At 34.6% G+C, this 72089-nt stretch overlaps 1 pseudogene; it reads right to left on the bottom strand.

The window, feature by feature from the left end:
* Positions 1 to 46982: 46982 nt before the first annotated feature.
* Positions 46983 to 47078, bottom strand: LOC123596605 (annotated as a pseudogene).
* Positions 47079 to 72089: the final 25011 nt, after the last annotated feature.

Raw genomic sequence — 72089 nt, 5'->3', positions numbered from 1 at the left:
TATATATTTTGATGAAAACATTGATACTGCAAAACACTCTAAATGTTTGATATTTTTCAAAACTGTTTAATCCCAAAATACACATTGTTGAATTTTTTTAAAAAGTTAAATTCTCTAAATATTTGAGTTATCAAAATAGAATTTAATTGAATATCCTAAAGTTAAATATAAAGACTAAATGCATTTTAAAATATTTTTTCTGTAGTACAATCTTATTATCTAAGATAAAAAGTCAGTTATCAATATTTTGATAATAAAATTTCATAACTAAATTTTCTTGAGGAATTGTATATACTCACCAGCATTTTTTTTTTCAACGTTTATTTATTTTTGGGACAGAGAGAGACAGAGCATGAACGGGGGAGGGGCAGAGAGAGAGGGAGACACAGAATGGGAAACAGGCTCCAGGCTCTGAGCCATCAGCCCAGAGCCTGACGCGGGGCTCGAACTCACGGACCGCGAGATCGTGACCTGGCTGAAGTCGGACGCTTAACCGACTGCGCCACCCAGGCGCCCCGAGTCTCTATTTTAAAGTACAATAAGACAGAATAATGATATGAACAAGACAGAGAATCATTTTGTTACGTATTAAGGGAAATGTTCTCCATAGTCCCTGGCTGGTAGTAGCTAATGTGAATTTGTAGTTCCTCTGATTGGCCTATTGTAGCACTGAAATGATTTGGCAAATAAGATTTTTATTCATGTTTGAGAGAAACGTTACAAAATGACATTACAGAGATCCAAAGGGTAGGTGGGAATACATTTAATGAAGCAATATTATAGCATGCTAAGTACATTTTATTTAATTTGAAAATGTGTAATTTTTGATTTTTTTCCAAGGCTCATAGCTTAAATTCTAGTCACGTTAATTTAAAATCAGATACATAGCCAATTTGTTGATTTAATTCTAACACCCTCACAAACATAATGGATTTAAAAAGAATCGAGAATGGCTTATTTCCATTTTAATTATTCCTGGTTATATTTGGTTGTGGGAGAATTTACAGCCATTGGAGTTAGCGGGTTTTTCTTGATAGTTCTTTCAGTAATCCCTAAAATTGAAGAATATTAATACCATAATACATATGAGCATATGTAAACACATTTACATTACATTATGTATATAATGTACACACATACATTATATATGTATGTGTATATTTATCAAAATATTGGGAGATTATTATAGTAAAGATTTTTAGATATAAATGATTATATAATATATTTTTCACACATATGATTACAATTTAATATCAACCTTTCCCCCCAAAAAAATCATCTTTGAAATACAGAGGTGGAATTCTTATGAATTCCTAGTCTCCTAGTGAACAATTTGATGATTAGAGAAATAATTTGTTTCAGATCATATTATAGTCAGTACTGAGCCTATATATGATGTTAATCTGTTTTATATTATTCTTTTTCTTGCAAAATAACATTATTATGATATTATGAAAATATCATAGCGTAAGAGATCTGTATATACAGATTCAAATATAATGTGAACTTACAGACTGTGTGACTTTAATTTTTTTTTTAATGTTTATTTATTTTCGAGAGAGACAGAGACAGAATGTGAGTGGGTTAGGGGCAGAGAGAGAGAGGGAGACACAGAAGCAGAAGCAGGCTCCAGGCTCTGAGCTGTCAGCACAGAGCCCGAGGCGGGGCTCGAACTCACAGACCGTGAGATCATGACCTGAGCTGAAGTCGGACGCTCAACCGACTGAGCCACCCAGGCGCCCCAGACTGTGTGACTTTAAACAAGTGCCTTGATTTCCTTCAGGCTCATATCCTTATTTGTGAAATATATATAGCAACAGATAATATATATAATGATAACTGGGTAGTTCATAATAGGCCTTCTTCAATGTGGGAGTCTTTTCTTTATCCATAATTCCCTTAGCTCTATAAAGCAAAATCGTGCTTACAAATAAACATTATATATTTGTATACTCGTGTATATGTGTGTGTTCATGTATGCATGTATCTATCTCTAGTAATCTTACGAGTTCTTACAAGAAGCTTAAATATTATTTTCCCATATACGTCAAAGATGTTTGAAAGACCTACGTTAGAAAAATTCAGTACAAAACAAGACAAAAACTTGGGGCACCTGGGTGGTTCACTCACTTGAGTGTCTGACTTTGGCTCAGGTCATGATCTTTGGTTCATGACTTCGAGCCCCGCATCAGTCAGGCTCGCTGTTGTCAGCCTGTCAGTGCAGAGCCTACTTTGGATCCTCTGTCCCCTTCTCTCTGCCCCTCCCTTGCCTGCACTTTCTCCAGATAAATGAATATTAGATTTATAAATTTATAATTCAATTACTAAGGACATTAATATTAATATATAGGACTAAAACTTTACGGTTTCTTTGTTTCTCTTTTGTTTCTCTCTCTCTCTCTCTCTCTCTCTCTCTCTCTTTTTTTTTCCTTTGAGGAAAAGTGTGTGAGCAGGGGAAAGTGCAGAGGGAGAGGGAGAGTGAATCTCAAGCAGGCTACATGCCTAGCAGCATGGAGCCTGAGTCAGGGCTTGATCCCCCTCTGGAATCATGACCAAGTCGAAATCAAGAGTCGGATGCTCAACTGACTGAGCCACCCAGGTGCCCCAAAACTTAAAAGATTGTCAAATGGTGTGTATTTTAGAATCCGGTAGGAGCTACAATTTAATATCAGTTAAGATTAGACAATATCAGCCAAGATTTTACTTAAAGGATAAACATAATCCAGGTGGTCACCTGGTATATAGATCAGCTGAGTCTTTTGAAGCGGTAAAAGCAACCTGTGCAGAGGCTGTGAGGACGAGCAGAAACCAGACTTACTGAAATGTTTAAAGTAACCTAAGACTACCCATGTTTATATGATTTGACTTTATTAACTGCACGCATCTAAATAATTGGAATGGTTTTGCTAGATTGAGGCATTTGAAGAGGACAGCTGAATATGTTTCACAAACTGATCAAGTTTAAATTTACTGAGAAAGTTATTTACCGAAGTGCAAACCCCTCAAAGTGATTTCAAAGCTTTATGAGTTTTACATAGGATGATAACAGTATATAATTTTAATTTCCAAGTAGAAATTTAGTTTTTAAATTTATTTTAGTAAACTGAATATCAATTTTTAAAATACAAGAAAATGAAAATACTTTTCTGGTTTGTTTTGTAAAGAAATACACCTAAACATAGGTTGACGAGTGCAAAGTATGTAATTTGAATTGATAAGATAATTTCTCAATTCTATTCTTTTGATTTTTTAACACATTTAACAAGTTCCTTTGTGAAAAATCAGAAAAAAAATATGATTAACTTTTTTGAATAGTTCAGACATATATTAGCAAAAAATTAAATGTGCATGTGTCATCCTTTGGCAAATCTGATAACTAAGTCACCATCAACATTTTCCTATTATGGCATTTATTACACGTAGTATGTTTCAGGTGAACCTTTCCAGTCTTGAATAACCCACCATTACATAAAGATTAGACCACGAAGAATTTCCTTGCAGTCTTCGTCAGATTTTATCAGAATAATGCTAGTCCTTGAGATGATTTTTTAACATTGTGTCAGCCAAAATTCAAACATCTGTAAATCTTTTCTGCAAAACGTATCAAGTTCTGGATGAATATACCCTGCCACTGAATAAAGTATAGTATTTTTCATATGATAACAAGCTGTGTTTACTCTCTGTACTCAGCAGGGTGCTGTGAATTTAACTTTTATCATTATAGTCAATCCCAATAACAATCATATACAATGAGTGAGATTATTATCTTTGCTTCAGTTTAGTTTTGTTGCATTATAAACCTTTCAAAATTTAGTGTCCTTTAAAAATAATCATTTATAAATGCCGGGAAACTGCAGACTGATTAGGTAGGAAAGGCCTATCTCTGTTCCTCACAGTTTCAACGGGGAACAGCTTGACTGAGGCCTGGATAGCTCACAACACATGGCTGCCAGTTTGGTGCAGGCTGTTGAGTGAACTCTCAGCCAAAGCTGAGAGAAGAGGTCTCATCTCTACTGTGCTTGGACTCTCTATGTGGTTTTCTTATCAGGGTTAATGTGGACTTCCTTTCAACATGTGACTGAACTTCAAAAGCAAGAGTCCCAAAAGAATCAAGTGGGAGCTTTTACGACCTCGCCCAGAAGTCACACATTGTCATGTTCAACATTCTATATATTTGCGGCAATCACAAAGATCTTCCGAATTTCAAGAAGAGAGAACATTGAATTCACCCCTCCGTGGGGAGAAGAATGACTCATACTTAGGGAACATGTAAGAAGGGGGATAGATAATATTGTAACCATATGTACAAAATACAATCCTCTTTAAAAATTTAGGAAACAGAGTCTCACATTTCGTAAAATAACCTGCCCAAGATCACAAAGTTTAGTAAGAGGCAGACCTAAATATTTTTTGAAGTAGGTACAGAGGACTTTTTTAAATTTTGTATTTTATTTTTCATATTAAATTGAGAGTAACAGTAATACTGTTTTCATGAATCCTGGTACAAATGATTCCTCATTTGTACTATAGAATTGGACAGGTATATTTAGTTATAAAACAATGTTTCTTTATAGCCTCATGTTTTATCCATCATTTAATATATGTTTATAATTTACGATTATATAATACTGTATAATTATAACATTAGGTAATACCGTAGTCAACAAATTGGAGAACAAACACAACCAAAATTGGCAAGCATAAAATGAATTGATAGGAGCAGAAATGTGTTGATTTATAGGTGAAGTGAGTGAAGTTCCTGTTCATCAGGTGAGTCAGTTCAGTGTTAAGTCAGGTAAGAGTTTTTATTGCATTTGAAAATTTAAGAAGTCTTGTTATTAATTCAAGTGCTTAGAAACATTGCTTAAATCACAGATACATTTGTACTATATGTAGGATGATTTTTTTTTTTTTTTGTTTGTTTGTTCTGAAAAGATAGCTCACGATTACTGTTTCAAGACTTTCTCTTTCGTGAAGGGTCAACCTTTCCCTTGATGGATAGATGGTGTCCTGGGTCTTCTGTGGGTTGACTGAAAAATGGTGTCATTCTTATGTGTGCATAAAACAGAGATTATGACCCAACTGTCATCTAATAGGAGGGATCATCTGTCTCTCCTTTTTTGAGTCAAGGGATTTTGGCAAGAACATAATATTCCCTTCAAAATCAGTTTGTTCCCTTGACTTTTTTTATAGACTCCATTTATCTGCTTCTGCCTCTTCCTCACAGTCTTTGGGCCTCCAGACTGATTAGATCCTAATTCTTTTGGCATGCTGTCAACACGTCGCACTCAGAATAACTATTAAGCCTTTGCTTCTGCTACTCCTCTGCAATTTTGTTTCCCTTTCTGTGCTACATGTTTCTGCTCTGTGATTTCCACCTATTTTGCCTTAAGCTGTCTCCTGACAATGTGTTACCACCTCTCTCTATGAATTTGTTTCTTCTCTGCCTAAGTAAGTTATGTCTTCTTCCTCATTTCCCTGCCCCATCACAACTCACGATCCAAACTATTAACTTTGTATGGAAATATTCTTTTACTTTGTTTCAGTTCATCATGAATATTCAAAAAGATTAGACATTTTATTCTATCTTAATCACACAACAGTAAATTTTTCAAGACTAAAAATCTTCACGTATAAATACTCATGTTGCAACTGCAATAAGCTGATCTCCAAATAGTAAGGGGGTTATTACTTTTTCTACTTAGCAAACAAATTGAATGCTTGGGATTGTTGCTAAGGTAAGCTAAATCATTAATTCAGATTTGGGATTTTCTTTTTCAATTCCAATATTTTCATGCCCGGATAAAACTTAAAAAAATGAAACTTAAACAGGTTTTCAATATCATATGTTAGCTAGAGTAAAAAAGAAAATTATACAGTAATTTGTGAGAATTCTCAAACAATAAATTCAAGGCTACTGTCAACTAAAATAAATTCTCTGGTATTTTGTATTAAAATTATTTCATAAGGAAATTATAGTGAAGTTATGAGGACATTTGAGGATTTCATATATTATATATAACATATATATATATATATATATATATATACATATATATATATATTTATATGTAGTAACTGACCAAATGAGAATGACGGCAATTTTAAGACTTAACTAAGATGATGTTTTTATGTTATTTTCAAAAAGGATGGCTGTTTATAGTTTTCAGATACTTAATCTTTTGCTTTCTATTGTTTTTTTTTAGGGGGGACTCTATATTTTTAGTTTTATTTTATTTTTTAAATATTTATTCATTTTGAGATGGGGGGTGAGAGTGAGAAAGCAGGGGAGGAGCAGAGACAAAAGGAGAGAGAGAATCCCAAGGAGGCTTCTTGCCATCAGCACAGAGCCTAATGCAGGACTCTTATCTCATGAACCCATGAGATCATGGCCTAAGCCAAAATTAGAAGTTAGACACTTAACCAACTGAGCCATCCAGGAGCCCCTGGAGCTCTACATTTTTAATTATTCAATTCACTGCATAGAAAATAGTTTTTTTTGTTAGTTTTTTTTGTTTTTTTCCCCCTAATCTAGAAAGACTTGTCATAGACTGGATTATCAGGAAGGTAAAATCTGAGATGGAAATAGAGAACTGTGTGTTGGAAGTTTATTAAGGAATATTCTTGCCTTCACCACCTGCAGAAGGGATACAAAAGGAAAAAGTAGGATTGAAAATAGGAAAAACACTGGATTACTGGATTATGCTATAATCTCCTCAACTGAGCCCTTAGAAACGCTTGCCATTCAGAATTGTCCCAAGTTGAGGTGAGGAGACCAGATTTTCATACTGTGTTGAGCAGTCATTGGATGAGCTGGAAATAAAGAAATAATCACTCAAATGAAGTAAAAATAGAAACATTTTAGGAAAAATATGCACATTGTTCTGCATGACATCAATCAACAACTTAATGTTCTGTACATCTTATGCTTTCCTTCAAAATATTTTATGATACATATTTTAAAATATATACCAGATAGAATAGACTTTTACAGTGAGTAATATACACTGACCACCTACATTTTTCATTAGTTTTTATTTACATCAAGTTAAATTCACTTATTTTGTTGTTACATATAAGTTTTGACAAATCATAGAGTAGTGTATCTTCATCTGTTTGGAATGCTACATAGAATACCATAAACTGAGCGACTAACAAACAACAAAAACATATTTCTCATAGTACCAGAAGGTAGGAAATTCATAGCCAAGGGAATTTGTTTTTGGAGTCCATTGTTTTGGTGTCTGGCAAAGGACCACATCCTCACTGATGGCCTTTTTCTCACTGTAACTTCACGTTACAAAGGGTTTCAACATACAAATTTGGGAGGACACATTCAGTATTCTTTCCCTTGCCTTTCAAAATCCATATCTTCTCACATGCAAAAATGAATTCCATTCCTTCCTAAAAGCACCAAAATCTTCACTCATTTCAGCATCAACTCAAAAGTCTGAAGTCTGAAATCTCATCTAAATAACAACTAACTTGAATATGGGTGAGATTCACGGTAGTATTCATTCTGAGGCCAATTGATCTCTAGCTGTGAACCTGTGAAATCAAACATGTTATTTCCTTCCTACATATGATGATGTGACAGGTATAGGAGAGATACTGTCATACTAAAAGGGGAAAACAGGAAAAAAGAAAAGCATGAGGCGTTCATAGTGTCTGGGAGGGGACAGTCTTAACGTCCAGTTTAATAGAAGCCTTTTTGTATTTCCTGGTAGAAGCATTCCTTCCTCTAAAACTAAGACTCTAGGCCATCGGGGCATAAATTCATGGGAACAGGAAACAGGTTTTGTTCGTAGGCCTCTAGGAGTAATAATTAGTGGTACCACTTTCATTCTCATCCCTTGATTCCTGGACCTATCAATCCTATCTAGGAGAGAAACAGCACTATGTACTGGGCACTGATTCAGAGCACATATGGTCTTCTAGAGAACCTTGTCCAGTCCTGCAAGGTATTTCCCCTTAGCTGATGCTATAACTTAATCTTCAGAAGGCCATTCCACTGTTCTATCAAGCCAGCTACCTGGTGGTGGGAGATGACGGGGACATGGTAAGACCAGTGAATTCCATGACCATGAGCCCATTGCCACATTTCTTTTGCTGAGAAATGAGTTCCTTGATCAGAAGCAAAGGCAGTGGATAAGGCATTCTATAAATCTAAGGTGATAATTTGGGCAGAAGCATTGCACGCAGGGAAGAAGCATTGCACTATATCCAGTGTGTTCATTCCAATAAAGACAAAAACCGCCCCTTTGATGATAGAAGCACCCTAGTGTAATCAACTTGCTACCAAGTAGCTGGCTGATCATAACAGAAAATTGTGCCAGGTGGGGACTTTGTTGTTTTCTGCTATGCAGATTGAGCGGTTAGTGGTGGTTACAACAAAGTTGGCCTTAGTGAGTAGAAGTATATCTTTCTGAGCCCACGTGTAACCTTTATTCCTGTGTCCATGGGCATTTTTGTTCATGAGCTACGGAAAGAAGCTGACTGATATCTATAGGTTATCCTATACACTGGATTATTAAAATCTTCCTTTGTTAAGGTTATTCTTTGGTGAGCATTCACATGGGACACTAGTATCTCCACATTTTTTGCTCATGCAGAGAGGTCTATCCACTTGCCTCTTTTCCCAATCTATTTTCCATCAATTTTCCAATCATGTTCCTTCCAAGTCCCTGACCACCCAAACAAGTTATTGGCCACAGCCCATTAACCAGCATAATTATGTGGCTGGTCATTTCTTCCTAGCAGGAGAGCAGAACCAGGTGCACTGCCTGAAGTTCTGCCCACTAGAAGTATTTTCCATCACCAGTTTTTCCGGGATGTCCCATAAAGGGGTTGTAGTGCTGCAGCCATTCATGTGTGGTATTTGCATATCATGAGTGGTATTTGCATATCATGCAGAACCATTTGCATCTTCTTCTTCTCTGTCAAATGACTGTAGATAGATCCTTATCCGTCAGTGACACTTAAAGAACTTAATGGATCTGCTGGATCATACAGCCCAAGTGCTAAAGCAATTTGCACAGCAGCCTGAATCTACTTTAGAGCCTTCAATTAATTGGGGGTCCTTTCAAAACTAGTGCTTTTTGGATCACTTGGTAAGTGGGCCTGAGTAACACACCTAAATGAGGAATATGTTGCCTTCAAAATCACAATAGACCCATTAGGCATTGTGCTTCTTTCTTGTTTATAGGAGGGGCCCGATGCAACAACTTCCTTAGAAGAATATCTTGACGTGTTCCATACCACTGGACCTCTAGAAGTTTTACTAACATAGAAGGTCCCTGCGGTATAATCAGATTAATTCCCAACCTTCTGGCATGCAAATGTTTAACCAGTAAGTGTCCAGCAGTTGCTACTTTTACTCACTTGGTCTAATCAGCATCATTTCATCAATGGAATGGACCAGTGTGATTATCTTTGGGCAGGAAAAAGTCAACAGAGATCTTTGTGAACTAAATTACGACATAGGCCTGGAGAATTGATATCTTCCTGAGGTAGGATAGGGAAAGTATATTTTCTGGCCTTGCCGGCTGAAAATAAACTGCTTTTGGTGGGCCTTATGGACAGGAATGGATAAAAAGGCATTTGCCAAATCAATAGCTGCATGCCAGTTATTAGGGGATGAATGAATTTACCAAAACAATGAAACAACATCTGGCATAGTAGCTATGATTAGAACCACCACCTGCTTAGGCTTATGATAATCCACTGTCATTCTCCAAATCCATCGGTCTTCCCAAAGGCCAAATAGGAGTGTTGAATGGTGATGTGGTGAGAATCACCACCACTTCATCTTTCAAGTCCTTCATGGTGACACTAATCTCTGCCAATTTTCCAGAGATGTGGTATTGCTCTTGGCTTAGTCTTTTCCTAGGTAGAGACAATACTAATGTCTTCCACTTGGCTTCTCCCATCATAACAGCCCTCACCCCACAAATAAGGGAAGCAATGCATTTCTATTCCAATTATGCATTCTGGAACTTGGGAAATAGCTATAGGATGGGTTCAGGAATCCACTGGACACATTATGAGATGGACTTGAGCTAAACATTCACTGTTCACTTGACATCCACAAGCCTCTACTCTGCCTGGAGATCACACTGATAGCTTGGGTCTCTTGGAATCACTGTCAGTTCACAGCCGTTGGCCAATAGTCCTCGAAAGTTTTGATTATTTTCTTTGTTACAATGCACAGGTAACACTAGCAAAAGACCATAAGTCTTTTTGGAGAAGGCTGGGAGAAAGATTAACAATATAATTTTTTTCAAATTATAATTTTTAATTGAAGTATAGTTGATATAAAATGTTACATTAATTTCAGGTATACAATATAGTAATATGACAAGTCAATGCATAATAGACAATTCCAGAAAACCCAGAACCAACCCAGAAAACTCATCTTTAAAATTCTGCTCCTCTAGAACAACTTCATTTAACAAAATTCACATTCATTCTAGAGGTCAATTACTTTGCATCTAAAATCCTTTGTGCTGCTCCTTTGAAGTTCAACTTTATTCTTGCCCCAAGACCTTAGAAATCACTAATCTGTTCTTTATCTCCATTGTTTTGCCTTGGAAATGGAATCTTGCAGTATATATAACCTTTGACTGTGATATCTTTCCTTTCACTTAATGCTTTGAGATTATTAATCTTTTTTTGTTTCTATAAATAGTTTGTTCCTTTTCAATAATGTGTTCCTTTCATATGAAAACCATTTGATGACAAAGTCTTGGAAATGCAATTTGCAGCCTACTAGTCCTGCCTAGCATTAATGATCAGCAAGCACATAGAACCAAGAGTAAGTAGCTGAGAGACATTAAATACTTTAACTAGATAAGTATAAGTTGTGCTGCAAATATAGCATATTTTGTATTAGATCTATTCTAATCATTAGTAAGGTCATGTAATTCAGTAGTTAATATTGACAGCAATAATAATTATATTAATAATAATAATAATAGTAAAAGCTAAGCATTAATCTGTGCTATTTCTAACAAGGTGGCTGATAGAAATTCTCTTTAAATAACTTTGCTGCAATTGAAAAGGAAATGACACAGGATATCAAAGTTTCCAAAACATGTTAAACAAAATAAATCAGAATAAGAATCTCCAACCCATCAATAATAGCTGAAGTACTTGGGAATAAGATTTGGCAACTTCTTTTGGTCTTTGAAACTATGATGCTAAACTGAATTTTAGAGTCAAATTATTTTGAACTGGACTGTTTCTTAAATATCATTTATTCAGTTTACATTTCTTATGACCCCATTGAAGAACAGATTATAATGTACCTACTTACACTATTATTATGTACATACTTTACTATTTTACGATAGTAAAAAAAAAAAAAGACGTTTTTCAAGGAAAACTTGCTTTCAAGTTGGACAGAACTGGAGCATTTCTTACTCTGTGGGATCCTAAATAGTTTCATGCATTAAGCAGAAATATGACAAAATCTTTCCCAAACACAAAAAGTGGGAATTAAAATGTGTTATAAAATAAGTAATTGAATTATTGTGAGTTAATAAAATTGCAAGGATGGCCTTGAAAAGCTAATCAGTTTAAATTTCCAGGGATCTTACCACTCAGTTCAAATCCATTCTAGTCTTGTTTGGTGTTGGGGATATCCTGATTCCATAATTTGCTTTTTAAGTTTAATACATGTGGGGTATAATACTGTGATTTGCTCTGGGACTTCCATGACAGTGGTAGTAGGGCCAGGAATCTTGCAACTGATTTGTGACTATTTTGGGGGCACTCTATGGATAGATTAGACTGAACAAGGCAAACTAAAGAACAAGGAATCTGCCCACTGACTTGTGGATCCTTAAAAAGTGTCCCTCTAGTTCCCTGGTCTAGCTTTGCCTTTCCCTCTATTGAGAATAAGAACTTGAGTCTATCCTCATTATTAAAGGGAAGTGGGTCTTAGAGTAGAGCTTCTAGTCAGTTGGACTCTACTGGAATTACCCTGGTTTTAGTAACAATATTAATAAAGAATAAATAGATGTTCAGTATTTTTCCATTTTTGAAGAGTTAATGAGATAAGACCCAATAATTCTTAGAATAATGTCTGAAAAACAATACATAATAAAAAAGATTTTCGTCTCTTAATATAAGAGCCAACGCTCTCTGAGCACATACTATACAGGCCAGGCAATTTGCTAAGCATTTCACATTTTAGTTCATTCAGTCATCATACAAATTCTGTGATGTAGGTATTATTACTCCCATTTGACAAGTAAGAATGAAGAAAAGAGAGAATACGTAACTTGTCAAAGACCATCTAGGCAAATGGTTTTGATATCATGTATTTCAATATACAACTTCACTCTTGCTAGGCGTGAAGACTTGGGGTGAGTGCAAAGCATATGTTTAAAGGGCTTTTGTGTACAAGAGGGATTAGGTTACTTCTGTATGTTCAAAGTGGGACTGGAGTTGATTGTTGTGGAGATCAAGAGGGAGCATAATTATGAGTGACAGAATGGAATTTATTGAAGACAGTTTGACTTGAAAGAAGTAGTTGGCTAACAGTTGTAATAGTAATTATAACAAAACTTTCTTTCCCCATTTTTAGCAGAATACCATGTACCAGTTATCAGTCTCAAAGGAGCAGAACCCCAGGCACCAGTTACGGATCCCAGGGAGAACTCTACATGCTCTGCCCACGGTATGTTGGTATTAGAGTTGCCAAGAAAAATACCTGCAGTTGTAAAGCACTAGAAGGAACAATGCTTTACTTACATAGAAAAGAGAGCAAGATCAGCTTCATTAGGGGTGTCATTCCCTGAAGGCCAGTGTGTTCCTTATAGCAACAATTACAAAACAATTTGCATTCCTCTTAGGGCACAATGGAAAGAACCCTGTCCCCTCCCTGCCGAGGACAGACCGAGCAGTGTGGAGCTGGCGAGGTGCTGTATGTTAGTTGCTTTAGGTAAAGGGGAGAAAACACTCGTTTGGCCTAAAACAGGGAAAGATATTGTCACCCAAGGTGATAAGCCCAGTACAGGCTGTGGGGTCCTTACCTCTTGATAAGGAAGTGGTCCGGGCCCAAGGTGCATTCTTCTGCCAGTGAGGAGGGCAAACTACTGCACAAGAATGAGACTGTCCCAACAGGTTTGTTTGTTTGTTTGTTTTAATATTTATTTATTTATTTATTTATTTATTTATTTATTTATAAAGGAATTATTAAAAGTGTCTCAGAAGGTCATGCATTATTGGAGTTGTTAGAGCCCATAATAACTGGCTTACTGTGAGGCAAAGACATTTTAGAAAAGATGAGAAAATTTGAAGCCTTGCATTAATAAATGGTTAAATCTCTTTAAATTCTGATACCTAAAAACATGTATGAAGAGTCTGAGAATCATATAATTTTCATTTTGAAAGTAGCTGAGATTCAGAAATAACTGATTTTATAATGACTATAAAATAAATTGTGGCATGCTTATAAATGCATATATGCCCAAATGATGGGATAGCTGATATGTGCATACATGTGAATGCATGCATATGTATGTATATTTTTTTAACAAAAAAGAAAAAAAAACTTGCTGTAATCTTCATTGAGAAACTTGTTATCAATGTGGGAATCTTAATTATAATATATTCATCTGTTCTTCATAATCACTATTAACAATTATTTCTCATTCAAACCTGTGATGACTTTGAGAATTTTCAGTTGGCTTTGTCTGAAGTACCTACCCCTTTACTTAGCAAGCTCATTCCCATCATTCATGAGTCAAGTAAAATGTGTCGTATGTCTTGAAGACTTGCACTCTTTTTTTCTAACTTGTAGGCAAAGATATTCAATACTCTTACTTTTCCCCAAATTTGTTATGTTTCTTTTATTAAATTGATTTCCATGATTTTTACATTACACTGTGAGGTTCAAAGAGTCTAAGACATTTCTCCTTTGCATTTGCTACCCTAATGTCTAACATGGTGCCCAGAATTTAGAAGCACACACGAGTTTGTTGAGTGAATTGACTAATGAAACAATGCACAAAGTGATATCCCACTACCTATTGATTACCCTGCATAATGTATTCCATATCGTGCTTAAAAATGTGTGCTTTGGATCATGGTATTTCATTTTCTACTTTCTCCTAACATCTACATTAGAGTTTTGTCCTACCTGTAGATTTTGCTCCTATTCTCTTTCCTGTGGCTTTTATACTACATTGCCAGCTATCACATTTCTGAACCAAGCGCTAGGACTGCAAAATACAAAGATTTCCATCTAAAATGAGAAATTGCCTGTTGTGTCTCTATCTGTACCATTTTCTTTTAATGGGGATTATTAATTATCATAATGATTATTTTGAATGTAAATTGAGATTATATTGCTGATCGTATTTTAGAAGCTTTCTTTCCTTTGTTGATTTCTGAGGGTGAGCATCTGGTGTATTGTTCTTCAGCTCTGGCTATCATGTTATTTGAAGGGCTCTGCAGCATAAGGGTGGGAGGGCAAGTCACAATTTCTTTCAGTGCATTTCCCATAAATATCATCACCATATGCAGACTGTGTATTAGATAGGGCAAGTTAGTGATGTGGTGAATTGTAATAAACAAGCAGATAGACATCTCGACACCCAGAAAAAGTAGAGAATAAAATAGTGAGATAAAAAAATAAAAAAAAAACCCTGATATTTGGCTCCTAATTTTTTTTAAGATTATTTATTTATTTTTGAGAGCTAGAGTAAGCAGGGGAGGGAAGGAGAGAGAGATTCCCGAGTAGGCTCTGCAATGTCAGCACAGAGCCCCATGCGGGGCTCGGACCCACAAACGGTGAAATCATGACCAGACAAAACCAAGAGTCAGATGCTTAACTGACTGAGCTGCCCAGGCACCCCTGGCTCCTATTTTTAAAACAATTGAGAAAAAATCACCAAATATATTTTGCTTAGAACAAATATGGTAGTCTGTTTATTAAAGTATTAGATTTTAAGCATTTAAAACCTTTACATCACTTCATATATTATATTACACACTTAGAATTGGCAATCTTTTTATCCTGAGGGTACTTATTTTTAGCCCACAAACAAACTATATTACAAAAATAGCAATAAGCAAGTTTTTAATACATAATCTCACAGAATGTGTATTTATGGCTGGAAATGCACAGAATTAATAGATTCATTGTTATAATAAAATAAATTTTTATATTCAACTCAACAAACATTAATTAAGAAAAGCATGATATGGGGCGCCTGGGTGGCTCAGTCGGTTAAGCGACCGACTTCGCCTCAGGTCATGATCTCACAGTCGGTGAGTTTGAGCCCCGCGTCGTCGGGGCTCTGTGCTGACAGCTCAGAGCTTGGAGCCTGCTTCAGATTCTGTGCCTCCCTCTCTCTCTGACTCTCCCCCGTTCATGCTCTGTCTCTCTCTGTTTCAAAAATAAACATTAAAAAAAAAATTAAAAAAAAAAAGAAAAGCACGATGTTAGACATTGAAGTTCCAAAGATATATGTGTATGATACTTGCTCTAAAATGCTTTCAAAACACGAGGCAAAACAAACTCAATAAATTTAGTGTAACAGATTCAGATTTGTTCTAAGAAAGGTAAATATAAGTGCTCTGAGAAAATTGAAGAAAGCAAGATTGCTTCAGGATAGAAAAATAAAGTTACAAAGAATAAGATACATTTGAACTTGAGCAGCTGAAGAATGGGAAAAACAAAACAAAACAAAACAAAGCAGGTCTTATAATTATCCCTGTGTGACTGGAGTCTTTGATAAATGAGGTGGTGTAGACAATGCTTGAGAAAGAGTTAATAGATTATAAAGAGTTAATGTCATAATGAGGAATCCAAACATTTGTAAGCTTCTGTGGACTTTCTGAGCTGGATAATAAGATCTGGGTCTGCTTTAGAAGAATAATTTTGTTGACCATATGTAGGATGGATTGGGTTAGGAGAAGGAAGTAATGAAGATATTAGGGTGAAAACATACTTTAAGAACACATTTTTGTCCCGTAGTTTATTTTTGCTTTTGTTTCCTTTGCCTCAGGAGACATATTGAGAAAAATGTTGCTATGGCTTATGTCAAAGGAATTACAGTCTGTACTCTCTTCTAGAATTTTTACAGTCTCAGTTCTCACATTTAGATCTTTAATCCATGTTAAGTTTATTTTTGTGTATGGGGTCAAAAAGTGGTCCAGTTTCATTCGTTTACAGGTAGCTGTCCAGTTTTCCAGCACCAGTTTTTGAAGAGACTGTCTTTTCCCCATTGTATATGCTTGCCTCTTTTGTTGTAGATTAAATGACAATATAATCCTGAGTTTATCTGTGGTGTCTCTATTCTGTTCCATTGATCTATGTGTCTATTTTTGTGCCAGTTACACTGTTTGATTACTACAGATTTGTAGTGTATTGTGGATTCTGGTATTGTGATACTTCCACCTTTGTTCTTACTCAAGATTGCTTTGGCTATTTGAGGTCTTTTGTGGTTCCATACACATTTTAGGATTATTTGCTTTAGTCCTGTGAAAAATGCTGTTGAGGGGCATCTGGTTGGATCTGTCCGTTAAGCATCCAATTCTTGATTTTGGCTCATGATCTCACGGTTCATGAGATCGAGCCCTACATTCAGCTCTGCACTGACAGCACAGAGCTTGCTTGGGATTCTCTCTCTTCCTTTCTCTCTGCTTTTCCCCACTTGTGTTCTCTCTCTCTCTCTCTCCAAGACAATAAAACTTTTTTAATACAGTTGTTATTTCGGTGGGGATTTCGTTCAATATGTAGTTTGCTTTGGGTCATATGGACATTTTAACAATACAAATTCTTTCAATCCATGAGCATGGAATATCTTTCCATATTTTGTGTGCCATCGTCAGTTTCCTTTATCAGTGTTTTATAGTTTTCAGAGTACAGGTCTTTCACCTCTTTGTTTACGTTTACTCCTAGGTGTTTTATTATTTTTGGTGCAATTGTAAATGTTTTCTTCTCTTTTTTTTTTTTTTTGAATTTCTCTTTCTGCTACTTCATTATTAGTGTTTAGAAGCACTACAGATTTCTGGATATTAATTTTGAATCCTGACACTTTACTGTATTCATTTATTACTACTAGTAATCTTTTGGTGGAGTCTAGGACTCTTTATGTATACAGTATCATGTCATCTGCAAATAGTGACAGTTTAACTTCTTTACCAATATAGATGCTTTAATTTATTTATTTATGTGGTCTGATTGCTGTGGGTAGGACTTCCAGTACCATGTTGAATAAAAGTGGTGAGAGTGGTGATCCTTTTGTCATTCCTTATCTTAGAGAGAAAGCTGTCAGTATTTCACCATTGAGTATGATGTTACCTGAAGGTTTTTTTAACTAATAGCTTTTATTGAGTTGAGGCATGTTCCGTCTAGCCCCACTTTGTTGAAAGTTTTTTTTATATATTTTTTTAATTTTTTAAATTTATTTTTGAGACAGAGAGAGACAGAACATGAGTGGGGGAGGGGCAGAGTGAGAGGGACACACACAATCCAAAGCAGGCTCCAGTCTCCAAGCTGTCAGCATAGAGCCCCGTGCAGGGCTCAAAGTCACAAACAGTGAGATCATGACTTGAGCCGAAGTCAGACACTTAACCGACTGAGCCACCCAGGCGCCCCCCGAGGGTTTTTTTTTTTTTTATCATGAATGAATATTGAATCTTTTCAAATGCTTTCTCTGCATCTATTGATCATATGATTTTTATCCTTTGTTTTGTTGATGTGGTGTACAACGTTGATTGATTTGCAAATGTTGAACCTTCCTTGCATCCCTGGAATAAGTCCCACCTGACTGTCGTGAATGATCTTTTTAGTGTATTGTTCTATACAGTTTGCTAATCTTTTGTTGAGGATTTTTGCATCTATGCTCATCAAGGATATTGTCTGTAGTCTGTTTTTGATTCTGTCTTTGGTTTCAGTGTCAAGGTAATGCTGGCCTTCTAGAATGTATTTGGAAGCTTTACTTCCTCTTATTTTTCTTGAAATAGTTTGAGAATAGATATTAACTTTTCCTTAAATGTCCAGTAGAATTCCCCTCTGAATCCATCTGGACCTGGACTTGTATTTTTTTGGTGTATTTTTTGATTACTGATTCAATTTCATTACTTATAATCAGTCTGTTCTGATTTTTTATTTCTTCCTGGTTCAGTTTTGGAAGATTGTATGTTTCTAGAAATTTAGCTATTTCTTCTAGGTTGTCCAGTTTGTTGACATATAATTTTTCATAGCCTTTTCTTATAATCCTTTATATTTTTGTGGTTTCAGTTTTTATTTTTCTTGTTTTTTATTTTATTTATTTGGGTCCTTTCCCTTTTGTTTTGTTTTGTTTTGTTTTTCTTATGAGTCAGGCTAAGGGTTTGTTAATTTTGTTTCTTTTCAAAAGACCAGTATTTGGTTTCATTGATTTTCTTAATTGTATTTTATTTCATTTTATTTTAATTTTTAGCCTATATGTCATTTATTTCTGCTCTAATCTTTATTATTTCCTTTTTCTTACTCACTTTGGGTTTTGTTTGTTCTTTTTCCTTTAGGTTTAAGATTAAATTGCTTATTTGAGCTTTTTCTTACTTCTTGATTTAGGCCTGTATCACTATATATTTCCCTCTTAGAACTTCTTTCACTGTGTCCCAAAGGTTTTGAAACATTGTGTTTTCCTTTTTATTTCTCCCCATGTATTTTTTTATTTCTTTTTTTTTAATGTTTATTTATCTTTGAAAGAAAGAGAGAGAAAGCCATCACTAGCACGGGAGGGGGAAACAGAGAGGGGCAAAGGATCAGAAGCGGGCCTTGCCCTGACAGCATCCCTGCTGCAACATCATGACTTGAGCTGAAGTCCAATGTTCAACCAATCCAGTCACCCAGGCACCCCTTTTATTTCTTTTTTGATTGCTTCATTGACCCATTAGTTGTTCAGTATCATGTTTTTTAGTCTATACGTGTTTGTATTTTTTCCAGTTTCTTCTTGTGATTTATTTCTACATCAAAATAAAAAGATTTTGCACAGCAAAAGAAACGAAAAAGACCTCATACTGAATGGGAGAAGATACTTACAAATGAAATATTCAATAAGGATTAATGTCCAAAATATATAAATAACTTATACAACTCAAAAACAAAACAAAGCAAAACAACAATCTGATTAAAAAGTAGGCAAGGGACCTGAATATGCATTTTCCAAAGAAGACATACAGATAGCCAATAGACACATGAAAAGATGCTCAACATCACTAATTATCAGGGAAATGAAAATAAAAACCACAAGAGATATCATTTTAGACCAGATAGAATGGCTAAAATCAAAATGACAAGAAACAAGTGTTGATGAGGAGGTGGGGAAAAAGGAACACTGCACTATTGGTGGTAATGTAAATTAGTGAAAATAAACACTGTGGAATACAGTATGGAAGTTCCTCAAAAAATTAAAATAGAAATACCATATGATCCAATAATTATACTACTGGGCATTTTCCCAAACAAAATGAAAACATGAATTTAAAAAGATATATGCACCTTTATGTTTATTGAAACATTATTTATAATAACCAAGATAGAGAAGCAACCTAGGTGTTCATCAATAGACAAATGAATATGGAAAATGTAATGTATATATAATATTATATATAATATATATATATATATATATATATATATATATATATAATGGAATATTATTCACCCATAAAAAAGGATGGGTTTGTGCAATCTGAGACAACATGGATGGATCTAGAGAGTATTATGTTAGGTGAAATAAGTCAGATGAGAAAGGTAAATGTCATATGATACCACTCGTAAGTGGAATGTAAAAAAAAAAATAATAAATGAATAAGCAAACAAAAGCAGAATCAGATCTATAAATACAGAGAACAAACTGATGGTTGCCATAGAAGAAGGAAGAGGGGTAAAGAGGCAAAATGGGTGAAGGGGAGTGGGAGATACAGGCTTCCAGTTATAGACTGAATAAGTCAGGGAAATAAAAGGCACAGTGTAAGGAATACAGTCAATGATAGTGTGATAAGGATTAACAGGACAGACAGTAGCTACGCTTGTGGTGAACATAGCATAATGTACAAAATTTTTAAATCACTAAGTTGTATACCTGAAACTAATGTAACATTGTGTGCCCACTATAAAAAAAAAAAAAAAAAAAAAAAAAAGACATATTCTAGCAGACCATACTGAGAGAGGAAAAGCAGTTGTGGGAAGGGAGTCAGGGAGTCACAGATTTGAATAGCCTTTTGGTCCTTAGAATGGATGATGGCATTAATAATTATTGTTTTTTTTAAGTTTACCTATTTACTTTGAGCGAGAGTGAGAGCAAGTTGGGGGTTTGGCAGAGAGAGAAGGAGAGAGAGAGAGAATCCCAAGAAGACTCCATGCTATTAACACAGAGCCCAATGCAGGACTCAGACGTAGGAACATGAGATCATGACCTGAGCCAAAGTCAAGAGTCAGATGTTTATGACTGAACCACCCAGGTGCCTGAGTGGGAGATTTTTGCTGTTGTTTTGTTTTTTCAACTTGAATAGTATTGTGATGCCTGCCTTAAAATTGCAGTCATTTCTCTTTGAACTTGGAATAGTGCCCTGCAGTCGAACGCCTCTACTTCTCTAACCTTATCTCATTTACACAAGTCTAGGGAAATTAGCCTGGACTTGATTGGACCATATCTTTCCCTCTCCAAGACTTCTAACATGCTGACTTGTCTGTCTGAAACCTCCAAACCCCGTGTTTTCTCATCTTTTATTTTACTTAAAAAAATTTAATCTTTATTCAGTTTTGAGAGACAGAGAGCAAGCAGGGGTGGGGCAGAGGGAGAGAAAAGGAGACAGAATCCAAAGCAGGCTCCAGGCTCTGAGCTGTCAGCACAGAACCTGACATGGGGCTTGAACTCACAAACTGTGAGATCATGACCTGAGCTGAAGTCAGACACTTAACTGACTGACCCACTCAGGCACCCCAACCACAAGAGACTCTTAACTGTAGAGAACAAAATGAGGGTTGATGGAAGGAAGTGAGTGGGAGATGGGCTAGATGGGTGATGAGTATTAAGGAGGGCACTTGTGATCTGCACTGGGTATTGCACGTAAGTGATGAATCACTGACTTCTACTCCTGAAACGAATTTTGAACTATATGTCAACTAAAATTTCAATTAAAAAAAAAAAAGGAAAGTCCTATTTCACCCCTTACTGCCACAGACCTCGCGTTTCTCTCTCCTTTACAAGTAGCTTTGGTTAAAATTTAGTGTATACAATTCTGGATATGTGTAGGTGATAGAGGGATGGATAGATAGATAGATAGATGATAGGTAGATGATAGAAAACTCCCAGTCACCACTAGTTTTGGTCTTTGAATTACGTCCTTTATCTTTATTGAATTTCATGATGCCATATATGAATAAGAGAAATACCTAATACTCCTCTGTAACTTGAATTTTCCAAGTTTCCTTAAGTTTTATTGTCATTATCTCTGATTCATAATATATGTGTATAATATATCAAAGAGAGAGAGATAAATTTCATATATATGATGCATGTTATCTGAATTTTTTAAATGTTTATTTATTTTTGAGAGAAAGAGAGAGACGGAGAGAGAGAATGAGTGGAGGAGGGGCAGAAAGAAAGGGAGACACAGAATCCAAAGCAGGCTCCAGGCTCCGAGCTGTCAGCACAAATCTTGACATGAACCTTGAACTCACAGACCATGAGATCATGACCTGAGCCAAAGTCAGATGCTTAACTGACTGAGCCACCCAGAGGCCCCTGAAATTTTTGACTACTTCTGGCTGTAATATAGGTATATATGTATGTATACATGTGTGTGTGAGTGTGTGTGTATACACACATATATTTATTTTTAACTCCATTGTTTAGCAAGATATGCATCTTATTTTTCTTTAACATTTCCTACAATATTAAGTGACTTTAGCTCACATCTTTTACCCAAAATACAATTTCTTTCTATAGTTTTGCTTCAAACCTCTCAAAATTTGCTCCTATATTTTGTTGCAATCATCTAAAATAATAACTCCATTCATCAGTTGCAGCAATGTGGATGGAACTGGAAGGTATTATTCTGAGTGAAATAAGTCAGCCAGAGAAAGATAGCTATAATATGTTTTCACTCATATGTGGATCTTGAGAAACTTAACAGAAGACCATGGGGAAAGGAAGGGGGGAAAAATAGCTACAAACAGAGAGGGAGGGAGGCAAACCATAAGAGACTCTTAAATACAGAGAACAAACTGAGGGTTGATGCGGGGAAGTCGGGGAGATGGGAAAATGTGTGATGGGCATTGAGAAGGGTACTTGTTGGGATGAATACTGGGTGTTGTGTGTAAGCAATGAACCACGGGAATTCTCCCCCCAAAACCAAGAGCACACGTTAGACACTGTATGTTATCCAATTTGACAATAAATTATATTAAAAAATGAAAAAAAAATTAATTCCAGTTTAAAAAACATTGAAGTTAGGGGTGCCGGTGGCTCAGTAGGTTGGGCGTCCGACTTCGGCTCAGGTCATGATCTCACTGTTGGTGAGTTTGAGCCCCATGTCGGGCTCTGTGCCAACAGCTTGGAGCCTGGAGCCTGCTTCGGATTCTGTGTCTCCCTTTCTCTCTGCTCCTCCCCTGCTCTCTCTCTTTCTCTCTCTCTCTCTCTGTTGCTCAAAAAATAAATAAACTTAAAAAATTAAAAAAAAATCTTTAAAGTTACATTAAGATTTCCAGCCTTAATTTAGTTAGCTATAAATTTTATATGTTTCTTTACTCAACAGTGTTTCCTGTGTATCTCCCCTGTATGTGGAATTATTTTTCACTCTGGCTAAGAACATCTATGCATAATAACAAAAAAAAGAACATTTCTGTATAATTCTATCACAGCTCCTTGCTGGAAAGCTATTATGTCTAAAAATACTATATTTCATTTCCCTCTCTTAAATCAAACAGATTGCTAAAAATTTCATATTAAAAACAATTTTCAGAAATGAAGACATTACTCCATTTTTTTCTAGCATGTACATTCATCAGATACTATCCCCTCATTCTTTAATTAATCACTTGATTGGTCTCCCATTGCTAGTTTTCTCCCACTCACCACTGGTTTTGATATTTGAGTTCTTTCTCTTCCTCTGTATTGAATTTTGTGTTCAATGTTGTCCACTTTCTCTACTTTCCTTGGGTTTTATCTTCATTCTCTGCCTCATAACTTCCAGGTAGTTTTTTTTATCATACTGATCAGCTGGATTCATCTCTGTTGCTTGTAGTGGCTACTTTGAATTTATATTCTCTATTTCATGTATGGATGCTATTAGAATTTGGATTGAGTGAAACTTTATTTATTCAATTAGATACCTTAGATTTAAATTCTTCATTATGATTTAAAGTATGAAGATTCCTTTAGTTGCTTCAAGTACACTGGGGTCAGCACAGAAACTAGTCAATAAATTTCCACAGAGTATGCATGGCTCTTCTCTTCTTAATTCACCTAATATTCTGACTATGCTCTCTAGTGACCAAGTAGTTTCCAGAACCATATGGCTTATTGCACCGTTTTTCTAAATTGAAGACTTCAATTATGCTACAAACTTAATAATAATAGAGTGTAGAATTAATATCATTAAAAGGTGGTATCACTCAACTATTGTCCAACTTTGCAACTATGTCACGCTAAAAGTAAGATAAAGTTCACAGTTCATTTTTAAAACTCGTGATTTTTCATCCAAATTGTGGGTTGTCTATGTACGACTAAAGTCTAACTTACTCATGTACCCTCCAAGATCCAATTAAATTAGTTAGACATAACCTAAGTGATTGGATAACACAATATAACAAATCTGAAAGAAAGAAGAAAATGCTTTTTCCCCTTAACACTCAGATGAGAGGACTGCACAGAGGTTTCAGTCCACATTCTGTATTGATGCAACATTATGCTTTTGGATATAGCAATGGCAAAAGTGTAGATATGCAAATTTACTTCAAAGAGTTTATAAGTTTTTCGCACAACAGATATAAAATTGTTGAATGGTAGAGTCATAGTCCGCTATACCCAGCAGGTATGTTTGATAATGTTCTATGTGACATATGAAGTAACACAAAATCAATGACTTCTGTGTGGCTAGGAGTTTTTTTACGCTCTATGCACCCCCAATTTATTCTTTTCCTGCAAAAAGGTGAAATTGACTATGAACTCATTAAGAAGTGCCACTTAAACAGAGAAGGGAACTAGTATAAAGGTTTTAGCGCACAGATTGAGAATGTTGACCCAAAAAGCACATGCAATGGGCATTTTTATTTAGACTGTACCTGAAGAACACCTGAATGCCTTATGTTCTAGAATTAATTGTCCAGGTTTGCTTATTATCTTTTAAAAACAGCAGTAGCTAGAGCTAGAGAAATGCAGAGAGGCAAAAATATCTCTCAAATGTAATGAATGAAATTTGTGGGCTAATGAGGGTTACAGACGTGACTCCCAGAGAGATTTTTTATAGAAGTATGATATTCAACATCTGCTGATAAACTCTGTATAGTGGGATATGTAAGTGTATTTCTTCTTATTAATTTTATTTAATTTTGCTTTTATGAATTTTCCAGTCTTACAAAAATAAGTATGAATTATTTTGCAAAAAACGTGTTTTTATTTCATAGATTTTTTTTATTTTTATGTTTCCTTTGAATTTTTTAAAAGGAAAATGAGAAGATAATTGAGGATTGAGGGAATTAAAGACCAGAAAGAAGCAGTTCATGAGCTTACACTTGTTTGTCTAGGTTCTTAGTGATGAAAATTTGGGCAATGACATCAGAATTAAACTAAATATCATTGTTAGTTTTCTGGGTGCATATTTGTAAGGTTGACTAGTTTGTATATAATGTATTCTTCAATGTGATTTAATGCAACTTCACCTAAAATATTCTGTAGGTTAAAAAAATCAAGTGGACTCATATGTGGATCCTGAGAAATTTAACAGAAGAACATGGGGGAAGGGAAGCGGAAAAAATAGTTACAAACAGAGAAGGAGGGAGGAAAACCATAAGAGACTCTTAAATACAGAGAACAAACTGAGGGTTGATGGGGGGTGGAGGAAAGGGGAAAGTGGGTGATGGGCATGAGGAGGGCACTTGTTGGGATGAGCACTGGGTGTTGTATGTAAACCAATTTGCCAATAAATTATATTAAAACAAAACAAAACAAAATCAAGTGGAAGTCCCCTCTGTGTATTATTATACCTCAATCTGAACAAGAATAGTTCTACATGACAGTTACAGTTTTGGGTATGGTTTCCTCAGAGGCTATCACTCTTATTTATTTATGCTTGCATTATACTGTAGTCTATTAAGTGTGCAATAGCTATAATTACTATTATAAAAGAGTGTATATATACCTTATTAAAAATGCTTAAAAAATGTTAAAAAATGCTAACGCATTATCTGAGCTTTCAGTGAGTTGTAATCATTTTTCTGGTAGAGGGTTTTGTCTTGATGTTGATGGCTGTTGACTGATCTGCGTGATAGTTGCTGAAAGTTGAGATGGCTGTGACAGTGTCTTAGAATAAAATAATAATGAAGTTTGCCACATCTATGGACCCTCCCTTTCATGAATGATTTCTCTATCTCATATGATTCTGTTTGATAGCATTTTACCCACAAATTTTTCAAAGTTGGAGTTAATCCTGTCAAACCCTGCCACTGCTTTACCAAATTTATGTAATATTCTAAATCCCTTTTTCTTGTTTCAACAACCTTCATAGCATCTTTACCAGGAATAGATTCATCTCAAGAAACCACTTTATTTTCCCATCCATAAGAAACAACTCTCATCCATTAAAGTTTTAGTGTCATATCACAGCGATTCAGTCATATATTCAGCCTCCACTTCTAACTCTAGTTCTCTTGCTGTTTCTATCATATCTGTAGTTGCTTCTTCTAGTGAAGTCTTGCACCCCTAAAAGATAGGATTAGAATCAACCTCTTCTTTTTTTAAAATATTTATTTATTGATTTTTGGAGAAAGAGAGGAGAGAGAAAGAGTATGAATGGGGGGAGGGGCAGAGAGAGGAGAGAGAGCATCCCAAGCAGGCTCCACACTGTCAATGTTGAGCCTAACGTGGGGCTCCATTCCACAAACCATGAGATCATGAACCTGAGCCAAAATCAAAAGTCGGATGTTTAACTGAGTGAGCCACCCAGGTGCCGCTCAACTTCTTCTAAATACATGTTAATGTGGATATAATGACCTTTTTCCATACTCTGGCTTGAGGGAATGTTATGGCTGGTTTGATCTTTGATCCAGACCACAAAACCTTTCTCCATATCAACAATAAGTCTGTTTTGTTTTTTCATATTATTGATGTGTTCACTGAATTAGCACTTTTAATTTCTTTTATAACTTATCATTAGCTTTCACAACTTGGCTAACTGTTTAGTATAAGAGGCCCAACTTTCTCTCTGTATTGGCTTTCCACATGTCTCCCTCACTCAGCTTAATCATTCTAGCTGTGGATTTAAAATGAGAGACATGTGACTCTTCCTTTTACTTGAACACTTATAGGCCATTATAAGGTGCTTAATTAGTCTAATTTCAGTATTGTCGTATCTCAGCGAACAGAGAGACCTGAGGAGAGGGAAGGAGATTGGGGAAATCACCAGTTGGTAGAGCATTCAAAACACACATTTATTAAGTTTACCGCTTACATGGGCACAGTCCATGGCATCCTCAAACAATTGTAGGAGCATCAAAGATCATTTATTGATCACAGATCATCATAATAAATGTAATAATGATGAAAAGTTTTGAAATATTGTAGAAGTACCAAAATGTGACTCAGACACAAAGTGAGCCACTATTGTTAAAAAAATAACACCAATAGACTTCTTGGCACAAGGTTACTGCAAACCTTGAGTTTGTAAAAAACACAATAAATCACAATTAAGCAAAGCACAATAAAACAAGGTACACTTGTAAATTTCCATACATTATGTGGAGTGACCACTACAGGAGAAAGTGCTATTTGGGGACGAGATAGAAAGACTTGGGACTAAGACTTTTTCTTTTATGATTCTATGAGTTTGCAAGAGTCTTAATTTGAAATTCATGAATATAACATTTCTTGTCACATCAAATGCATGTAGTGGATATTATACACAATATTACTAACAGTAGAAAAACTGGTTTAATAGTAAATCAAACTAAGAATACATTCTGGAATATTATTAGACTTTGAAGTTTTTTATTTTATTTTTAGCTTTTTATATTGAAAGTGTGAAGCTAAAGTATGTTAATATCTCAGAGGATATAAATATACTAAAAAAATCTTTGGAACAATCTCCAAGCAGTATTAGCTCTTTCAAATTATTTAGTCAGTTCTTATTGCAGGGCGTGTGGCTTAAAAACTATGAAATATCTCTAAATACTTGAAAGAAACTTAGAGTGTTGAAAAGATGGTTGAAGACAAGGTAGGAAACAGCTAGAAAAACTGAAAGAAATCAAGTCACTTGGAAACTAGAGATTGCCTTGCTGATACCTTGATATTGAACTTCTAGCCTCTGGGGTTGTGAGAGAAATATTTTGCGTTGTTTTGAGCTACCCAGTTTATACTAATTTGTTACAGTAGCTCTGGGAAACTCATACAAGGGGTACAGACCTTAAGGACAAACCTGACAGCTATAATGGTAGAATGGAAAACTCAGAAGGAACTTGGGTTCATTTAAAATGACATCAAGTCATTGTACTAATCAACCCTAGAACCACTCTAACTTCTTATTATGAGGGGTGATAGAGCTTTTAATATTTATTTGGTTTTCTGTAATCTATAGCAAATACATTTTTCATATATAATGAACAAAATGATATTAAACTTTTCATCAGCTTTCTTCCCATCTCCATAAAATACCCATGGTTAGGATAATATACAAAAGCAATGAGCATAGATGACTTTTTTATAAAATAACTGAAAATGCACCAAAGACTAGATCATTAGAAATATATAAATGCATATATTCCTCACTTTATCTGGTTCTGCTATACATGTGTTTCAGTTACCACAGTTTAGTTAAATAAAATTAACCCCCCCCCCCCACTATATGGTTCAAATTTTATTTACCATGCTATGGTAACCAAGAGTAATTGCATAAAGTGCAACTTTGCTACAAAGCACTTAAGTTCACAAGTCCCTGTGTAACTCACAGATATGCGTAATGAGCAAAGACCCATTACACCTTTCTTTCAAAGTTGGTTGGTGATTGGTCACTGTACAGCTGTTAGTTCGTGCAGAGTCAAAAGTGTAGTTGTGTCGTCCTTTTGTCTCCCAGTAATTCATCCACATGCCAGTTGATAGATAGAAAAAATCAAAAGAGGGGGTTGGTCACTAAAGATAAAAATGCATCCAAGAAAGAAACTGATAATCCCGAAAGTGAAATCCAAATTGAATACAAAACGGAGATACGGCAGAAATCTCAAGTCGTGTCAGTGCAACACTGCTGCAGTTGGAGAGATGCTCCATGCAGCCTCAGGATCTTGTGAAGGAAACCTCACTGATGTAAATGAGAGAAGTGACTGTGATGAAAAGGATGAATATGTCACAGAGGCAGTGACCCTGTCAAAAAATAAAATCTCTTGGAGATATTTAACATCAATAAAAGCACAAAGGACAAAATGCTGGAAATGGATATAGTCTTAGAAAGGAATGTGACAGTTCACCAAGGCGTAGAAAAGGCTTTTACTCTATAAGTTTTATGATGAGAAGAAAACACAAAGGTACTGCTCAAACTACTTTCAATAAGTTTGTACAAAGAAATACAACACTTTAATTCTCAGTGTTTCTAATGTTTTAAATCCCAGTGTACTCGGTAAATATTAATTTGACTATTTTTTCAATGTATTACACATTTATAACCCACCAGTAAAAGAGTTTTTAATATTTTGACCATTATTTTTAAAGATCACAGAACAATTCTAATTTCTCTATTTATTATTAAGATCACTTTGTACAGTTTCAGTGTGCATGGATATTTTCACAGTCTTCTATTACCATGTAAAATGAGGACTGTTTGTACCTAACAAAAAAATTCCATTAGTTTCATTATATTCTAGTGCTGTTTAGAATAATTTAGAACATGTCTGTAAAAAGAAATCTCACAAAAAAAAAAAAAAAAGCTTGGATATTTTTCTTGCACACAATAATTCTACACCAAGACCATCAAGAAATGGCGCTCGCATTTGGCAACAACAGCCTTGATGTTACCAACTGAACATAAACAGTCTTCAGAGAACAAGAAAAATGATCAGGCAGGCCACTCTGTATTCGTAGTGAAACAAATCAGACACAAGGGCTTTCTTCAACCCCAATAGTAATGTTCACGTTTTTCCATCATGACCTATAATTGTTTCTTTACCGGTGATAAACCTGTACCCAGCTTTATTCCTCCCTCATCCAAAAATAATGTGATTCTTAGCTGTCAAATTATTCCTGTTTTCTGGTAGCATCCAGTCCAGAACTGGACCTCCTTTCCTTAAACTCTTCCTTGTATTCATTGGCCACAAGCTCTAATTCTATCAGAATTGCCCCCAAACTACTTCTTACAAAGATGCTCTATTCTCCTTCTGATGTGTTTTCAAATTCAATACACAGAAAATTCAATGAACCGTACTGTGTTTTTACTGTAGCTGTATGCCTGGTGGCCTTTGGCTGGGGAGCGTCAACAAAACCAAGTTGCATTGAAGAAGAAGAAAAGCCTTCGCAAAGGTAAAAACTGACAGAAGACGGGCTCATTTTAGAACAATTGTATATTGTAGTGATAGATGCTAAATAATAGCATGTTATTTTAATAGTGGTTTTCTTTCATTGTGCGTGAAGAATGAACATAAATAGGTATTTGTGATATATGTAATAAGGCAAATGGAGTACGTTGTAGAATATTATCTTACTTTGTAAATGGAAGTTATACTGAGGTACTTAATATTTTAGTTAAATGAGATTATTTCAGACATTTTATAATTTGATCTTAAAAAACAGAGGATAGGGGCGCCTGGGTGGTGCAGTCGGTTAAGCGTCCGACTTCGGCCAGGTCACGATCTCGTGGTCCGGGAGTTCGAGCCCCGCGTCAGGCTCTGGGCTGATGGCTCAGAGCCTGGAGCCTGTTTCCGATTCTGTGTCTCCCTCTCTCTCTGCCCCTCCCCCGTTCATGCTCTGTCTCTCTCTGTCCCAAAAATAAATAAACGTTAAAAAAAATTAAAAAAAAAAAACAGAGGATAGAAATATGGTATATATTATTCTCGAAATGGGAAAATATATTTATCACATAAAGCGGAAAATGACAGTGGTGGATTACTTCCTGTTTCATTTTGTATTTAATGTGGTGCATTCTTAAATTTCCTTGTATTGAATTTCTCATATTTATCATTCATAGTCTAGGTGTTGCTACTTGTATCAGTAATATGTTTTCAATTAATGCTTTCAGTTTTAAAAATTCAATTTTAGGGGTTACAATTTTGTCATGGATACATATACTTAGTTCCAGAAGCCTACACTTAAATGTGATGCATATTTATTTTCCGGAAAAAAAAGTGAAAAATATTAGTTAATACTTGTTTTTAGAATGAATTTAACAATCATTAAATATTCCTCAGGCAGAAACAATATTGTGTCAGGAGGAAGACAGTCTTTTCAGAGAGCACTGAAATTTTAAATTAATTTAGAGGACAAAATTCATAAACACCAAGTAAGGAAAATTCTAAAACAAACAAGTTGTAAGATTAAAAAGATAGACATTTTTGGTATCAAGGAAAATCCCTCTAAACATGACTTTTGCACAAAGTTAAAGGCAAAAAAGTCAAAGGATAATCTTACTTTCCTGAATGTGTTTTTCTTATTAAGGAGAGAAAAATGATTTTATATTGACTATTTACTAACAGATATTCAGCTAAACGTATTAGGCAGGCTTGAGCATTCCTTGTGCTATTTATCTATGATTATTCTTTAATATATGACTTGCTCTGGTGCCATTTACATTTTCTTTATCTGTTTGCTCATTTGTATTGTCTTGCATTTATTCAGGAAATGTAAGTGGCTGATGAAACCATAAAACATTGTTCACCGATTGTGACTAATGAATAAAAGAGTTCAGTGCAAATGTGAGCGGGGATATTGTTTTCTACAAGATTCATAAATGTAAATACTTGAAAAGGAAATTGAAAAATGTAGCAGCTAAGTGAAGCATGTTTCTGGAGGCTTTCTTTTGTATTGCCATTCTGAAGTATCTCTATATCAATCAAGATACCAGCCCTGTTGAAATCCATTAGATATCATACTTCATGCAAAACATTATTCTTTTTTTGGCAGTGGTAATAATCTTTGTTCCTTAAAGAGAATTTGGAAATGGATTTTTATGATAAAGGCATTGGCCCACTTGAGAACACTACTTGATTCAAAGTGTTTATGAAAGTATTTTTAATAACTCTAAAATTCATAGGAAAGCAAGTGAGAAGCCAGAGAAGTCAGAAGGTGAGGAAATCAATCAGTAGGTGTACATGGGAACATTAATGATTGCCTTTCCAGAAATTTAGTGCATGAACAATCAAGAACGTTGATTGTCAGTTCTTTGAAGCTTCTCTCCCTAAATATATCATCCCTCATAACAGGAGATATAATACATGTTTTATATAGATGTTTAGATTTTAAATAAAGTAGTGTAGGTGGAATAGTTTTTGTCTAGCAGTTACTCTCCGATATTTTGATTTATCTGTATAGAATGTCTGAAGACTTTGACTTAATCGATAAAAGGAAGTAAAATTGGTTCTAGCATTTCCTTTTTTTTTTTTTTTTTTTTTTTAATGTTTACTTGTCTTTGAGACAGAGAGACAGAGCATGAGCAGAGGAGGGGTAGAGAGAGAGAGGGAGACACAGATTCTGAGACAGACCCCAGACTCCGAGTTGTCAGCACAGAGCCCGACGCCGGGCTCGAACTCACCAGCTATGAGATCATGACCTGAGCCTAAGTCAGACTCTCAACCGACTGAGCCACCCAGGCGCCCCTGGTTCTAGCATTTTCAACTGAAAACTTAATTAATTGTCTGATAATTAGGTAGATAAAAAGTGTGATAATCAAATTCAATAATGGAGCTCCCCAAACAGATTGATCAAAGAGAGATTTCTTTTGCTACTTCACAGCCTATTTGAGTTTAAGTGCAAATGTAGCAGGAAAGATCACCATAGGAAACTAATCTAGGATTGAGGATTCTGGCTCTGCCTCATTCTGTCCCATACCTGTGCAACGTGTTGCTCACTTCGAATAGACCCCCGGAATGTCATATTGTCACTGTATCCATGTAAAGGGTCTTTGACATTGGAACCCTCCTCTCTTATTTCAGAAAAATAGTATATTCAAAGTTATTCCTTTTTTCTTTTTCTCAGCTCCTAATGGTGTTCACTTCAAAGAGATAAAATGTTCATCAAAACTCCTTAGTGTCTCTGGATTTCTATTTTAGATTCATCTGTAGATTTTTGCTCAAATTGTGTGACAATAAATGCTAGTCTGTCCCGTATGAGAGGCAGAATTGAAAAGCATCTTACAGTCTCTGATGATTAAATTAAAGCCTTTGATTAGGAACAAATGTGCTAGTTGGTTTAAAAGCCCCAATAAACTTGAGTTTATACATTTGAAATTAACATTTGTCTCTAATCCTGTTGATCTCCCAACCTTGTTTGTGCTAAATATGGGTCTATCTTCAAGTTAATGCATAAATTTATACTCTGTGGACTTAAATTAGATGCCAAATAACTTCAAAAGCTAAAATTAATTGCAAAAATGAAAAGAAGACACACATCAAAGATTCATTTTTAAAGTTGATATCTACATAGCATTTTATACCCGTTTAAAACTGTTAGCTTATCCTGTATTTAGCCTCCCTAACAATTAAAAGCTTGATATACTACTGTAAGGGTGCACTTGTGGGTAAGAATGGTGTGTACCATCAAATCTTTCTTATCCTGAATACTTTAAAACAAAAATGTGTTATGAAATTTATGATACCCAATTTTTACTCCCAAAGTTTAAAAGTTATTTTTATGAAATACCAAATAAACACCTAATATTTTTAATTGTGATCCAGTTTAGTGCTCAGAAAAAGAAAAAAAAAATATTAACTGAACCAGAGAAACTTAATTTTGTGTTGGGTGAATTATATATAGAATTTTGTAATTTAAATATTCTTAGACATTTACGTATTTCTTTTTTATGATTACATTATAAAACAAACAAACAGGGGCACCTGGATGGCTCAGTCGGTTGAGCGTCCGACTTCAGGTCAGGTCATGATCTCGCGGTCCATGAGTTCGAGCCTCGTGTAGGGCTCTGTGCTGACAGCTCAGAGCCTAGAGCCTGCTTTAGATTCTGTGCCCCCCTCTCTCTCTGCCCTACCCCTGCTTGTGCTCTGTCTCTCTCTGTCTTTCAAAAATGAATAAACATAAAAAAATAAAACAAACAAATATTTTCAAGTAGAATTTTTTCTTTAACCCTAGGGACAATAATAATTTATATTTTTAGAGGGAAACCATTCTTATTACTAACCTTTCTTACAAGGTATAGAGTCTATTTTCATTTTAAACAAGAAAATATCTCTTTATAAAATATCTCTTTATAAAAATTATAAAATTATAAAATATAAAATAAATAAAATAAAATAAAATAATAAAATATCTCTTTATAAAAATATCCAAGGGGGGCCTGGATGACTCAGCCAATTAAGCATCTGACTTGATTTTGGCTCAAGTCATGATATCACCATTCATGAGTTCAAACCCTGCATCTGGGTCCACTCTGACAGCGTGGAGCCTGCTTGGGATTTTCTCTTCCCCCTCTCTCTCTGCCCCATGCTCGCTCTCTCTTTTTCTCTCTTTTAAGTTCAAGTAAACTTAATTTTTTTTAACATTTATTCATTTTTGAAAGGCAGAGAGAGACAGAGCATGAATGGGGGAGGGGCAGAGAGAGGGAGACACAGAATCTGAAGCAGGCTCCAGGCTCTGAGCCATCAGCACAGAGCTCCACGTGGGGCTGGAGCTCACAGACCGTGAGATCATGACTTCAGCCCAAGTCAGCCGCTTAACCAACTGAGCCACCCAGGTGCCCCTAAGTTTAAGTACACTTTAAAAAATACATATCTAAGAAGTTTAGTAAACAATCTGGGTTTCTTTGCCTTAGTAATGTCAAATATTTATGTGAAAATAGATGGTCATACAATTCAAATTTTATGCAGATGTTGAGTATAGTAAAAAAGCAATTTGAGGTACATATTATTTGTGGGGCAGTTTACTCCTTTTTTGTTATTTGTGGCATAGTAATGTAAAATTTCTGACAAAAAAATCCAATGGAAACTTCAACATATACCATTATTTCATTAGAGAACATCTTTTTTTTTTTTTAATAGAGGGGAAGAAATAAAATTTCAATTCTGCACTATAACTTTGTTGTAGGATTTTAGAATAGATGGAATTAGGTCAGATGCCAAAGTCACTTTTTAGATCTATATTATTAACATGTGTTTATTCTTTATAGCTGTAATAATAAGAAATTTCATTTTTCTTAACTTTTTTGTTTGTTAAGTATTTTCATATCTACTATCCTATGATATATATATATATATATATATAGAGAGAGAGAGAGAGAGATCTATATCTATATATATATAGCCTAGTTAAATAGGCTGGTACCAAAAATTGGCATATGCTCATTAAATATTAATTTTTATAATCATTATTCAGAAGAAGAATTCAAATACATCACTCATACAGTGGGGTGTGGCGACTCATTTTTTAAATTGTTTATTACCTCTAGAATATTTAAAATAATCTTTTTTGGTTGGATTGTTTCCCATGAAAAGATATGCTGAAGTCCTAATCCCTAGTACCTCTGACTGTGATCTTATTTGGAAGTAGGAGCCCACAGGTATCATTAGTCAAGATGAACTGATGCTGGAATAGGAATGTAATGTCCTTATTAGAAGACAGTCCTATGAACACACAGATACATGGGGATGATGGCATGTGAAGGTAGAGAATTGAAATGAGTATCTACAAGCCAAGGAATGTCAAAGAATGTCAGCAAATGGACCAGAAGCTAGGAATAGACAAAGAAGGATTCCTCTATGGGCCTCAGAGGCAGCAAAGTATTGGTGACACATTGATTTCAAGCTTTTAGCCTCTAGAGCTGTGAGACAATTAATTTCTATTGTTTTAAGCCACCCAGATTGTGGTACTCCATTAGAGCAGCCCTAGGAAGTTAGAAATAACTCCAAAATAACTTAGGTAAGCTTTCTACTTAATTCTTTGCATTTCTCTGTCATAGCTCTTATCACAATTTATTTTAATATTTCTTTCTCTCTCATTGAAAGAGTCTAATCTCCATCTGAATAGAAACCATTCTTATTCTTCATCACTTGTAAATAGAGGATCCAAAATATACATTTAGTGAATACTTGAAAAGTTCATAATATCTCAAATATTGTCACTGGATATCACACAGGATATCACACACAATATCATTTCTCAAAACAATTAAGTAATAATTTCTGAATGGTATTTTAGAAAGAAAAAGAAGAAGTGGAGAGCCCAGGTGGCTTAGTCAGTTAAGCATCTGGCTCTTGGTTTTGGCTCAGGTCATGATCTCACGGTTTTGTCAGTTTGATCCCCACATCTGGCTCTGTGCTGACAGGGCAGAGTCTGCTTGAGATTCTCTCTCTCCCTCTCTCTCTGCCCCTTCCCCACTTATGATGTCTTTCTCTCAAAAAGAAATACATAAAAAAGAAATAAAAATTAAAAAAAATTAAAAAAAGAAAAAGAAGCAGCAATGGAAATATATCTTCACATAACGGAAGCTGAGGGCTTGACTTTGGAGAACTATCAACTGTTACTTAACTGTGTCAATATCCTTACCTATTGGTAACCAAAGCAAGTGGACCAAGTTGGAATGATCAAGGTCAATTGGATAAATTGACTACCTCAATTATGGACATATACTAATCTATGGGACAGTATTATGAAGTATGGATTTCTTTCCTTTCTTTTTTGAGAGAGTGAGAGTATGAGTGGGGGAGGGACAGAGGGAGAGGGAGAGGGAGAGAATCCCAAGCAGGCTCCACACCCAATGAGGAGCCCAGCACAGGGCTCAATCTCATGACTCTGACATGATGACCCATGCCAAAATCAAGAGTGGGGGGCTTAACTGACTGAACCACCCAAGCACCTCTGGAGTATGGTTTTCCACAAGCTAATACACAGTGTGTATAAAATGAATGTATCTTGGGGTGCCTGGGTGGCTCAGTCAGTTAAGCATCCGACTTCAACTCAGGTCACAATCTCATGGTCTGTGAGTTGGAGCCCCGCATTGGGCTCTGGGCTGATGGCTGAGAGCGTGGAGCCCGCTTCAGATTCTGTGTCTCCCTCTCTCTCTGCCCCTCCCCCATTCATGTTCTGTCTCTCTCTGTCTCAAAAATAAATAAACGTTAAATAAAATAAAATAAAATGAATGTATCTCTAGATAGCATCTACAGAGCTTTAAATGTTTATTGTTGCATAATTCAGTAGTTGCTTTCTAATTCATGTAAATGGGAAGAAAAAAGAAAATCATTCAAATTAGAAAAATTAGAAATTTAGGCTAAATTCTAAACAATATGGAATAACTCAACCAAGCTTTCTTAGTACAACAAACATTGCTAAGGGACTGGACCTAGGGCTGTTTATTGTTGTTTTTTAATCTCAGTTCATTTTTTTGCCACTTACATTTGTATGCGTTGTCTCTAATGTAGGAAGCTGGTCACAACGTGTTTAATAAGAGAATACATAAAATAAACTAATGGTATAATTATAAAAAGAATGAAACTCAATAAAATCCAGAAAAATGGTATTAACAAAAACAGTTAAACTGAGTTCCCCTTCTGGTTGGAATGTAGAAGATAGTAAAAGATTGTCCCTCCTACTAAAGTAATAGATAATTACAGGATAAACAACAACAACAAAAAACAATTTCTTTAAAGCCTTTGAACAATGTTGGACATAATGATATCTAAAATAACTAAATTATAGAGTCACATAAACACTCTTTAGTGACAAAGATCACTTTTATCCCTAGGGCCAATGGCTGAGGTAGCACACACGGGGTTCTGCTCCAACAAGAGCCCAGAAAGTTGTCCCTCCTGTTCTTACCATGAGAAAGAAGGCAGAAAAAAACCCTAAATCAGTGACTCTTTTTAGATCTGTCAGACAATTGAGGTCACAGTGAAAACCATCACATGGCAATCTGGAGAATCATCATCAAGATCAGTTTATTATAAACTGGTAGGAACACAAATATGCCTCCTGAATGAATTACTAGAGGCTGAATGTGGATTAACTGGAGAGTGGAAAACTCCTATTAGTCCTGTGTTTGGAGGAACTCCACATTTTTGTGAGTTTTACCTCCAGGGACCCCACCAGGTACTCACAAGAAAGATCACAGAAAAATCCCACCTTTCTGGTCACGGTGGGGTGGGAGGCATTGGTAAATGTTTTGCCATATGGTTAATCAGAGAATTCTCCATGGCAAAGGCTTACTTTCCCAGGGAAACTACTAGATCTTATCTACTTGGGTGAAGAACCATTTTCAGAGTCTATTCTCCTCTTTCCATCCCGTCTCACCTAAATTTGGAAATAATGCTTCAAAGCACCTTTGACAGTTTCAGCCCAGGGACTCAGATCCACTAAAAGACTGATATTCAATCATAAGTTTATAGAATGCTTACCCTCTACCACACCTTACTTAACATTACATCTATTAAAGGAGGAGTTGTTGGAGTAACAGTAAGAGACAATACGAAAAAGGAAAAATAAAGGTAAAAAACAATAAATACATAAAGAAGCTAAAGCCTCTGGCTGCTATGGATCTAGCAAACCTAATCCAGTTTAGAGCCACATTGCCACATTTAGGAAACCTCACATTAAAGGCCTATTTTCTTCAATCCTTTACCTAATTCTCATGTGTATCTTTTTTACATTCTTACTTTCTCTGAAATATAACCGGAGTGACTTATATATAAAGTGTGCAATATATTAAAAAACCATGAAAACATGGGAGTAATATTCAGTTAACTCAAAAGAAGGGAGTAAAGGAAGAACAAAAGAACAAAAATACAAGGAAAAAGAAAACAACTAGACATTAACCCAACTTTTTCAATAATTACATTAAATAAAAGATTAAGCACCATCAATTAAAAAGCAGAAGAGGGCAGACTGGATGCAATATCCAACTATATGTTATGTATAAGATTCACACTTGAAAGTAAAAGAAAATGAAAATGTATTCTGTAATTAGTAAGCACAAGAAAGATAGTGAGGCTCTAATAACATAAAGAAAAAAAAAAAAGACTTCAGTGTTAAAAGCATCCCAGACACATAGAAAAACAAATGTTTTTATGAAAATGTGAATAATGAGAAAGTGAAACTTCTCATAAAGACAGGATAATCAGAAGTACATATTCACTTAATAACACTCCTTCAAAATGTAGGAATGCAAACAGGGTTTAAGACTAAAGGACAAAACAGACCAATCAAATATACTTACAGATGTTATTATAATTTTTGTAATAATCATCCATGTTGTATGTAATTAAAGATGATCTTAGGACATGAAATCATTATTAATAAAAGAAAAAAATGATGAACTGTACTCAAAAAAGTTTTAAACTTCTCAATAAAAGACACTGGAAATGAAAAGGAAATGAAAAGACAAGGCACAGAATGGGAAGAAGCACACCCATCACTTGTAACTGACAAGACTTTAGTGCCGATATATATAAAACTCCTACAAATGAATAATAAAAAGACAAATAATGTGAAAAATAACTGAGTAGCCACTTCAGAAAAGCATGCCTACGAATGTCCAATAAGGAAATAAAAAGTGTCCAAAGCCAGCAACTAATGGGGAAATACCAGTCACTCACTTATGGGGCAGCTAAAATCAAAGGCTGAAAGTAGCAAACGTTGTCAAGGATGCAAAGCAACTCGAGTTCTACATTGTAGGTGAAAGTGTGCGATGGAAAACCACTTTGGTAAAGTGTTGTAGCATTTACCTATAAAGTTAAATATAATTATTCTGTAACTGAAGACTTCTACTCATAGATATCTACTCAAGTAAAGAAAACCTATGTACCCTCAAATATTTGTATAATAGTAATATTTAAAGTTGATCTACTAATAATAGAAAAAGATCAGAAATAATACAAATGCCTATTAATAAGTTAATGGATATTCAAAGTGTGCTTTAGCCAAACAACGGAAAATCATCTACTTTGTTGTATGTGATGAAAAAGCAATTAGTATAAGCAGTAAGAAGGAACAAACTGGTGATGCAAATAAATGGATATATTTCAAATAATTAAGTTGAGCACATGGAATGACAAAAATAATATATATGAATATATAAAATTCAGAACATAATATATAATATGAATATATTATGTGTATATGTATGAAGTTTTTAGAACAAGCAAAATTAAGATACAGTGATTTAATTCAGATTGGTGGTTGCCTGTAGGCTGGTGACTGATTATAGGTCTGCACGAGAACTTCCTGGGATGATAAAAATTATTCCTCTATTTTGTTTTGGTTGGTAGTTAAAAGGGTGTATGATTGTTCAAAATCTTTGTTAGATTTAAAACAGGCATTTTATTGCATGTCAATTATTCTTTAATAATTTTTTTTTATGTTTTTATTATATTTTTGAGAGAGAGCATGAGCAGGGGAGGTGCAGAGAGAAAGAGAGACACAGAATCCAGAATCTGAAACAGGCTCCAGGCTATGAATAACATTTAGAATATAAGACAAAATTTAGTATTTTGGCATTATATTTGTTAACATGAAATTTTCATTTAAAACTTTATTAAAACGTTCCTCTTCTTTATGTTTTTTTTTTTTTTTAATGCCAGGGTTCTTAGAATATATCGTTTAATCAGAGCACTCCCTTTACATGATATATATTTTTTCCTGCCATTTCCATGTCGGATACATCTTTATAAAATGGAAGGTATCTCCAGAGGCTTTATAATCCAGTGCTGTGCTCTCAGGCAGGGCTACAAACTGAGCCACTAAAACAGATGGTTGTCTGGCTTATTCTTACTGATGTTCAGAGAAAGACATTATATAAATTCCCTTGGTAATGCACTTTTGTGTTTAAACAACCTTAATGTCAATAAGTTGTTTCTTACATCTAACCTGACTCTCCCTTTCTCAAACATAAGTTTCACATGCTTTTGTTTTATTCTCAGTGGAGCAAGAGAACAGATGGCCAGTATCTTCCTTTGAAAAACAATTCATACACTTAAAGACAGTTGCTAACAAGACCCCTTACTTAATCTTAAATTTAATTGTTTCAATTCACATAATGGAAAAGATGGATCTTCTTTCAAGTTCATCTAGGCTAACACCCAAAGTTTATGGCATGGAATTTTATCTTGTAAGATGTTCAATTAATAGAAATTTTTTACATCAGTAAATTTGTTAGTAATATTTGATAACTTATACTTTTCTTGGAGACTTATAGTACTTTTTCCCATATTAATATCTTAGAAAAACTCTGATGAAAGAAGTCTATTTAAATATGCTTATTCAAATATTTTCAAATGTTCTTTTCTAGCACCTTCTAGTTTACTGCAAATCACTAGTTAATACTCACAGAAAACTGTTTATATCATGACATTCTACTTTTATTCTCATTACATTCCTTTAAAGATTAAGAAAGCTAAAGCCCCTCAAAGAGGTAACAATTACATAGCTCTTTAAATATGTAATTTGTATATATTTTAGATGGCTTGCTCTATAAATACCTCTATAAATTAACCATCTTAAGAATAGCCAGAAAAACTCAACAAATATGTAAAAACAATATCTTTCAAATCCTCAGAAAACTGCTGTGACATAGTAAAAAATCTGGAGCACAATAAAAAATAACAAGGCATAAGGGAAGACAATACCTTTCCAAAAAACAGACAAAAGAGACAATACGAAGATAGAGGAAAAGCTAATAAAATGATTAGATTATGACTTCTAAATAAATACAATTAAATATTTCAGTAATTGAGTGACTAGATAAAAAATTGGGGGCAAATAAATGGAAACTTAAAATGATTTTAATACAAATTATAATAATTAAACAATCTGAAATTAATAACTTAATTTATGGATTTAATAGTAGATTAAACCCAGCTAGAGAGAAAGAAAACATATATGTTTACTAGTTTATTTCTAGCAAACACAAAATGATGGGAAATATAGAAAAACTAAGAAATATAAAATATTTTAAAAGTATAATATCTTTTAGCATCTAATCATACAATTATATTTCCCAAAGATGAGGATAGGGAGAATGTAGACACAAGTAAATTGGAAGAGATAACAAATAAGAGATTTTTAAATTGATGAAACACATTAAGTCATTATTTCAAGAATCACTATAAAAAATGATCACTATAAAATTTAACAGCATTATATTATTAGCAAATGAACAAACACACATATAATAACAAGTCATAGCATACTAACCTTTTAACCCCCCCAAAAAGATAAGATATATTAAAAGCAGCCAGAAGAAAAATAGGTATTTTATATTTAAAGGAATAAAAATAAGAATTGTAGCTAATTTCTCAATATAAAAATGGGAGCTAGCATAAAATGGTATATTCTATTGAGAATGCTTTAAGAAAATATCTGCTAATCTAGAATCAACATCGAGTCAAATTATATGTCAATAATGAAGACATTTCCGGACAAAGTAAAACAGTAAAAATTTATTCGATAGTGATTGAAGACTCTTCTGCAGGCAAAAGAATTATTGAATTTAGGTTTATGATGCAGGAGGAAATGATCAGTAAATATAAAATTAAGACAATAGTAAATATGGTGGCATATCTAATTGATTACTGACGATAAACAAAAATGATATTTTGAGACCCTAAATTATATAGCAAATGAATACATAAGACATTTATTAAGAAAAAATAAATAAATATTAAGTTTTTTAATAACCCATGCATTGCCCAGGAAATGAAGAAGTACCATTTCGTATATAATATTTTAATAAATGAAGGAAGTCTGTTGAAATGACTAGGGTAAACACTTATATAATAGTAAAGTAATGCCTAATTAATAAGTTAATAGCAAGGAACATAAAATAATTTTTTAAATAATGAGTCCAGGGCACCTGGTTGGCTCAATTGGTTAAGTGTCCTACTCTTAGTTTTGGTTCGGGTCACGATCTCATGGTTTGAGAGTTTAAGCCCTGCATCAGGCTCCATGCTGATTGCATGGAGCCTGGTTGAGATTCTGTCTCCCTCACTCTCTCTGCTCCTTCCCTGCTTGCTCTCCACCTCTCTTTCCGAAAAAAACAAATAAATAAACATCAACAAATAATAACATAACATAACATAACATAACATAACATAACATAACATAACATAAAAAATAAAGAATCCAAATCTAGTGCAATTCTATTCAACATTCTCACAGAGGGTTTTCTGGAGATGGGCAAATTAATTCCATATTTGCAATGGAAACAAAAGGCAAAGACTATCTAAAGTCGGGACTAGGGTGCCTGGGTGGCTCAGTTTGAGCCTCTGACTTCAGCTCGGATCATGATCTCCCGGTTCATGAGTTCAAGCCTTGTTTTGGGCTCTGTGCTAACAGCTGGGATTCTGTGCCTACCTCTCTCCGTCCCTCCTCCACTCACACTCTGTCTCTGTGTCTCAAAAATGAATTAACGTTAAAAAATATATATAAAGTTAGCCAGGATAATACTGAAGGAGTAAAGCACATATGTTCGAAGTGTTAGTCTAATGTATAAAGTTCTCCAAGGTAACAGCTGGCTACCAATATTATTATGTTTTAAGATTTTTAGTGGAATTGATGAATAATATCCTTCTTATTGAATTTATTACTATAAATATTGGACTTATTCCAATGTATGTTGAAACATTTTTAGATGGAAACTTATGGAACATTTAAGTCACACTGAGGCAAGCAACAGAGATTGTTTTTGATCACTCTGAAGTCCCATGCTGACCTATGCAATCGAAGAGATTCTTTCCATCTTTGTGCTCCATCATGAGTAGTGCTGCATTTATCACACCTACCAATGATGATATTTTAAACTTTTCAAATACTATTTGTCTGTTTTTAGTGGAGAGCTTATTGTTTTCTAAGAAACATGAAATGCTTGAACTATTTAATTCATTCCATTTCACAAATATTATAAAATTTATATTTGCATCCTCAACCAATGAGTAATTATTCTGCATTTTAAATTATTTGAAAAATAGTTTTTTCTGGTAACAAAGTTGAAATAAATGTTCTGTACATATGCAAAAACTCAGGAGATACATCTATATACACACCCTTGCTTATATTTATATATATAAAGTATATAAAATAGTACACATGTTTACATATAGGGTATATAACTCTGCTATATGTATCCAAATTGTTCATTAAAAGTGATTGTAGGGGCCCCTGGGTGGCTCACTCAGTTGAACTTCCAACTCTTGATTTTGGCTCAGGTCATGATCCTAGGGTCGTAGGATTGAATCATGCATCTGGCTCCATGCTAAGCATGGATTCCACTTAAGATTTTCTCTCTCTCTCTCTCTGCTTCTCCTCCCTGCCTCTCTCTCTCTCTCTCTCTCTCTCTCTCTCTCTCTTTCTCTTTCTCAAATTAAAACAAGAAAACCCTTGCCAACGAGCATTCCCATATCTTTGTCAGCACTTGATGTTCTCAGATTTTTAAATTACTGCCTTTCTAATGGGTTGGAGATGCCAAATTTTGGTTGTTTTGTGTTCTATTTCTCGGATGATTCCTACTGAGCTTAATTTGATTTTGAATGGGTATATTGACAAATAAGATTTGCTTTTCCTTGACTTTCCTCTTCGTTTTTATTGTCAATTATTATGGGGGCGGGTTCTAACAGAAAACTGATGTATACTCAAATGAGATAACTGAGGAGTTTAAGAAAAGACCACTTTACACAGACATGGGCAGTGTTCAGGCAAATCAACAAGAAGTGTTGAAGCACGCTGGGGCTAAAAACATCAAGGGAATTGTTGATACTAGCATATCTGATAGAGAAAGTGATTTCTAGAACATGCATGGAAAGAGGAGCTATAGGAGATGTCTGCCTTACAGATGATGTGCCGTTGGTAGAGGGATGCACTTAACACAATGTGTCCAAGAAGGCAGGTAGTCAGAAACATAACTTCCTCGTCCTCCTCTTCCCATACCTTCCCATCTCCTGTTGATCGATGGATCCCATCGACCAAACCCAAATGTGAAGCTAGAAGTAAGGCATCACCTTGATAAAATATACAAAATTTAGTGTCCTGGGAAATGGAAAATGGTAGAGAGATGAGGAATAATTGGAAAGAAGCAAATGGTGAATACCATAGTATCCCTTATATCTGTTTGTTGTTGTTGTTGTTGTTGTTGTTGTTGTTTATTTGGTTGGTTTTTTATTTTTTTAATTAAAAAAATTAAATTGAGTATAATGTTTCTTTGGGTGATATGTTTCAAATGTGTCTTCTCATTTCAAATTTGTACATCCTTTTGAATGCAGTTAAATTATTAATTGCAAAAATTTAAACTTTATGGATGCAGAAAATTTTGCATTAACTGCTGCATTCTAAGCATCTGGAAGAATTTCTGTAACAGGGCAATTGTTTAATATTTGTTGAACGAATGAATAAATGAATATTTTTCTTTAGGCTTTTTTCTGTTTCTGTATTATTTTTAATCTTTTCATATAGTGAGATAGAGTGAGAATATCAATGAGGTAATTCTTCTATATTTTTATTTAATAATTTAAATTTTTATTTTTCTCATTTATATATTAATCCACCTGGAATTTTATACTATATGATATGAAGTAGGGATTCAATTGTGTATATATGTATTTATGTGCTATATATGTATGTTTATATATGTATATTTGTATGTGATAGATATTTCACACTCAATTTACTAATATGTAATGTCTCTTACATGTCACATATGTCATATGTGACTATAGCAAATAACTATATGTATTTATTTCTCTATATCTAACCCAATCTCTGTCTCACTGGTTAGCAGTTTATACTTTTGTCAAAATTATATTCTCAATTTTAATGTGATTCTCTCTCGTTGGTTAGACATATTGTATTTTTACAATTAATTTGGTCCTCTATATGAATTTTGGAGTCATTTTCTCAAGTTCTATAAAATATCTCATTAATGTATTGATAGATTGGCACTGGATTTATAAGTTAACTACAAAAAAGGACATCTTTATAATTTTGATTCTTCTTAGACATACTTTTTGTTCTTTAATAATAGTCTGTAATTTTCAATATTAAGGTCTTCTACAACTTTGGTTGACTTTATTCTTTAATATCTACAAAATTTTTTTAAAAGACATTATACTTAATATTGAAATTCACTAGCATCCCTACTAATATTAGGAACAATGTAAGTATGTGAATTGTTATTCCGACTATTCAATTTTGTACTGGATGTCTTCATCACTAAGTAAAGCAGAAGCCAGATATTAGATTCCATATGAAATTGAAAGAACATTAAAAAATTGTGCTTGCTTCTATATAATGTAATTGTTTTGATAATGTAGTTATTTATATAGAAACTTCAACATAATCTATGAATGACCAGATAATAAAACAATTTAATAAGAATGTTGTATAAAAATATTAAGAGTGTTCTTTACAGCAGAGATTACCAAGTAAGAAAAAAAAAGAATATGGTACAAAAAATCCTACTCACAAGGGTCTCTTTTTTCTCTTCTAAAATATGATATAATGTGTTTAAGTATGTGTATAATTTTATTAATTTTCTCCTGTGTTAAGAATTTTTATTCTGCATATACCATGTATTTTTAAGCCCTGAAAATATCTGATATTTATTTATATTTCAATATTTCATATTTTTATTCAGAATGTCTTTTGCTTTTATGTCATCACCAAATGTTATCCTAATGCTTATTATCCTTAGTCTTGTTTATGTTGTTGTCATTTCTTCCTGAATTCTTGCAGATAGTTTTCAGTTTTCCACCATTATATTAATTCCACTTTCCACTGTCAGAATTTTGTTCTTTTTGTTTCCAAGGTAGCTTTCATTCCTGTTACTATCTTTTTGGGGGGAAGACTTTGCAGTTATATTTATCCTACTCTTTGTTCCATTGCATAAATACTATTTGGTCACTTCAAATGTGGCCAGTAGCAAAGACTTAATTCACTTAAATATCATTCTCTTTTTGGATTTCAGCTTGTGCTTTTAATCTCAATTTTCCTATTTATATCTTCTTCTATCCTTTTTTTTTCTTTTTACAGAACAATGCTACACAATTGTAAAACATATTTAATTTTCTGTAATATATAATCCTATTTCATAGACCTATTTTTTCTTCTAACTCCTCAGGAAAATTTCTTTTATCCTTTTTTTTTTCCTGCTTTCCCAATAGTATTTATGTCTGAATGATTATTTTCTCCTTTATCATAGAACAAGTTGCTTTTAACCTTGAGATATTGTGCGTCATCATATAGGATACCTATGTTGTCATGGACCCATTTTATTATCCACATTTGTGCTGGTGGGACAATGTTTTCAGATGTTCACATAAAAGCGGTCTGATATGTATAGCTTTCCTTTCCCAACATCTGGCAAATATCTAGTTTATGTAGATTTGCCAATGTGAGACAAAACTTAATCCCAACTCCTCCACCTGTCTCATAAAAAGGTACTTCATATATAGGATATAGAAAATGTGTCTGCCTTAAATCATCCTGGCTTGCTTAAACATTTTTAACTTTTGAAAATCACACTATGCCTCACTTTGTAGTGTAACCTTTAATGTCTCCTCATCAAATCCCATTGGTTTACCTAGGAGTTTAATTGTTACACCTTAAAAGTCCTACAGCCAAATGTTTTCCAGAGTTTACATTTAAGAGTTCATCATCTTGCTGTCATCTTTGTGCAGGGACCACGCTAATCTCTGTATTGTTCCAATTCAAGTACAGGTGCTGCCCAAGGAGCACAAGAGTTCATTGTCTTTTTTTATTTTTTTTATTTTTTTTTATTTTTTATTATATGAAATTTATTGTCCAATTGGTTTCCATACAACACCCAGTGCTCATCCCAAAAGGTGCCCTCCTCAATACCCATCACCCACCCTCTCCTCCCTCCCACCCCCCATCAACCCTCAGTTTGTTCATTGTCTTTTCTATTCAAGTGGCAGAATCCGAGGCTGGGGTTTAACGGACTAAGGAAAAAGAGATGATCCTTTCACCTAATTCTTTTTTGGGATAACTTCCCTTGGTTTTCATTGGCATAGCATGGCATAGCAAGAGATGTTTTAAATTACTTATATTTCAGTTCAACTCTTTTCAATAGATATTACAGTTAGTGAAAATATCTCCCAGATACTGGGAATCATTTCCTAGTCCTTTTCAAAGACATCATAAGGAAATTTCATATTTTTCTTTGAATCCTTTATTGAGATTTTGAAACAGGTTGTGTTAGGGCTGACAGTTACATGTCATGCTCACTGTACAATCCTGCAGACTGATTTTGTATTGAAATGGTAACACCATTTAGAGTAAAATCTTAAGCATGGGAGATATTCTCTGAATGGATATTTAGAATCTCTCTCTTTTTGAATTCTCTCATGTTTGGTTTTCAGATCAGGTACTGGAAATCAACAGTTGTAGTGAATACCCAATCTGAGACTCACATTGCATAGAGAGGGATAGAAATAGATAACGACTGTCAGAAAGAAAAAGAGAAAGTGACAAAGATGAATACTAAGGATAATTTACCTGGATATATACACTATTCATTCTAAAATAATAAGAGTAGATAGAGGGAACAAAGCTGTCTTGCTCTACCCATTTCCATGTACAGATCATATTAACCATATTCCAGTGTAAGACTCTAACAATGGGAAAAAGTTAAAATAGTTAAAATCTATTTAAAATACAAAAGCAAAAACTTTATTGGTATATTTTCCCCTTGGAAGTATGGATTTTTTTTCTGTTTAATAAAACCTTAGACACATATGTCACACATAATTTAAATTTTTTTTTTAAATTTTTTTAATGTTTTATTTATTTTTGAGACAGAGAGAGAGACAGAGCATGAGCAGGGGAGGGGCAGAGAGAGAGGGAGACACAGAATCTGAAGCAGGCTCCAGGCTCTGAGCTGTCAGCACAGAGCCCGATGCGGGGCTTGAACTCACGAACTAACTGAGAGATCATGACCTGAGCCGAAGTCGGGTGCTCAACCAACTGAGCCACCCAGGTGCCCCAAAAATGGGTTTTTATGACCTACCACCCAGCAACAATGTTGGTTTTTGTATGCTGTGTCCTAGATATAGAGAAATTGCTCACTAGAGGGAAAAAAATATATTTTTTGCTCTTATCATTAAAAAAAACAAAAATTGAACTACATGAATTTTTCACATCTAAGATATATGTCATTGAAAAACTAAGGCCCTGAATTTTATTTCAATAATAAGGTTGTTGATGTAATTATAAATGGTATATTCCTGAAAGAATATAAATTTATACAAGTTTTTATGCATGTTTTTTCTTTGTGTCTGCTATGTCCTATTAGAAGGATTAATAAGAGATCACTTAGTATTGGTAGCATTTTCATGAAAAGCCTTACGTTTCATGTTTTGATTTGCATAAATTTGCTTTTAGGACTGGATATGATGTCAGTTTTTGTTTGTTTCTTTTTTAAATAAATTTAGTTTTAAAACACAATTCTTCATTATAACCATTAATGGGTTTAATAGTTTTATGATTATTGCTTTGCATATGAAGCTATTAGAAACTTTAAGTGATCAATAGCACTATTGGTTTAACCCAGGTTTGTACCTGTCTTAGAGGCTTCCCCACATCCATCCAGGTACTCACAAAGGACCAAACCAAACAAGACCATTAAAGTTTTTCATTGATGAGTAATACCCGAGGGAGAAAACACGGGGTTCTTTTTTTTTTTATGAAGTCTAGAAGAAACTAACAAACATATACATGCATATACATATGTATAATATATATAATATATACAATATATATATGAATACTAATATACATGCATATATACAAACATGTTATTGAAGATAGACACATCCACTTAATTTTTTTTTAATGTTTATCTTTATTTTTGAGACAGAGAGAGACAGAGCATGAGCGGGGGAGAGGCAGAGAGAGAGGGAGACACAGAATCGGAAGCAGGGTCCAGGCTCTGAGCTGTCAGCACAAACCTTGAGGCGGGGCTCCAACCCAGGAAGCAGGACATCATGACCTGAACTGAAGGCCGGGCATTTAACCGACTAAGCTGCCCAAGTGTCTGATGATTTATATAGATTTTCTAAATGAGATAAACTAATAAATTAAAGTAATTTATACTTCATAACCAGGGAACACTTTTGCATTCATAATTGAATGATTTTAAGTTAGAAGAAAAGTATATATTTTAATGTTTATTTATTTTTGAGAGAAACAGCGCACCCAGGCTATGTGCATGAGTAGGGAAGGGGTAGAGAGGGAGAGGGAGACACAGAATCCAAGACAGGCTCCAGGCTCTGAGCTGTCAGCACAGAGACTTACGTGGGGCCGGAACCCACAAACAGCAAGATCATGTCCTGAGCCGAGTTCGGATACTTAACCAACTGAGCCACCCAGGCGCCACACAAATGAATATTTTTAAATGCCCCACAGTTGGAATAAATACAAGAGCAAAGGTGTGTATTTAAAAAAATAAAGAGAGAGAGAGAGACAGCGTGAGCGGGGGAGGGGCAGAGAGAGAGGGAGACACAGATTCCAAAGCAGGCTCCAGGCTCTGAGCTGTCAGAGCCTGACTTGGGGCTTGAATTCACCAACAATGAGATCATGACCTGGGCCAAAGTCGGAAGCTTAACCCAGTAAGCCACTCAGGCGCCCCACAAAGTTTTGTGTTTTTGAAACTATTTTAAATTATATTAAGTTGGACTAAATCTTAAATTACAAATGTTTGAATATTTCAATGAATCTATCATTAGACTACTTTCGCTATTATCCCACTGGTTGAATACATGAATGGAACTCATTTTTTTCTTTGAACAAAATTCTCTGGTCACCATCATCAAAGCAGTTCCCGTATGTAAACACTGCCTTTGTGTTTATAATACCTTTCAGGATTGTGTTCCTCTCACCTTGGCCTATTTCAAAATCCTCATAAACCCCAGTTATATTCTAATTAAAATTTTGGGAACAAAATACACCGGAACAAAATTAACAAGTAACTATTTAAATTTTTCCTTTGCTTATTGGCACTCTTTGTTTTCACTCTACCTTTTTATGTTTTATTAGTATAAAAAAACCTAATGGAGATCATTTAGAAAATGTAACAGCGTTTTAATACATCTATTGAATTCCTCAGCGGGCTTCTACCAATCAAGTTATGATACTCTAGAATTTAGACAGCCTTTTTTCTCTATTCCCATGGATTAACTAAATTGTAAATTTGTGTTAAATGACTGGCTTGTTATATGGGGGATATTTTTACTTTAGGTCCACCTAAACTATTAAACTATCAACAAAAGTATTACTCATTAAAATTTTGTAAGACAAAAGATTAATCTGCTTTGTTTTCAAGTCATAAATTTCAAATAATTGACATTAATAGACTATTATGATAAACTTGTTGCCAGATGTTTTTGTCTACAGATGAACTCTGTTGCCAATATATAACTGCCTCACTCAGGCATCCTTGCAAAGAGCATCTCTGTTTTCATTTTGCTATTACTTTGATGCACAATGTTTATTTTCGATATTTAAAAAGTTTATGACATAATTTTGGAATATATTTTAAAAGAAAGTCAATGATACAGATTTTAACAATATACATAGCTCCTTTATTGTATTAAGTGATACCAGGGATTTGGGGGCACTTTGTCTTTTAGCTCTAATGCAGGTAAAAATGAGTGATATCTCTTTGAGATGATGCCTACTTTTGCTCTTTCTTTATTGCTCCATTTATTATTTACATTTATAAAGTGAAATTAGTTTAGCCATTAAGGTCAAATTGTAAGATAGAGTAACATTGTACTTGAAAACAAAACGATTTGGTATTCCACTTTGAACTCAAATTCCTTTAAAGATCATTTCAATAGCAGCTCAGATTCTTGTTATGCCTTTTTTGCACCTTCTAGCCGATTCCAGCATAGACCTTTGTTTGTATTTCTTTGTATGCGCGTACATTATGGCCTCATAATGTCTTAATAAAATCATTTTGTATTCGTCAACAAATTTTCATTAGGTTGTAGGTATATAGTAGCTATGTTGAGCATGCAAAATCAATATTACTTGATACATATGTGCAGCTGCATAGAAAGATGCAGTGCAGTTGTAGGGAGAGAGACAGAGACAAAGACAGAGGCAGAGACAAAGACAGAGAAAGGAAGGAAAGGAGGGAGAAAAGGAGGAGAGGGAAGAGGATATTAAGAGAGAGAAAGAGTTGTTCAAAGTATGTAAAATCAATAGATGCTGAATTGACCCTGAACATCTTGAATTGTGAAAAACAGTGTTGGTAAAACATAATGCAATATATGATATTGTCAACATAACTACATTATAGAGATAAATCTATTCAATATTTTCTACCTAACTTTGAGGGAAAGACAGAATCATCTTATATTTCCCCATGAACATGTCACATTTTTGCCTTTTGAAGCCTTCGTGCCTGTGTTCAACAGAGAATTTAGATAGCAGGAGCTAACTTTATTTTTGAAAGTTAAAACTCAAATATATTTCTTTTGAATGAGGTGGTTTGATAATATTAAGATATTTTCTTAATAATTATTTCATTTTCTCTGGTGACTCTATGACATGGAAATATTCCACCATAATATATTGTATTGACTTAGCCTGGTCAAGCAGCACAATTCAAATATTTGTATTGATGTAATGTATTTGTTTTATAATACCTGCCAATGAAATTAAATGTAGGGGTCAGAAAAAAAATAATGCTCAGTTTTTAAGAATTCCTAACTTCTCTTAATAAAAAGTATTACGAAATCATGAGTTCTCAATGAAATTGTATCCAGAAAGATATTGCTTGTTCTTCAGGAAATGAGCAAAAACTATTTATCATACTGTATCATTATGAGTCAAAAATCTAAAACAAGAATTCATGTGGTTGTTAAAATTTAAAAACTGAACAAGTTATAGCCCTCTAAAATATTATGTGGAGAAATAGATTGTGTTTTATGATTCTAATTTTTAAAGTGAAAATGATGTATTAGCTTGTGTGTTTGATAGACTTTGGAAGAAAAGTAATAAAATAATGATGACGATTATGAAAGTTATAGAAATAGTATTAATAATAATAATAATATTGCTGATGTCGATAAAGTACTTGGCCAGTTTGTAATAGATAAGTAACGCACACAGAAATGAACACACACATTTGCTTCCTTATAAATCAAGGCTATTTGATTTTATTGAGTTATATGGCAATGGGAGAACAAAAGATGACCTTCATACTTGTTAGAACTTTAGTTTTATGGAAATCTGGAATTAAAATTGAGTAGAACTTAGCAGAATAAAACATTCTCAAGACCACAGGAATATCAGGTATATACTAAGTTGGTTGAGCTATTTGACTAAAGCTTTGATAAATCATTAACTTTCAAATTTTAAGTCCATTCTGTTATAAAACAGAGATAGAACAACTATTCCTTACTAGTTATTTTCTTTTGATTAAAATTAATATACAGTGAAAGCATAAAGACTAGAAAGCCCTCCTGAGATTGAAAGAATAATTATCCAAAAGACCATGGTTGGAATATTATTCAGCGCTATAAAGAAATGAACTATCAAGCCATGAAAAGACATTGAGGAAACCTAAATGCATGTTACTAAATGAAAGAAGCCAATCTTAAAAGGCTACATAAAGTACAATTCCAATTATGTGTGACAGTTTATGAAAGGCAGTAAAAATAACACTGGTTTCCAGAAGTGTGGGAAGGGAGAAGTGAAAAGGCAGGGCACAGAGGATTTTTAGGGCAGCGAAACAACTCTGTAGGATACTGTAATGGTGGACATATGTGATTATACATCTACTCAAGCCTGTAGAATAGACAAGATCAAAAACAGGCTTTAATGTAACCAGTGAACTTTGGGTGATAATGATGTGTCAACATAGGTTCATTGGTTGCAACAGATAACATCACTCTAGGACAGAATGTTCATAGGTGGAAAGGCTGAGTATGTGTGGGGCCAAGAGTATATGAGAAATCCCTGTACCTTCTGCTTAATTTTGCTGTGAACCTAAAACTGCTCTAAAGAACAAAGTCTATTTAAAAAAAATTAGAGGAACATGGTAATCTCAGGAAGAAATGGGCCTTTAGTACCAATGGGCTGATAACTCTGAAAAAGTGCTGAAAAAAGAACTGAGCTATAAAGCAATAACCTAGTAAGAGAAAGGGGAAAACCATTATCGTGGTTGTTTTTCCCCTTTTATATCTTATGCATTAGGTGTGAAATTAGTTTTTAGAAAGCACTAGTTGAAAAATATTTATAAAGATAGATAGATACATAGATAGAAGATAGATGCAAAATTAGTTTTATCTCTTCTTTAAATATACATTTTATTTTATTACTATTTTATTATTTTCAATGCTGCTTTGTATGTGTGATTATAACTTTTGAGTTTTCTAGAATTAATTAGAAAGATTTCTGGGGTGCCTGGGTGGCTCAGTTGGTTAAGCGTCTGACTTCGGCTCAGGTCATGATCTTGCAGCTCGTGAGTTCGAGCCCTGCATCTGGCTCTGCGCTGACAGCTCAGAGCCTGGAACTTGCTTTGGATTCTGTCTCCCTGTCTCTCTGTCCCTCCCCTGCTCATGCTCTGTCTCTCCCTGTCTCAAAAATAAATAAACATTAAAAAAAATAAAAAAAAAAAAGAAAGATTTCGTATGCTGGGGAAGCAGAGTAATGGGCTGAAAGTCAGAAGACAGTTATTCTTCTAGCTCCTTTGTTAGTAACTGAGTTTGTCTAGCCTTGACTATATTACTCAATGCTTCTGAGTTGATTTTTTTCATTGTTTCACTGTGTTTGCAGAACCAAACTATACCATGAATTTTATCATGTTATGATGAGGATCACAAGTAGATACTTGATATATATGTATATAAATGTATAACTGTATACATGCAAGGATTTAGTTACTATAATTAGGTTTTGCAAGTAGCTTTGTGCTCTGGTGGCTTAATTGCATTGATATTATCTGGGCACTTACTACAATTTACTTCTTCCATGTAGGGCTGGGCTGGACATACAGTTAGCAATATGTCCAGGGTAAGCTCTTCAAATTTGATAAAAATGTCAATATTATAGTTGGTTCAGTACATGATCACAGCTTAGGAATTTGTCTTAATCGGAAACAAAATGTATTCACTTCAGATTTATACTTTGAAATCTATTCATGCATTAATGAATATTCAATGAGTGTTTATTATATGCAAACTAACATGTTAATCCTTGGGATACATCAGAAGACAATGTAAACACGGTTCTTGATCTCAGACTAATAATTGTATTCAATAATATGTGTTCTTAGAAATACACTTTGCAAAAATTACAGTTTTTTCTCATTATAATTTGTTTTTCTCTACTTTTTATTGGAGCTGAGCATCTTTTTGTGCTTCATCGTTTTTGTATGTCTTCTTGTGTACATTTCATGTTAATAATCTTTTCCAATTTCTGTAGGATCATTGTCTTTTTCTTGTTTTTTAGGAGTTCTTTGTTGTTTGTGATTATGTAGCCTCATCTTATATACCCAAACTTGCCTGCCATTCATTTATTGATTGTGAGCATTGTGTGAATGATAAGGATCTACAAGTTTCATTCACTAGTTGACTAGTTCATGTAGAAGAAGGATTTTCTATTCAGAGAAAGGAGAAATAGAGAAGCAAGAAAGGGAAGGGAATTGGAGAATTTTGGTATGTGTGCTTCTCTTCCCTGTGTTTTCTTTTTGGACAAAACCACTAGGAAAGTATCCCCATGAAGTGAGATTTGAAGGATGCACTCATGAGAATTTCTCTTTAATTTCGGAGCTGATTCTGGAAATAAAGAGTGGAAAACACTTTCTGTTCTGGAATTTTAAATATCACACCCTTAAAAACTGACCTGAGATGCAAAACCAGGACCATCTAAATCCGTAGAGAAAGGTCTTAATAATACATAAGGCAGTTTCCCTGAATTATATCATAGTTTTGCTGTAATTGTGAGTTAAGTGATAGGAATTATTGGAAAGACCAAATATGGGAGAAACGATAATAAAAATTATTACATTACACATTTGCTGAATTAAGTATCTTTTTTTTTCAGTTCTAGTTATGTTATTTGTTATGTAGTGAAGAATTAACTCTACCCTAAGATAGACTAGGCCTTTGTTCTCAAGATGGTCCTTAGTCAATTGGAATATCCTTGCTGATGGGAGTGACTTTGTTTGCCTGGGGACTTTGGCCAACAACAGTTTAACAACATGTTTCATGATGGGGGCATTGGACCACATGGTATCAGTTCTGCCTGCAGAATACACTGAAGAATAATAGTTTTAACCTGACCTCAGCAGGGGCCAGAGAATAAAGTTCAGCCACAAGGGTAGTATGTGACTGAGCCCCAGTAAAAACTCTAGACACCAAAGACTCAGGAGCTTCCTTGGTTACCAATAGTCAATGTCTACTGTTACATATTAATGCTGGAAAAGTAACTTGTCTGTAACACCTGAGTTGAGAATATTGGAAACTCCATGTTTGGAACCTTGTCCTGGACTGTGCCCTATGTACTTCTGCCTTTGACTGATTTCAAGCAGTGTTCTTTCCTCATAATACGCTGTAGTCACAAATATAATCACCTTAAATGAATTCTGTGAGATTTTCTAGTGAATTGTCAAACACAAAGGTAGCTATTATGTAAACCCCATTCCTCCAATATGCAGTTGCAGTCTGAAAAGAGGGCAGTTTGAGTCTCCTGGGTGGCTCAGTTGGTTGGGTGTCCGACTTAGGCTCAGGTCATTCTCTCATGGTTCATGCGTTCCAGCCCCACACCCGGTTCTGTGCTGACAGCTCAGAGCCTGGAGCCTACTTCCGATTCTGTGTCGTTTTCTCTCTCTCTGCCCCTCCTCCACTCGCAATCTCTCTCTATATATATATATCTCTCAAAAATAAACAAACATTAAAAAAAGGAGAGAAGAGAGCAGTTTTGTGTGGACTGTTTACTCTAAAGTTTGTAGTTGCCTTACAAATTTGTAGTTGGCCATAACTTGCAAATGTTTACTTAGATGTCTCTAACATATTATATTGTCAATCAAAAAGGTGCTTGGAAATTAAACACAACAGAAAATAAAAACCAGAAAAGTATTTGAAAGTGCCCTCTAACAGTTCTATTCAAATAGTTTACCAAAGGTATATCCCGTTTTGAGCTATGTAACCAGTGCTGAGTCAGAAAAGCAAAAGTGAAATTGTGAAAAAAAAAAAAAAAAATAGCAACTGTATTTTCCAAATTGTACCTGGCAAGAAAACTGAGAAATTCACATCTGTTCCTGGGAATTAATATTCCCTTATCACAGAACAGAACCGCCTTAGGTTATTTGTTATAGCTGCCATAAAAGAAAATATCAAAGTGAAACACAAGTCTAATGTTATATTTTGAACCCTCTGAGAATACACTCCAAGTGGCTGTAGGCCTCAAAACACTAAAGAATGTATTCACTTAAAATGCATGAAAAATAAGGATAGACACTTTTGATCAAAAGTTAAGTGGCATTACTCTTGTTGGGGCTTAGTATAAAATAGATCCTTACAAATCAAAACATATTGCAATGGTATTTATTAAATGTATTCATTTTTTCCATTGTGTTATGTACCAGAAGCTTTTTAAAAAATTATTTTACATTAAACATTTCTATTATATTAAATACCACATATTTATGTTTTTTGGTGCAAAAGATGCACATACTTCACAAATTGTTAAGCACCACGGAGATTAGATGGAATTAAAACCCACAAAAGAGATGTTTATCTTTTTAAGATAAAGATGTTTATCTTAATTAGTATTCTACATTAAATGAAGATAACTTAGTTTCTTTTACCCTAGTAAAGATGAGTTAAGAGAATTCTGAATAAAAATAATGCCAAGTTACTGTATGTGAGTAGTAGTTAAAATATGTAAGATGTGAATTCCATAAACATTGCCTCGGCATCCAGGACATGACCGTGTTGTTAACTTACATATCACGTGACTGTTTAATGTGTTCAAAGAAATTACTAATAGTTCTCCAGATACCTCACCAGGTCATTCTCAGAACAGCCTAGTTTAAAATAAACAACAGCCAACGTCTACAGTTGCTAATAAAAATTATATTTTATTTCAAATACATTTCGGAATGGTATTTTAGTTTGTTATGCCAGTATCATTTTCACAGGGGTCACGCCTGAGAGAGAAAAACTCATTGAGTGTGATTTGAACAGTCAGGAAAGCTCTATTGCTAATTTTGTATATGTACACATTTCTTTCCCTTTAAAAATAAATATTCATTTTAAGAATAATAATAGTAAGAATATAATGATAGCAATATTCAAAATTCAAATACTATGTTAAAATAATTTAATAAGCTTTAATTTATTTCCATGTAATATTACATAATTTTGAGAACATATGTGAAAAAAAATAATGTCCAATACTTGATAGTCATAATTTCAGGGAAATTATTTAAAATGTTTAATTTACATTGAAATCTGATTTCTTTCCCCATAGTGATGGTTATTCATTTCTATTGAATAATCAGCATTTTAACAGTGTAAAATATGAAATACTAAAAACATATTAAGGCAACATAGATTGGAATATTAAATTTAAAAGTTGCACATAATTAGTTTCCTTTAGTTTAAAATTAGCTAAGGCATTAGCCTCTTCTCTTTCATATCATATACATCAATTTTATTTTAATCTCATTGTTGCTTGTATTGTGTGTGCTTGTATAAAACTTAAAATGGACAAGAAAAAGTTGCTAGTAAAATAAAATTCATTGTGAAACCCACTGGTTAAAAGTAGTCATTGTCTAAAATCTAGAATGTGTTACAAAATTTTTTCCCCTGTGGGCCTGTAACTTGGTTTTATTTTCTCTGTCTCTATCCCTCTCTGTGTCTCTACTCTGGACTTACACTAGCATTTAAAAGTTTAGTATAATGTTTTTAATTATAATATAAATTGGACAAATCAAAACAAACTATTCAAAAAGCTTCATTCCAGATATTGAAGTGCATTTTGTATCATCACACACTTCTTTTTTTTTTTTTTAATTTTTTTTTTTCAACGTTTATTTTTATTTTTGGGACAGAGAGAGACAGAGCATGAACGGGGGAGGGGCAGAGAGAGAGGGAGACACAGAATCGGAAACAGGCTCCAGGCTCTGAGCCATCAGCCCAGAGCCCGACGCGGGGCTCCAACTCACGGACCGCGAGATCGTGACCTGGCTGAAGTCGGACGCTTAACCGACTGCGCCACCCAGGCGCCCCCCATCACACACTTCTATGGCACAGGGATTACACCTGCCTAATGTTCCTCAATGTGGATTAAAAATAGTTCAATGTGGTTTTTACACTTCTGTGTTGCATGTCATCAGGTAGATCTTTTAAAAATGGCATCACTGAAGATCTCTGCATGAAGAATTTCAGTAGAAATACAGGAGGACATTGCAGTGAATCAAGAGGATTAGAGAGTCAACGAATATCTGATTGTGTGATTTCTCAGCAAAGTTGAAATATGTAATATTTTAGTTACATCTCTTTTAAAATTATTATTATCCCCTTGTTCTTACGATTGGCCTGTGGCCTATAATTTACACTAAAAACTGTAACTGATTTTTTTCTTTTAAATATTTTGTGTATATAAGACACAAGACTTAAAGGTTTTAAATTATTTGTAAATCTCTAATATATTGAAAATGTATATAAGTCAAATAGTTAAAAAGCATCAATTTACATGACAAAAACATAGAAGCATTTATAGATCACATGTGTATATTAATATTCATACATTAGTATATGCAAATTCTCTAATTGCTTTAACTTTAAAATTATGTAACTGGATTTAGGTCATGGAACATGTTTCTTGATGGTACTAGTTAGGTGAAGGGTGTTGTTGATGGACGAAACTGCTCACAGGAAATCAACAAAGAGATGTCATTTTCAAATTTTTAAGTGATTATATTAAAATAATAAAATATATGTAAATAAGGTAGCCACTGTCTTAAGAATGTATTTGCTAGATTGAATAGAGTCCTAGATTATATTTTGACTTTTTCCATGTAAAAAGTGACACTTTGTAGTATACAAAGTTAGCGAGTTTTTATTCTTAGTTAAAAAGAAAGTTCAAAATTAAATATTACTTTAAGTTTTTTAAAGGAACATTATATTTTAAAATTTAGATCTCATTTATTATAAGCTATGTTCTGGAATTATCTTATAAAAGCATTTAGATCAGAGAAGAGTAGTATTACCCATAGGAATGGAAATCAACTAGGAAAGTTGACTCACTAATTATTTAGCAGACTTGAATGAATCAGTATCCAAAAGGATTACTGTCCAAAAGCCTGCCCGGGGATTGAAACAGGTGTTGTTTCATCAGAGTTCAGTATTGCTGCTATTTCAAGGAGGAATTCAAAAAGACAACCCTGGGAAAGAAAATCCCATCTATGTGACATGAAAAGCATGACTCCTAAACTAGATTGTATGCTTTCTCACTCTCAGTCATTTCCTAGGCTTCTTTCTGTCTCAAATAGATCCCTTACCAATTCCAAAGCAGCTGGCATAATTCTTCTCCTGAAAATGGCAATGGTACCCTCGCAGCAAATCGCAGGCACACAGGTGTTTGAAGGGATCCGACATATAGCTAGACAGAAGCCAAATTTCAGGTAGAATCACCCATAAAGGTTATAACTATGAGGCCAAAAATTGCCTACTAATCTTCCTTCCAAAGGTTTATGGCTCAAGGCTACACTTAAGAACCTTCCTCCTTATAGTGAGTCACCATTAAGTTCCTCTGCAACTGTCTGGGAGATTGTTTTGGTTGGAATTAGAGTGGTGTAATGGCTGCATTGCTCATTGCCTCTGTGTGTAACACCTGCAAGTTCTTTAGTCCTTATTATCTCTCAAACAGTTTCGATGACTTTGAATACTTTGCTTAGTGAGTGGAAGTAAGCAGAGCAGTCTATTGTTCATGATGTTAATTATTATAAATTGTCAATCCATCTTGACAGCAAATGCTTTTCCTTGCTATTTTCTGTGGACAAGAGGTTATATAGAAACTTAGCTCTGAAAAACAAAAAGAAACTTCGGGTCTCGAGGACCAGTTCCTTACTTGCATGAAATATGTCAAGGAAAACTCGTTTTGTTGTCTTTGTTTTTGTTTAAATCACTACATACTTCCAAACTAGCCAACACTTGCTTCTGTGTCCACTTGATACGGCTGTTTGGCCTATTAGCAAATGAATTAGAACACACGTACACTGCTCTTCAGCGAAACCAGTTTATATGAAGATTGACATAAAGTTAAAGCAGAGGGACCTGTGGTCTGTAGTGTAGAATAATGAATCTGGGGACTCTGCTCCTTCTAAGAATCCCAATTTTTCTTCATGCTTGTAAATAATTGTGACCAAATGGAAGGTGCGCCCACATTTTCCTTGCTTTTTGTATCCAATTTTACAACCTCCTGTCATTGTGTTTTTAAGTATTTAATCACAGAGGTGATTCTACCTATAACAGTGCCCCTGCTTCTGAATTATTAAAGAGTTTTGCCTAATCCCAGACGGGCAAAGTGACACTACACTTTGGCAGTAGACATTTTGTATCGCAGATGGGAATTTGACATAATTAGTTTTAGATGCATCCTAATCTGTACAAGTACGTGGGCTGAGTATTAGCCCGCAAACTAAAATCTTGACATGATTCTTGTAAAACACATTTCATTCGGGACAGATTCAGGTGTGCGAAAAAGGGAGCCTATGCAGGCAAGGTCTTAGCTCTTAGGCTGTTCACTACAGGGACGCCTTTGATGGAAATCAATATTAGTGAAGAATAGCAGACAGTTATAATGGCAGAATTCGAGAGAGGAGGAACATCCTACATTTAAACTCATCACGCTCCAGGGGCGCCTGGGTGGCGCAGTCGGTTAAGCGTCCGACTTCAGCCAGGTCACGATCTCACGGTCCGTGAGTTCGAGCCCCGCGTCGGGCTCTGGGCTGATGGCTCAGAGCCTGGAGCCTGTTTCCGATTCTGTGTCTCCCTCTCTCTCTGCCCCTCGCCCGTTCATGCTCTGTCTCTCTCTGTCCCAAAAATAAATAAACGTTGAAAAAAAAAAAAAATTTAAACTCATCACGCTCCAGTAACAAACTTCTCTTATTTTAAAATTTAATTTATGAAATACATTTTACTTCAACTAGGAAGCCAGTATTATCTCCCTCATATAGCAAGAATAATGGCTGTGGCTAAAAATCCCGAATCAGATTGCCCAATAAAAAGATGGGAGCTGGTCTCATTCCAAAGTGCACAGGAATAGTGGAATCCACCAAAATTCTAACAGCCCAGGTGTTTGAAAAAGAAGTTACAGGCAAATCTTAACTAATGGCTCACACTAGTTTGCTGTAATTAAGGGCTTCCAGAGAATCTTCACATACTTTGCCAGTCTTCATCTGACCTCTAGAATAGCTGAGTTAGGCTTAGCATTAAAGCAATTAATCTCAGTACTCTTGTCTCTGTGTAGTTGCATGAGCAATTGGGGAATGCTTATCATGCATGCTAGGTAGATCCCCGGCCCAAATGAAAGAAGGCTTTGATATATAAATTGAAGACTGTTATGACTCCTAAGCTATACTGTGACTTCTTAGTGAAACCCTTCAAGGAAAATTAGAAGGCAAATTTGGTGTCATATTTATAACTTTTATAAAATATTCTACTGAAATCAGTTCTTGGCTAACTGTAGCTGAAGGTTTGCCCTAAACACGTGTGTATCAGTCATGTTCATATGCATATGAACCACCGCTGTTCTTAAAAGAAAACTCATTTCAGTTACTTTGAAGTTAGACATACTTTTTTAGAAGTTGGAAGACAAAATAAAAAAAAAAGCGCAACAATTGAAGTCTTGGCAAACAGTACAGAACACTGACGTAGAGAACAATGAACAAGCATATCATCTTATATTTGGTGTGAAATATGATAAAGTGCTGATATATATAAAAAATCTGGTCCTAAAGGAGAACGAATCCATGTCAGTTATTCTTCCTGCTTCTCCCTTTTGCTCTTCTACAAATATTACTGTGCCCATTATTACAAATACATGGAATTGTAAAACATACCATAGGCATTACAAATATAAATGGATTAATTCCTTTTAATAAAATTGAAGAGGAAAATTTATGTAAACATGGACTTTGAGCTAGTCTTAAAGGCTGTGAAAAACTTCTGTAGGCAAATACTGTTACATGGATATGGGTATTTTAGAACTCTCAAAGCACATTTATTTTTAATTAAAAACACATAATGTTTTCATTAAGCACATACAGCAACCAATTTATAGTGTTTTAGGGAAGGCTGTGTACCATTTTTTCTCCATGTTTTCCTCAGTAAAAAAAAAAAAAAAAAAAAAAAAAAAAAAAAGTTAAAATGCACCTTGGCTCAAAACTGCCTTCATAATGACAATATAAATAATGTGTTCTGAATCATAATCAAGTACAGTCAGGCTTTATTCAATAACCCAAACAACTAATTATATGCCATGCTAGATAAATCAGTGTAAATATAACAGAAGCTAGAAACAGCTGGGTAGATGTCTAGGGATTTTGAAGCTTTCTTTTTTTGTAGATAAAATCAGCGTACCATGGACACTTTAACTTGTTTTGAAGAATTGGAGAATCTTGGAAAAATCTCTTTATGAGATATCTTATATACAATAGATTACTTTTTAGAAATAATATACTTAATGATTATATAGTCATATAAATCCATGACATAGAAATTAAGAAAATAAAGAAAAATCTTTAAAAAATCATCAGCATTCAAAGCAAGAAAGCTGCTGTAAGCATTATGTTTCTCACTCTGGGTTACTTCTGTCCCATATAATGACACTTTATTATTTTATTTGCCACCCATTATATAAATGTTCCTTTTCTTTAATCTTTCTCTTATTTGCTTCATCATGGTCTCTACTGGAAAGCTTGTTCATGCCTTATTAACCCTGTATGCAGAGCCTTTAAAGTCTTATTTGGCTAAGCGAGAGTTTTTTTTTTTTTTTAACTGCAAGAAAAATAACATTAAGAGAATTAATTATTCCCCATTTTTGAAACATTCTTCTTCCTTGGATTAAATTAATTTTTCTAAGTTTCATTTTTATTTCCTGATTTTATTCTACAGGCCCAGAAGGGAATACTCAAATCTTTCAGTGCCATGAGTTGATGAGTCAAGCAGGCTTAGATATAGAAAACATAAGAGTCGGTTTGAAGTGAGGATGCAATAAAAAAGGGAGAAATTGTGCCAAAACTCAGAGTGCATGCTTCACCCAGAGTGTTGGGAAGTTCCTTCCATTTATTGTTGGATATGAATGCAAGCCCAGTGCTACTAGAGCTATTTTTAAGCCAAATAGAACTGTAGATTTTAAGGGAAATCTTAAAAATATTGGCAGTTAAGGGGCGCCTGGGTGGCGCAGTCGGTTAAGCGTCCGACTTCAGCCAGGTCACGATCTCGCCGTCCGTGAGTTCGAGCCCCGCGTCGGGCTCTGTGCTGATAGCTCAGAGCCTGGAGCCTGTTTCGGATTCTGTGTCTCCCTCTCTCTCTGCTCCTCCCCCGTTCATGCTCTGTCTCTCTCTGTCCCAAAAATAAATAAAAAAACGTTGAAAAAAAAATTTTTTTAAAAATATTGGCAGTTAAATTAATTTTAAAAGCATATTTTATGGGGCAATATTTTTCAATTTAAAAATAAAACTTGGGGCGCCTAGGTGGCTCAGTCGACTTAGTATCTAACTCCTGATTTGAACTCAGGTCATGATCTCACGGTTCATGAGATTGAGCCCCGCTGACAGCATGGATCCTGCTTGGGATTCTGTCTCTCCCTCTCTCTCTGCCCCTCCCTGCTTTCTCTGTCTCTCTCTCAAAAATAAATAAGCATTAAAAATTTAAATTGCCCCTCAACTCTTTAAAATAAAATCCAAAATCCGTGCTTGCTTTTTAATGACTATATTGGATAATACAAGCAATGTCGTCACTTAATTGGAAAAACTGATCTTTGTTGCTTTAATGGATTTTCAGCGGTTGTACTCATGACACGGACTGTGTTCCAGTCATGCCAGTCTATGTGCCAGGCCTGTGTGTGAAGAAGCCCCAAGAGATGCGATGTGGAGAAGAATGTGGAGAAAGTGTTTGCAAATGTTAAAAGGGGCAATAATGCTCACATAGAGAGGCTTCCTAAAATCTGCAAGAAGACAAGTAATCCTAAAGTTAAATGACTGAGGGCATGAACAACTAAATCCTATTAGAGAAAGTCTGCATGGCTAATAATCATGTGAAATTTTGCTCAGCTTTATCAGTTGTGTAGAAATTCTAAGTTAAATCCAAATTACATATTATCTACTTTTCTTTTTTCCTACTAAGCTGGCAAATAGGTACTCATGTCTGAAATGCTGATGTGTGTGTGTGTGTGTGTGTGTGTGTGTGTGTTCGAGATATAAAATATAGTGCATTTTGGGACATTGATTGGACAATATTCTGGGCAAATACTACAAATAAAAACAATACAAAGCAAACCATCATGTTTAATGAAGGGTTTTCTGTAGTGGAAAAGAAAACAAAACAAACCTAGAAGCAACCAACATAATTATCAATAGTGAAGCATTCGATATGTGAAGAATGTGGCATATTTATATTATGGAATATTACAGATATTAAAATTGGTAAAAAAAAATTGGTAAAACACATATTTACTTAGATAACTATCAAGATACTAAATGAATAATATGAATTAAACTCAGCTACATGTGTTAATATGTTCTCATTTTTTTCTGTAAAAGACAACAAAAGATCTCCCTGTATATTATGTATATCTATGTTGTATACGAATTTCTGAACAACGAGAAAGTAGTAGAAAGATATATATATCAGGCAATTATCATGCCATTCCTAAAAGGGGAGAGGAAATACTATTAACTCTCTCTTTATACATGTTGGACTGGTTTGTGCAATATATTATAGTTAGAATTTCCTTGAAAGCATAGACTGAGAAATGAACTAGGATGCAAATAGTTTATTTGGGGGTTGTTTCAAGGAAGCAAAAGTAAGTGAGTGGGGAAACTGATACCAGAGGGGGAAAATGAAATAAAAGATGTATTAGTAAGGTCCTTCCTGTAGACAACAAGATTTGACTCCTCTGGAGCCTCTTTGAACCATAAAGATTACTTGCCAGAATTGTTCATCTAAAGACAAATGGCTGGAATAGTTATCCACTGGCTGATTTCCTGCTTTTAGGCCTGGGTGAGCTTGTCTTCTGACTTCTCAGAAAGTCTTGACATAGAAAAATGAGAGGTATGATGGGGCACCTGGGTGGCTCAGTCAGTTCAGTGTCTGACTTCAGCTCAGGTCATGAACTTATACTTTGTGAGTTCGAGCCCCACGTCAGGCTCTGTGCTGACAGCTCAGAGCCTGAAGCCTACTTCAGACTCTGTGTCTCCCTCTCTCTCTCTTCCACTCCACCGCTTGCACTCTGTCTCCCTGTCTCTCAAAAATAAAAAAAAAAAAAAATCAAGATAAAAAAAATTTTGAAAAAAAAAAAAAGAAAAATGAGAGGTATGAGATACACGCTTGTTAGGGTCCACACAGTCATAAATGGGACAAACAGAAGTGATGGACTCAAAAAAAACATCTGCTGTACATTATCATGATCATTGAGAAAAACAATTTTAAACCATTTTAGGTGGAATAAATCAGGAAAGTTGTAAAAATAAGAAAGCACAAGGAGTACCTCCATACTCTTTTCCCAGATTCACTAAGAGTTAACATTTTACCTCATTTGCTTTCTATTTCTCTTGAGAGACACATTTTTTCCTGAACCCCGTTTACAAATCATACCTTTAACTTCTGGAAACTTTAGTACATATTTATAAGAATTTTGACATTTTCTTATATAACTATACTACAGTCAATCAACTTCAGTAAATTTAGGATAGATGCAACACTTAAATTTAGTACTGATACTATTATTTTAGCAATTAATCTAACATTGTTCATTATAGAATTTTTCTTACTGCATTCCTATTAACTAGTACTTTCCCTATTTTGTTAATTGTTTTCAAAGGTCCAGGTCTTTGACTTATTAATTTGATCCATTATTCTGTTTTCTACCTCATGTGATTTTGCTTTTATCTTTAGTATTTCCTTCATCTGTGTTTTATTTCAGACTATTTTGTTGTTACCCTTTCAAAGTTTGAAGATTGGAATTCAATGTATACAGCTATTAGTCTTACATTTTTACTAATGTAGATCATTTGGACTACAGAATTTCTTTTGATCACTGTTTTAAATAAATGCCATGGCTTTTTGTAGGTATTGTTTCCGTTATCAGAGTTTTTCCTGAATTATATAATATCTGTGTATTCCCCCCCCTTTATGCAAATGTAATTTAATAGCTAATATTTTAATTCCCATGTAAAATGTCTTTTGATTTGATATTAATTTTATTTTCCAGATTGAGTTTTATTCTATTTCTACATTATGTGACCTATTGACGTTTACTTTGTGTACTCGTATATAATCATTTTTTGAACTTTCCAAGACACTCGGAAATAAAATGTATTTTATTACTGGAGTATATTGTTCAATGAATATCCAAAAGATTGATTATGTTGTTTACACCTTCTACCCTCTTTTTTAATTTATTTATTTTTTTTTCAACGTTTATTTATTTTTGGGACAGAGAGAGACAGAGCATGAACGGGGGGAGGGGCAGAGAGAGAGGGAGACACAGAATCGGAAACAGGCTCCAGGCTCTGAGCCATCAGCCCAGAGCCTGACGCGGGGCTCGAACTCCCGGACCGCGAGATCGTGACCTGGCTGAAGTCGGACGCTTAACCGACTGCGCCACCCAGGCGCCCCTTTTTTTAATTTAATCTAAATTTTGTCTACCTCACTAGTCTCATACTGAGAATGGTATGTTAATGGTATCTTCTGTGTTTTTGTTCTATGTAAGTGTTTTCCAAGTTATTTGACACTATGTATCCAGAATGGTTATATTTTCACTGTGGAATGTGCCCTTTGACGTTAACTTGTTTATCTCAGTTAAAGCTTTGGGACTCATAGCCTACTTTGGTATTAAGACCGCAAGCCTGTTGTTTCAATGTTTTGTGGCTGACAAATACCTGCCTATTGCATTCTTTTTATTAGGCTTTTTCAATGACGGATTTAAATTGGACTCTTGATTAGAACATAAAGTTGAATTTGCTTTATCAATAAATTTGAGAAACTATTGTTTATAGGCATATAAAGTCACTCACATTTATTGACCTGTTCTGTTTGGTCTCAGGTCTGGCATACTGTCTAATGTAATTACTCTGAGGACTATATTTACTAGGTATCTTTCACCATTTGATATGTCTTTGGATTCCTTAAAAATATTTTTTAGTGCTTGGGATAGTTTGTATTTGTATTTTAGTGGTTACCCTTGTGTTCATATTTTTTAAAGTATTTTCTTAGTTAACATTGTACTATCATTTATGTTGGTTTATATTGTATCTTTTGACGAGCACTTATTACATATAAATCAATAATCTTATTCTAATTTCATCTTTTTCTACCTATTCTCTCACAATTTTCTAGTTGCATCTTTCTACTTTGTCAGACTACATAATGGTTGCATATAATTCTTTACCCCATGACTCCAATCTTGTGGTTGTCTTAGTTCAACAATTAATCACATAAAATGATCCATGCCATTCTTTTTGCCAAGATTTTCACAGTCATCTTTTGATTGGGTAAGGTTCACCCTCTACTGGATTCCTTAGAAAGAAGGTACTGCCGTTCTTCAATGTTTTTGATATTCAACATTGTTTTTTTATGTCTTTGAGATTTAAAGGAAAGCTTAGCTGGATAGAGTCCTTGCTCCATTCATTTTTTTCCCTTAATTTCTTGAAAATACTGCTCCATTGTCATAATACTTTGTCCTTTCTAAAAGTAGAATATGAGTTGGAGATCTTCACTGTTGAGTCTCTGTACAGGAAATGTTTTGGTGTTATTGGTTTTCTCTGTCTGTTTCTCTCAAATTTTTTACTTCTTCCTATCAATTTCTTCCTTCTTAAACTCCCTGTGCCTTATTTCCTTCTTATGTAAAATGGGAATAATGATTGTATCAACTTCACTAGGTCAGCATCATTGTAAATGAGATTATGCATAGAAACTGATCTGTAAATGTCAAGGATATATGAACTCAATACATGTTCAGTCCTAATGGTAATATAATTACATATATATTTCAACAATGAACTATTAACAATAATTCATTAGGAATAACAACCTATAGCTTGAAGCGTGTATTTGAGCATTTCAACTTTCTTCATTGTAGGTTTAATAAACATAGTCTTTTCAAATCAGGAAAATTGAGGTAAGAAAAAAATCCATATTGTATTATAAAACTGGCACCGTGGTCTATTAGAAAGGTACACCATGAGATGTTCAAGGGCAGAGATTTTATTTTGTAGTGTATTAATTTTCATAGTGACAGAAAATAAATCTAAGGTTGCAAAAGATGATTCCGATTACGAAACAGCTGTAACTGCTGTCATTTACTAGGTCACAAATTTAGTTTAAACGTCTTGATCATTTCATTGGTGACACAAGATAAAAAAGAACATAAAACTTTTACTCTGAAGTCAATCTATAAAAACCTATAAATAAAATTTTATTTTATGTCTAGCCAGTGAATGCATTTTTATTATTCTCAAAGTATATATGAACAGCGTTCATATATTTATGAACATTTTTATAAGAATTTAATCAGATAATTTTAATAGTATTCTTTCAATCTAAATTGGTTGAACATTTTTATATAGGCAATATTAATAGCACTATTTATTCATTGCTTCACTTAATTGCAGGATTTAACTACATAAATTATTTTAGTTAATTATTTATAAAATATATTCTCAAAATAAAATGAAATAAGAGTGTTTATTGTGTGTCTACTACATACTTGTGCTTTGCCCTAAAAGAATTCGTAATTAACCTTGGGACAAGTCACATATTTGTGGAGATACTTACATAGCTAATATAAGCAATATGTGTTTAGGTTCAAAAATAAAATGAACAGCATATGTATACAAAAGCTTATTTTTCTGAGCTGTGGTTAGATAATAGTGAAATTCTCTGGCTGCCTGAACAACTACAGCTTTTTCATAATTATGGCATTTCATTAGATATCAAACATATAAAAATAACAAGATGGTAGACATTCAAACCAACAAAGATTTCTTGTCTTCAAAAACTATGTAGCAGTTGCATTTAATTTATGAGTCAAAGAGTTTGGTAAAGCTGCTTATTTCATTTTTATATTTCAAATCTAGAGAAACTTGGGGCGCCTGGATGGCTCAGTCCGTTGAGTGTCTGGCTTCGGCTCAGATCATGATCTCATGGTTTGTGGGTTCGAGCCCCACGTCAGGCTCTGTGCTGACAACTCGGAGCCTTGGCCTGCTTTGGATTCTGTCTCTCCCTCTCTCTCTGCCCCTCCCCAGCTCGCACTCTGTCTCTCTCTTTCTCTCTCAAAAATAAATAAACATTAAAAAATTAAAAAAAGGGGCGCCTGGGTGGCTCAGTCGGTTAAGCGGCCGACTTCGGCTCAGGTCATGATCTCGAGGTCCGTGAGTTCGAGCCCAGCGTCGGGCTCTGGGCTGACAGCTCGGAGCCTGGAGCCTGTTTCCGATTCTGTGTCTCCCTCTCTCTGCCCCTCCCCCATTCATGCTCTGTCTCTCTCTGTCTCAAAAATAAATAAACGTTAAAAAAAAAAAATTAAAAAAAAATTCAAATCTAGAGAAATTTTATTCAGAGAAGTTTGGGAAACTGGCTAAATCTCTTGAACATCTGTAACCTATAGATTAAAAATTAGCCTTAGTTTTTTGCTTATAAATTTTAGTATATTCAAAAGTTGATAAATGCAAATGGATCTAATTCATTTTAGATAGCTCAATAGCTGCTTTTGTGTATAAAGGTATAAAAGGTGTAAAAGGTACTTATTTTAAGTTCATGCTAATTTGGTTGACTCATGACGTTATTTCCTCCTACTGATTTTAACTCTTGTTTATCTGCTTTCCTTATGGTTTAACACATTTTATATAATAACATTCATTCATACTCCCACTTATTAACAACGAGTAATGGATTGCTTGCTAACAATCGAGCAGACCTTGAAGTAGACACTCAGGCAGTGTTTTGTAGATCAGTTTGATTATTGTAGCAGTCAGTGCAGCTGATATACAGGTTTATTTATTTATTTATTTATTTATTCATTTTATTTTTCCCACAGATAGAGATGTTAAATTTTCTTTATTCAGGACTGAAAATAAAAATATTATATTTACTTGAAATGGTGATGATAAAGACATGTCGACATTTCTTCCCTCTTTAACTAGAGTAATTGAATTTTGTACAAACTCTGAAAAAATTTTCCAAGCCAGGTGCAGCCTTGAGGGCAAGCATATAGCTGATAACTATCATTCTCAAGGACAAAATCTTATGTGGGCAGTTGAGTGCTTTTCTGCCTCGCATGAGGTCATAGAAGAGCAAGGGAAGATTGATTCATCGATGGGGGAAGCAGCCGCTGAATCTTAACTCAGCATATGTTGAAGCAACTTGACCCTCTCTTTCCCCATAACTACCTCACTGCCTACATTCTCCTCAGACCTTCCCCACTGCTAAGTTTCTATCTCCACACTACCCATAACTTGTGAGGAACAAAGAGAAAATAAATGCCACCAAAAGGCACTTAAAAACATTTTATTTTTAAGTAATCTCTACACCCAGTGTGGGGCTCGAACTCATGACCCTGAGATCAAGAGTCACATGCTCTACTGACTGAGCCAGCCAGGAGCCTCCAAAAGGTACTTTTTATGTTTGTTTGTTTTTGTTTGCTTGTTTGTTTGTTTCTCTGATTGGGGAAAACTGAGTAAGATGTTATCTCTGGGTGATATTTATATTGCTGATCACCAGAAAATCCAATAATAAGAGGTTCCAGTATTTTTCTTTCTTAGAAAACCACTAAAATAGTGATACTGGCCCTTTCTTATGCCCACGTGTTCATACAAACACACACATATACACACACGCACCAACATACACTCACACACAAGTTATTCTTGCTTATTAAGTGTAAGTGTAAATATCCCAAGACAGTTGCTAGCCTATGCTTGCCCTTTGGACTAGTTTTTATAACCGTATGATTTGGAGTACTCAATGCCTACAATAAATCAGACAGTAGCCATATTCTTCTGGAGGGATGCCACATGGGTAAATTATTTCTCCCCCAAACTCATATGTTGCAGTCCTAACCCCCAGTACCTTAGAATATGAGCTTATTCGAAGAGCTTATCAGGTCTTTGCAGCGGTACTTAGTTATGATGAGGCCATACTGATATAGAGTGGTCCCCTAATCCAATATGACCTGTATCCTCCCCCCCCAAAAAAAAATGCCACATGAAGAGGAGGAGAGATGCATAGAGGGGAAAACCAGAGAAGAGGTGTGGATACTGGAGGAAGATGGTCATCTACAGGTCAGGGGCAGAGGCCTGAAACACTCCTTCCTTCTCAGCCCTTCGAAGGAATCAACCCTGCCAACACCAGGATCTTGGACTTCTAGCTTCCAAACTGTGAGGAATACATCTCGGTTGTCGATGCCACCCGACTTGTGGTACTTTGTCAGGGCAGCCTTAAGGGACTGACCCAAGTGCCAGGCCCCACCCTTTCTTTGGCTTATATTTGA

Source organism: Leopardus geoffroyi, chromosome B1 (genome assembly GCF_018350155.1).
Source record: "Leopardus geoffroyi isolate Oge1 chromosome B1, O.geoffroyi_Oge1_pat1.0, whole genome shotgun sequence".
In the NCBI taxonomy this organism is placed as follows: Eukaryota; Metazoa; Chordata; class Mammalia; order Carnivora; family Felidae; genus Leopardus; species Leopardus geoffroyi.
This window is presented reverse-complemented; position numbering and strand designations above follow the sequence as displayed.